Raw genomic sequence first — 61,030 nt, forward strand, 5'->3', positions numbered from 1 at the left:
GCCAGTCTTTAACTTTGAACAGGGGCATCTGTCTTTCAAGGTGTCCAATAATGATTAGGGATGCCTGCAAGACTGGTGGGTCTCACAGGAGCATGTAGCAATCAGTGTTTTCACTGATGGGGACAGTTTTCAAAATAAATGTTCTCCACAGACGGCTGTTAATTAACTGTTGAATTTCAGCATTAATTTTGCTCAGCAATGAGGGAGATTTTTTTTGGTGTAAAAAAGAAAGATTTGTCATCGTCAAGATCCACGCAAACTGATAAATTGTTAAACTTGAAATATCAAAGACTACTGACTGCAACCAGTTGAATAAAAAACAAAGACTACTGGGAAAAAAAGATACCAAGGCAAATCGTGTAAACTCAAAGGCAAATTTTTGCTAAAAAAATGACACTTGAATTAGACGAGGAATTATGTCGATTATGATAGCTATCCCTGTAATAAGCAGACAAGAGACATGAAAACCATAACAGAGCTGCTGTGCCGTTTTTATTTTCTGGATATCCATTCTATAAATGACTTGAATGTTGTGGAATAATAAGTGGAGAAATGAAGAAGCTACATATATTTTTGTGCTACATTAAGCTACATATATTTTTGTGCTACATTACTGTCGCTTGGGATCACTCATAGGAAGTTAAGTATTGAGCAAATATACAATGGAATTAATGCAAGCCAGTCTACCAGCAAACATGGAAACAAAATGGTTTGGAACTACAACTAAAGAAGTGCTTGAATATAATTATTTAGTCAATATCAACCCTGTTTTAACTTCCTAAAAATGTGAACATTTATGTAAGTGCGAGAACAACAACAATCCAAGCTGTGGATGCTGGTTCTGACATTTTTGTTAGTTTATTTATTTTTAAACTTTTACATATTCCGACAACAAATACAGCAGACTTCAGTAAAAAAAAAACAATGACCCAAAAACATTGGAGGATTGACAGAAATTGTGCCTGTGGGTCTTGCAGCATTCTGAGCTGATGGGGGGTAAAAGACATGTTGAGATGAACGTAGATTTGAAGCAAATCTGTAGCCTGCAGGGGCCTGCTTCCTAATGAGGCAAATCTTTAAGTATTGAATAATAAATAATCAAAAATCGACAGCCATTTATCTAACATTGTGTCCTCAGTGAAAAAGACCTATCACACGTCATTACACTTACTGTTCATGTCATGAACACTAAATAGCGTGTCTCTGTGTGTACGTGGATGTGTGATTGATACATAGATTATATGCACATGCGCACACATACACACAGTTAACCTCCACCATTGAATGAATTATATAATAGATAGTAGGGCTGCGCGACATTGAAAAAAAAATGACATTGTGACTTTTGAAGGGAGTGCAAAATACAGTCATATCTCTACTTACGAATGCCAATAGGTACGAAATTTTCAGGTTATGAAACATTTGAGATGCAAAGAAGTGCCTCAAGAGACGAAAAAAAAGATCCAAGTTACGAAAACGTCGATACATTTCCTGTATCCATTATTTTATTTTCAAATTTTCATGGATGCACTGCTTCTTCCTTGACAATTTCCCTGCACTCTACTGAGCTCTCATTGGCTGCCGCACAACAAACCTCCATGTTTCTTTGACTACGGTTGTCTGCTTAAACTTATGCTTGGAAGAAGCTGTGGCCGAGTGCCTTCGACGGACTTGCAGTCGACAACAACTCTTCATGTTTCAAGATGATCTTATGGTGTTTTCACCGCCGTTCGTCGTTGTGGACTTGAAGTTTTTCTTGGGAGACCTGTGGCCGCTGAGTGCCTTTGAAGAACTCACGGTCGAGCCTCAACCTGAACCACAGCCTGCGATAGGCAAAACTGTGTCGCGGGGGCAGGCTTTGGGGCTTGTGATTAGTAAAGAGGATGTTGACGACTTGGTGGAGGGGCACCAAAACAAACTCTTAACGGAGCAGGAGTTAATGCAGAAACTCGGCAATACACGAGGAATTCAACGAGAAGGCGGCTGAGGAGGAAGCAGCCACCATTCCAACAGGACAAATGAGAAAAAAATGGGGGAGAAATTTTATGGACTTTCCGACTTTGTGGAAAAAACATCCTGAAATTTTTTTACGACGTTCATCTTGTGCATTTTAGAAACATTATTAAAAGTCATCAAAGGCAATCTTTAGATTGATTTTTCTCAAAATGTCTGTCAACAAGCACTGTCGAAGGTGATCTTAAATCCAAACAGGTAAGAAGCAGTGGCGATAAATAAAATGGGTGAAAAATTAGATGCCAAAGAAATCATAAAACGTTAATGAAAAAGATTCAAAGTTCAATGTAATATTGTTTTGAATTCTTAATTCTATGTTTATTCAACATGTGTTCATGTGTTTGTGTGCCCTTTGCCTGTTGCCTAGCATTAGCTTCCTGTCACCTGTGCACCTGCACTTCAACACGAAGATTTTATTCATTTTAATGGCTTATTAAATAATTTTATGATCCTTTTCTCTCATTTTTGTGTCTTCACACTTTTCCTACAAAATTGGGACACTGATGAATTTTTAAGGGTTAAGTTGGTAGTTTTGTGGGGACGTGGAACAAATTAGAGTATTTACATATAAAGTACTGCTCTACTGATGAAATTTTCAACTCATGAAAAAAGTTCTGGAACCAATTAATTTTGTAAGTAGAGGTATGACTGTATATTGCAATATTAAAAAAAATCACCAGATGACTTGAATTAGCTCTGTCTGGGAACAGTAGTGTTTACTCACCATGACCACATTGTATTCATATAATATTGTTTAACCTAGGCTAAGGAGTTCATTTATGAATGGTGAAGATTGCTGGTATTTAAAAGGTATTTTATGAAGCAAAACAAAAGTTTGTATAATAAAAAAAAATATGTTGATGATGTATGTCAACGACGGTGTTCAAACAATATATTGTGTATTCAAAGCATTTTAGACATATACAGTAATCCCTCGAATATTGCGGTTAACGTAGACCAGACATGGCCGCGATAATCGGAAAATCGCGAAGTAGGGTTACTCCTATTATAACGACCTTTTTTTCTTCAAAGCTGAGTCCTAGTAGCAAGAGTGGCTTTCGCTTACGAGTTTCAGCATGGATTTTCACATTTTTATGAACTTATTTATTTATTTTTAATAATTAATAGCAGAAAAAAGACACAAAGGAGTGAATTCGCGATAATCGAAGGAAGACTGTATAGCTACCATTTTTTATAACGAGTGGTGCACAACAGTGTAGCTCTTGGCTCAAGTTTACATAACAAAATCAGCAATCAAACAGAATAGATCAAATGGCTTGTTCTCAAATACATCAACCTTTGCCAAATATGATATCGACCGGGGGTGCATGGGCCACCAGAAGGTCTAATGCATGGGGTTTGTTGTGCCAGTGGGGCACGTGTTTGTACTTAATTTTGTTGTGAAATTCATGTTTTCGATAGGACGCATGGGAGTGGTGTGATCAGGGGCTCGGAAACATCCATTGTGTCATAAAATACCGTTTGAAAAAATAAAGATAATATCATTGAAAAACCTTGTGAACTGCAAATGTGAAGAATATTCATGAGAGAACATTAACTTGGAAACTCAAATTGTGCTTTTCTGTTTTACCATTTCCTTGTGGTTCAGAGGTATTGTGAATACAAACATTCCAATCTTTTTCCAGCAAGTTACCAGGCATTACAACTAGATCTACAAGATGAAAACAAACCGTTTTCGGTGCTACAAGAAATTTCATTGAGCGACTTTCACATGAAGGTAATTCTGCTAGACAAAATACTTTTTGGTGAGGACGTCACAATAGCGATAAAGCACATTAGAATTTAATTTCAACAGGAGTATTTGTTGTATTAGTAACTTTGCGTAGCCTAGTAAGTTGATACCACAGCATGTTATTACTCTTTACCTATCATACAATCGGAGAGTGCCTTTTTCTTTTTAGTAGGTGCATTTCAAGGACCACTTCATAATATAGAAGGTCTCCGTATGTTTTGACATGAATGCATAGGAGCATTTACATAATACAATATATAAAATTCATTCACTAATTCTTGTCAGTCACGAGGTGCTCTATTCCAGCTAACTTCGAGTGAAAGGCAGACAAGACCGTAGACTGGCCGCCAGTCAGTCATAAAGCACAAATAGAGACAATCGCAAGCACACGGAGTGTCTCAACATATATGATAACATAAAAAAAACATTCCAGTACTCACATATGACAACATGGCTTTGAGCTCTTCGTCACTTCTCACAGTGATTCGGTCACCAACCTCATCTTCATCTGACAGATAAAGAACAATGGACAAACAAAAAATAACATGAAGTAAATGCAAGTAGTATAATGTGCTATGCAGAAGTAATCAGTGTCTCATTAACTCTTTAGCTGCCGATGTCAATGATAGACACCCAATTCATTTAGACAGGGAGGGCTGACAGTGAATGAACATGTTTCACTGACATGGATGGTTATCGACACCCGTTCCATTTAAAGTGACTGAATGATCATTGACAGCTCTCCCACTTGAATGGACATCCATCACAGTCAATGGCACCTAAGCAACTTATTTTGTATATCATCCACATATGGCGAACAAAATAAAACAACATGAAGCCGGGATTACACACAAACAAAGCATAGCAACTCAAAGTTTGCATGACAGCAAGTTCTAGGATCTGGAAATACCCAATGTTGTACGTCTAGTCATAAACTTTGGTAAAGGTTCAAAGATACTTACATTCAAATGCAGTGACAGTCGCTTCCGGCATAACATCTCTAATAGCAACCTATGACAGATGACGTAATTACTTATCAATAACACAAACAAAAAAGCTGCTTCCTGAGTGTGTAGCATTACCAGCAAGTCACTGAAGTTTAGCAGTGATGGAGAGTCAACGGAGGAATCCATGTCCCCTAAAGGAGTTTTTATTCGGATGACAATCCCCTCAGCGTCCATAATAGAAACGCTACGCAGGTGGAGCATCAGTAAGAAGACGAGAAAGAATGTTTCATTACATCTTACGATGCTAACGAGCTAATTTCCTGTTATAGTATGCTAACACAAATTAGCATCCTGTCCAGACCACATACTTGTATTGAGTGACGCACACGCCTAAGGAGGCGTAACAGTAACTGTGAGGTACTCAAAACTACATCATGATTTTATAACAAGCCAAGCGAAAGCCAAAAATGTGGACGGGTAAAGTTTTAGCGTGTTATTTTGTGGGTGTTTAGCAGCAAAGAGTGCGAAAGGAAATTGCAAGTGTTGCAGTACCATCACTGACTAGACATCCGTTCAGTTCTTTTCAAATTAAAACACATATCACTGCACACTAATCAATTGCTGAGTAACAACGGCTCACACGTGTGGAACATTATAATTAAAATGAAAATGCTGCCTAAAAATGATCTTTTGCATTGTAATGAAGAGTGAAATGATTTTAATTAAATTGAATTGAATTGAATGGTTTTATTGTCATTATACACTTATAATGACATTTAAAGCTTCACCACACGCTGCACAAATAACAACAAGAAATAAACAATAAATAAGAATAGATAAATAATCTATGAACAAGTAATAAATAAGTAGTCAACAACATAAATAAGTTGGCACCTGCACAAAAAACAACAAACAAATACATCTCATCTCATTTTCTGAACCGCTTTATCCTCATTGGGGTCGCGGGGGTGCTGGAGCCTATCCCAGATGACTCTGGGCCAGAGGCTGCAAACAAATACATAATAATAATAATAATAATAATAATAATAATAATAATAATAATAATAATAAATAATGTGGGTTTGAATAAATATTATCCATGTGAATGTGTGGCAACATGGTTGCCTCATTGGTAGAGCTGGCAGTTTTTGTTTCTTTTTTGTTTTTGTTTTTTTTTGTATGTTTTTGCTATGGACAATGTGGGTGGCAGCCCGGGGGCCAAATCTGGCCCGCCGCATCATTTTGTGTGGCCTGGGAAAGTAAATCATGAGTGCCGAATTTCTGTTTTAGGATCCAATTAAAATTAAGAGTACAGATGTATATTACATTTCCTGATTTTCCGACTTTTAAATCAATAATTGTAATTTTTAATCAAATTTTTCTGTGTTTTTAGTTCAAAAATCATTTTGGAAAATCTAAAAATATATAAGAAAAGGCTAAAATAAACATTGTTTTAGACCTATAAAAAAAACTGAATATTCAGGGCTTTTAATCCAGTTCTTTTAATCCATTTATTAAAAAAAATCTAAATATTATATCTAAAATGGTCCGGCCCACATGAAATCGAGTTGACGTTAACGCGGCCTGCGAACCAACCCGAGTCTGACATCCCCGGGATAGACTAAAGACAGGAGAACTGAAAAGACAAACATGCACCGGTAAGAGTGAGGTTTGGGAAAGCTTCAAATGTATTGTTGAATATGCAACAGAAACTTGCGTTGGCTTGCTGAATGTAGTCAAAAAGACTGGCACCTCGATGCTGATCAGGCATTTAAACAGTTGTACTGGCAAAAGTGATGATCGTCAAACATCTATCTTATCATATAAAAGATGTAATTTTCTATACAGTCTTGTTTAACTTAGATTTCGTTACAAAAGACAGGTTTTAGTTTGTTATCATAAATCACCCCTCCTCCTCCCGACTCGGCAGTACTGAGTCCTCACAAGTAAAATATGAAATATCGGGTTTGCTTCGGGTTCCGGCCTGCAAATCAAGTTAATTCATCGGGCTCAGGCTGGGCCGGGCTTTACAACCCACGGGCCGGGTCGGGTCAGTCCGGATTTTTTCGGCCCAATCTTACCTCTACTCTGTATCCCCTACGGCTGACTGGCGACCAGTCTAGGGTGTAGTCTACCTTTAGGCTCCAGCAACCCTTGCGGGGATCTGCAGTAGGGAAGATGAATAAATAAATACCTTGCATCCAGTATACTTACCGTATAGTTAAACTCCGAACGTTGCTAAAACACCACTTTTCCGAGAGCAACTTTCAGGGTGAGGGTCTATTGATCTCCATCCATTGCCAAAATTATTGCATTAGTATAAGTCTAATTGTGGCACAAGTGAGACAAGGTAGGCTATGCGGTCTCAGCAGATTATATTTGGCCTATTTGTCAAATACGCTCTCCCAGGGCTTGACGAACGGTCCTCCTGCTTTAGAGGCAATGGGATGAAGCTCAGTCAGCAATCTACATTATCAGAAATCAAACTCCTGACCTAGCTGAGATGAGAAAGAGGAAGGCCAGCATTCACTGTCAGGTAATTAAAAGCCATTTTATCAGATGTTCTTTCTTTACTGGTACCTATGTCTTGCTATTGACAAGCTGCTTAACACACAGAGCCCAATTTGACTCTAAATACGTGAGGCACACTTTATTTAAGGACTCAACGGCAGGGAAAGAAAAGACATGAAGGAAGCAAGAATCATTGTCTGTAATTGAATGCGCTTACTTTTTCTTGTTGATAAGATGATGACCAATTCATTAGTCACATCCATTTGTTGGATTTTTTTTGTTCATTGATTATAGATGCAAAGTTAGCGCTGTCTTCTGTCTTCTTTCAGAGTAATGCTGATCCAGGAGAACTTGAACCACTATTCATCTTCTGCTTTTAAGCACTGATTGCTCTTCCACTTATTGACAGGTACATCAATTGGCTGTGTCCCTTAACATAAATATTAATTATTCAAAGTCGCTTGCGGTTACTTACCTCAATAGTGGCAGCAGTGGGGAAGTTATACAAATAGCTGCTCTGAATTTGCCAAAACTCTTTTGTCCAAACTCTGTGATCCAAATATGAACTCTCCCGCTAAAATGGAGATGTGTCTCCTCAGCCTTGAAGCCTCAAGACGGTTGTTTATTGACGTTGTTTGAGCAGCGACTCAGATCGATACCGTTCTCCCTCAGATGGGCCTTCAACACCAGCCCTCCAAATTGAGGTCAGGATATGTAGAGGGTTATGGCACGCCATCAGCCATGAATCGCCGCCGTGGCGGCCGTCATTTGTTACACCTTCCTGTAAAGTTCATCTCAAAGTTGACATGTGATGAACAGGAGTGGATTTAATGATTTGAAGGCACCACCCAAAGACCATTTCAGGTGCTTCTCCATTTCACTTGCAATTTAATCAAAGTATAAAATTGCAATTTGAAGCAGCTCCACTGCAAGAAGTCTGAAAAGGACGCCTTAAGCAATTGAAGAAATGACATTGAACATTTTTGCAAAACAACAATTCAATCTATTTGCGGGCCTTCAAAACAGTGAAGGTGGGAGAGTAGAATTGTAAGTGAGAAAAGCCCCAATAAATGTACAAGCTCTTTAAAGGAATGGATTGCGTGAGTACTTCTCAGCTGGGAGCAGTATGCTTTCGCTGCTCTTACTCGTGTTTGAGATTCACCTCTTAGGCCCCCTTTATGGCTGCGTGTTCTCTCTGTTGTTTCTAATAAAGAGGAAATATTGGTGCCTTCCTGACCTGCTCATGGAGGCCACGGTAAGATTTATGGGCTGTGTCCTCTCTATAGAGGCTGCTTTTGAACTGTGTCTAACATAAATAACAACACCAAAGCTCCGCTGGCTCTATCACAGCCCCCCCGCTCACACACTAAAGTGACTTTATTGAATGCTGAATGTGTGGTTTTGCCATATGATACAGCGACTGGAACAAACTGGTTAAAGCTACCAAATGTATCAGATTGAAATTGTCAGATTTTTTGTTTTCCCCAAATTATTTTTATGCATGAATTAGCATCGCTACATGATATTTTGTGTAATTCTGTACAGTTTAGAAATATAGAGCACATTCCCTCTTGCTTTGATGTATGGGGTTTGAAAATCAAATACAAAAATAAATTGGAAATTAACAGTAAAAGGCGTTTGAAATTAATTAAGTGGAATGAAAAAAATGATTCACCTTGTAAACACAAATTTGAAATTCAAATACTCTGTAGTTGTTTTAGCCTAAAGAGAATAGAGCTGCAACCGTGTTATTTTACAGTGAATGTGCAGTAAATGCACATCATGGTTGCAGCTTGTGTTTCAGTGCGGCATGTCAGGTGGCCTGTTTGTTAGCTGAAATATTCATTAAACACATCAACGGAAAGTCTGGCTGCCTTTACACCAGACAACTACTTGTCCATAATTGATAAGGAATAGGTCGTTGACGGTCTTTTTCGGGACTCAGGTGGTATCTTTGACCTTAAGTGCTTTAAGAGAGCATCTTCTTAAACTTCGTTTCTGAACATGTTGAATTTTTGTTTGAAAATAAATTGTGTGAAAGGGTGGCACATTTGTGTTAATTTACAGACCTGTAAATGGCGGCACAATATTTTATTTAAAATATAAATAAGACACTCAAGGTCATGAAGCTTTCTTGATTTATTCCTGAAATGCTCCATAAGCTAAATGTTTATATAATAATTTGTCATGATTTTTTTCTTCAAAAACTAGTTACTGTGGATGTGACTGTAATACATTGTTTTAAATAAAATCGATTACATCAAATTTAATAATCTACAGAAGCTACAATACTGTATGATTGAGATTCAATGAGGAAACAAAGCTTTATTTAAAAACTTTTTTTCTCCAACTATCTAAATTTTGAATAGGTGCTAGTGCTAGTCCTAGTGCTAGTCCTAGACTGAGCCCCCCAATTATTATTCTTTTGCTTTTCTGTCTTGTAAGATCTGACGATTAAAACTGACGTTATGGCAAGATTAAAACAACATGCTATGTGGTAGTAGCAATTAACTGCCTTACATTACTAATAATTGCATTATGCAGTTATTGTTAAAAGCAATTTTATCTAAAGGAATATAAGGTAAACATTGACAAACAAACGAGATCAGTAAATTTGAAAGTTGTTTTAAAAAGTACACTTAAGATAACAATTACACAGTTTTTATTGACAGGATCGTGGTGGCTTATGATTAATATTGTGGTGTATTTAATTGACAGATGACTCTATATAGAATGTTCATTCATTCATTTGCACCCTAAACTGGTCACCACTGAGTGGGAATCGATCCAACGCTGTTCGCACCGAAGTCAGGTGAAAAAAACACAGCACCATCAGGTTGTAAGAATTATGACTTTTTTTTTTCATTTAACTCATTGACTGCCATTGACAGCACTAAACATCCAATCCCACATTAATTTTCCCTTGAAATATAAGCAACAGCCATATCCTCTAGGTTTAAATTAATTGCACGTCTGTCATTGTCATTTGAATGCAATATGTTAAACATTACGTTACTTGAGGCAGTTTCTTTATTTTAATATCATTCATTTAGCTTTTGCCAAAGTCAGCAGAAGAACCGCTACACCAGCAAGGACTTATATATGGAATGTAAGATGTAAATAGAAATGCACACTGTTCATACCATAAACACTGAAATCCACTACCAGTCAAAAACTGTTGAACATTGGGCTTTCCTCCAATATTGCTATTTAGATATGTCTGAGGGAAGCAGATGTTTACCAACTTTAATCTGTTGCATCAACCTCGTCAAGGATGTGGCCTAACAGCAGTATATACACAATTCACCTTCATTGTCAACCTTAATGCGTGAGTGATAAATAATAGTCCAAATGGTTGCCTGAGTAAACGTGTGTGTGTGTCTTGCTCCTTGGTTCATTGTGGAATATAACAAAGCGTGGCAAAAATACAAGCTCAAAGGGTATACCTGGACATGGCAGCCCCCTCGTTTTCATTAAAATCTGCAGTCGTGCAGCTGAGGCTCTGTTACACAATGCGACAGAAGCGCACAAGGGCATTTTAAACTGAACACACCCTTCAGATTTGCTAGGACAGTCTTCACCATCTTATGTTAAAATGCAAATGCAATGCCCTTACAAAACCAAAGTGCATTTGTTGGACTTCTGAATTGACCTTGTTGTGCTTTTCCTCCGCTACTTATGCGTAGTGCTAGTCCTAGACCAGGGGTGTCACACTCACGTTGGTTCGCGGGCCGCATTAACGTCAACTCGATTTCATGTGGGCCGGACCATTTTAGATTTAATATTTAGATTTTTTTAATAAATGGATTAAAAGCCCTTGAATATTCAGTTTTTTATAACTCTAAAACAATGTTTATTTTAGCTTTTTAAATATATTTGTAGATTTTACAAAATTATTTTTGAACGAAAAACACAGAAAAAATGTGTTAAAAATTGATTTAAAAGGGGGAAAATCAGGAAATGTAATATACATCTATACTCTTCATTTTAATTTGATCCTAAAACAGAAAGTCGCCACTCATGATTTACTTTCCCGGGCCACACAAAATGATGCGGCGGGCCAGATTTGGCCCCCGGGCCGCCACTTTGACACCTGTGTCCTAGACTGAGCCCCCCAAAAATGCCAAAACTCTTAAACAATTATGATATAAAAATACAGAAAACAAGACATTTTAGATGTTGCATCATGGCTAGTAACATGAAATCCTCTGGAATTAGTACATAACCCAGACTGTCATTATTATTTTGTTGGGAATGTGAGAGTCGCAGAGGTGCTGAACGAAGGTATAATTGAAGTATAGGCGACCAACCTGCTCCGCTGAGACATGAGAGTAAAGTTACGGCAATGTAATTACAGGTCATAAGTTGACCACCTTGGAACCATCGCACTCACACACACAAACAGTAACTGACAAATACTTTGACACTCACCTGCCCTATTTTGGTTAGTGTAGTTTGTGTCTTTTAAATATACAATAATACTATATATTGACCTTTCCTGGGACAGTGGGCACTACAGTGAACAGCTTTTCAAAATATGAAAAGACCTTTCACCCTTTATAGTAGAAGTAACTATTTTTTGGTCCTTAAAAAAGAAAAATAAATATTAGCTATTATCAAATTATTAATCATTTTTGTATTTCGTTAATATTGTTTTGGTATAATGAAAAAATACATTTATGAACAAATAAAATCTTAGCAAAAGGTAAATGAATGAAATAAAAATAAAGAAGCACTGTTTTTTTGTAATGTTGCATTGCATTTCAATGGCTGTGACGGACGACTAATTGATTTAAACAGGGAAGATGGCTGTTGCTCATATTTCAAGGGCGAATAAATGTGGAATTGGATGTTTAGCGCCGTCAATGACAATCAATGCGTTAAATGAATGCCTTTAGGGCCTAAAAAAATCATAATTTTTACAATCTAATCCTGTAGTGTTTTTTTGTTTTTTGCCTGACTTTGGTGCAAACAGCGTGGGATCAATTCCTACTCGTTGCCAATGTGATTGTGAGTATGAATACTTGTCTGTCTCTATGACTGACTTGCGACCTGTCTAAAGAGTAGTCCACCTTTCGTCCGCTGGGATAGGCTCCAGCACCCCGCGACCATGATAAGGATAAGCTGTCTTGAAAATGAATGAATGAATGAACCATTCATATCAATCAAGCCCATCTGCTAATGGAGACATAATACAAAACAAAGACATAACGCGAGATAGATCAAGAGAACCTTCTAAAATGGTACATATAGGTATTTATTTCTAGTACTGTGGTCAATATTCTTCAATTTTCTTTGTGGTATTTAGAAAGAAGCTCTACCTGGTTAAACTGCATGCAGTAATTGGGTCCAAGTCATTGTGGTGTAGCAGCTGCCCCCCTTCATTGGAGTAATTTGTTATTACCTCATGGCGCTCCCGATGCACTGTGCAATTGTCTAAGCTCCTCTGAGGTCGAGGGTCAAGCCTTTAAAAGGGAATTACTTCACTGACACAATAAGAGATGACAGTTTATTTGACGTCCTACCACCACTTCACTACCCTCCGATATACACGCCTGCCGTGCATCCTTAACTGCTCTCCTGGGAGCAATGTAAGTGTGCACGTGTGTGTCAGATCCATCAGTGGGGCGGCGTGTGTGTTCAATTTCTGTTTACCTGATAATGTTCAGGACTTAAGGTTGGTTTATTATGTAGAATTCTTCAATTGATTATTCAATTGAATGGAGAAAAAATAGTTTCCATCCATCAATCCTTTTATTGACTCTGCAAAAAAATCTCCTACTATATGTATTGGTGAATTGTATCCGTAAATGAAAAAAAACCTAGCAGTAATGTTTTTTTTTGGTCTCCAATATAAAAGTAGATGTTAACAAAGTATATTAAGAGAAATAAGAGAAATTGTGAGGATTTGTATTTATTTTTAGATGTGGGAGTAAACCGGAGTACACGGAGAAAAGCCACACAAGCCCGGAGAGAACATGTAAACTCCCACATGGCATCGAACCCCTTGACCCCAGAACTGTGATCTAGTATGTAGGTTCTGATTTTTTTTTCTTCTTTTTATTTTGTGCAAAGTTTATTTCAGTGGTGTAAATGTAGACAGACATGCACAATTCCTCTCAACTGGCAAGACTGGTATTATATAGTTATCATATTTTACTGTCACTCTGATCTTCTGTTTAACAACCCTAAGTGGAACGATTTAAAGCAGCAGTCCCCAACCTTTTTCTCACCGCGAAGCGGTAAAGCTCTTTCTATTTTCTCGCAGACCGGCTAATGGGTAGGGGGACAACTTAAGACAAAATTGTGTGGTGGTGGGTCGTTGCACGAACGACACCTACGACAGCAAAAAAAGTCCCAAGGATAATAGCAATTATTTATGATTATAACAACTTGTCTCATTTCAAGTAGGAGGGCAAGATTGAAAATGTTAATATTTTTTACTCTGACTGACCGGCACTAGGTAGCTCGTAGACCGGTGGTTGGGGACCACTGATTTAAAGTACTAGGACCTTGTATCCGATTACATTTCTGATAGCACGGACACCCCGGGTCTAGTCGTATTCATTAAAGTCAACTGAAAATGATGAATTCATTACTATGGATGTTACAAGATATTGTTTGTGTGTGTTTACGTGTGTTTGTGTCAACACATGTGGAACAAGGTGAGAGTGACTGATTGATATGGCTTGTGTGTGTCACACCCAGGGGGTTTCGTAGAGGCGACGCAACCAGTTTGGCAGGTCATTATGACCGTGTCACACAGCAGCCGCATGATCACTTCTTCCTCTGAGACAAGAAACACAACACATGCATCTTTCCCTGGGTCATTGACGAACGCCTATCCGAGCCGATCAATTGAGCAATCAATTGAGGGCCAACTGGCAATTCCCTGCCATCAATATGGTCCTCGTTGTATGGCTCCAGAAGTGCCACAATGACTGTGGCACTTAATGAAGTTGTTAATTGCTGTGTTAAGCATTCAGAGGTACCCTCCCAAGACAGTAATGGGGAGTGGCTGAACAATTTGGCGATGCCATCAACAACACTCTGCTAAATTTAATCACAATCTAAGTGATCACAGTTGGCCATTGCCGCCGTGGCAAAGGCCAGAAATGCGCACAAAATAAACTTGCCATCGTTTGGAGCAAAGACTTACTACCTTCTTGCTCTGCAAACCTTAGAGGTGGTGTATTGGGTCATATAAATAGATCTGATTTAGTTTGTTTCAACAGCCTTCAATTAACCTCATAGGACCTGGCGTCAACATGTGTGGACATCACATTTTTGGTTGTCACAAGACTACAATGTCAAACTTGGACTACAAGGGCCTGGCGTCCACTTATGTTGTGGACATCATTTTTCTCAGAAATTACATCATGTAAAAAGATAATTCTTTGTTTTTACGCTAGTCAGGTCCCAATTAGCCTAAATATCAAAGAGAAAATAAAAATGCATGCCTTGCAAGAGTTTGGGTCTTAGGAGATTAATACAATTTCATATTATCTGCATTGATGAGGAAAAAGGTTGAGGCAAAGATAGCTGGATGGCTAGCACTATAGTATGTACGTAAGACGTACTAAGCATAATGGTAAGTTTCAAAGAGAGAACACAAACGGTGGAAAAAATCATTTTAGAAAGTCCAATCGTGAAACAGCCGCTCCATCAAAGGTGGAATGGGGGGAAAAAGGTTATTCTTGAGGAATGGTCCGGATTGATGGCCAGCCCAGTGTTTTTCTAGTGCCTATGCAAATGAACAGGTTCATCCCAGCCTCCGGACCGGTACATGGATTCATACACGGTGGAAAAGGAAAAGTACTCAATGAAGAAAATTAATTCCTACCTTATTGTTAGCTAGCTAGCTAGAGGAAAGTACATTTTGTATACAGAATGGGGACAGCCACTTCTGCGCTCAAGCTTGTAAGACGATAATAGAACAGAAATGAAACAATATATACAAATACATGTAAACAAATTGAAATATATGTCTACTATACATTTAACACAATCAGTTGCAACTAAAGACCTAAAAAAAGCAAAACAAATGTGATATTTTTGACAGTTTTGATACCGAAAAAATCTGATATTTGAATGACAATGATTCTTTTTAACAAAATGGCACAAGAGAATTATATTAATCAATGACTGGTTCTACTGCGAATCAAATATACTTCTACTTCTATCACCATATCAATCCAGATAAATTCATTGTTCACCCCAAGTGTTGACCAACAACTCGAAAGACATTAACTGGAAACCACAAATTTTACAGTTCTTGATGAGCATAGAAAATGTTGCATCTATGTAGCTGAACTGTGTTTCCAAAACACATTATTATTCAGAATAATGAGTGTATGAGTACTTTATACCCCACAACAGCAGGAATAAATATACCATTAGCGCCAAAACAAAAACCATTAGAGGTGAGCAACATTATCAACACTTGTATTGGCTCTTATTTCATATCTTATGGCCAGTGAGTGTATATATACAAGTATTAACAGTATTTAGACTTCACATTGTGGCATTGCTAGGGTCTCTTGGGGCTCCAAGCAAGAAATCTCTTTGGCCTGGACTCCACTCGTGCTCTACAAAATGTTTTTTATTGCACACATAAATACCACAAATAAGTCAACAATGTATAAGGCCGCATAAAAAATAAAGTAGGCAGACATGTGAAGTGGTTTCATAGAAAAACAGAACAACATAAGTGAATAACGTCAAATAAAACAAACTTTTACGCTTAAAATGACAGACTCAAGTATAGCTTTTCACAAGATACATGTCACATGACAGCCTCAAGTTCCCACTCAAGTATTGGTTTTCCACTGATGTGTCATTTCAAATGCCCAATTCTTGTCTTTTCTGTAGAGTACATTACGACAACCCTTGGGGGGCCCTTTATTGCTAGGGGCCCCAAGCAACTGCTTCGCTTGCCTATCCGCTAGCCACGCCTCTGGCTTCACATTACATTATTTGTTGGTTGTTGAAATTAATTTTCCTTGAACACTCAAAGCGTAATACTACTCTCTGCTTTGCCGTGTAATTACCGAGAGGCAATTAGTTCCCAAAATGATATCACGTCCAAGACCATTTAACTCACACATATGCAAATGTTGTCAAAGCACAAGTACTTCTTCCAGAGAGCTGCTAAAGTAGTGTAGCTGGCAGTGCTTTGATAAGAAGTGTGATGGAGCAGTGAAAGAGAAAGTGAGACAAACAACCACTGCTGCTCTAGGCTCTGTGAACAGGCTTGCCAATGATTAAAACAGCAAGGTGTGCAATAAAGCGCAAGGCAAAGCGTTGCCTTCCATATGGGCCCGCGCACCCTGAGGCTGTGGCCACCTATTGAGCCCTGTGTGGGCCACGGTCCCCCCTTTTTGCCTTTTGCCTCCCCGTATCTATCCCTCCAACCCCAGATGGTAAAAACAATTCTCCAGCCCTCTGCCTCTTTCTGCCTCTACTCACCACTCCACAATCACAGTGGGCCCTGGCTGCAATTCAACCATTTACTCCAGTAATTAACAACACTCACACCCCGACAGTTGCAGCCACAAGGCTACAAACAAACACTCCCAAGTAGTGTTAACAATGAACCATTGTGAACGGAAAGAAAAGGGAATTGCTCGTAGGGCAAGAATAAAAAAAAATGCAAACAATATTAAGAACAAAGGTGAGGACAGCCGGTTGGCAATCCAGCAATGATTATCTCATAATTAGAGGAGACAAAGCGCTCCCTCTATCTAGTGGCAAAACACTGTAATTACTGCGCTGACAGAAAATCAAAGGCTACTTTGTAAGCAGCATGTAAAATTAACATTTTGGGCCCTCTAGCTGTATGTCCTGATTAGAAACATATTAAATCAATGCATCGCTAACTGCTGTGCATAAATACGTCCCCTCCTGAAGGAGGCTATAATTGCGAGAGCAGAAATATCAGGTTCCAATTTCACAAGGATATGGCTTTTATAGTAATTTATTGTAATGACACTATTAGGTGCTAAACGCACACTCCTATTGTTATGAGCTAAGAGTAGTTTCAGATTGGATGAGGATCAAAGCATTTTTAGCTGCGATCGCTGGACCAGCCTTAACTAATGAGTAGTACTAGCTCACAAGGAACTGTATGTTTCTGTAGGTAAACCCACCTACATTAATGCCTATTACAAGCCTTCTTTTTAATTTGCTGTGCTATTTTTACACGATACAGTCATTAATGTTGATCTAATACTTGTGATTAAATACTTTAGTTTCATCATAACATAATACATTTTGCCCACATTGGGAGGATTCAAGACTGACTCCCATTTAACATGGTTTGCTGGTCAGTTTTAACAAATCCATTCCACACTTTCCGGTAAGGTGCCATCATTGAGGTTGATTGCTCCCTTTTGCAAATATTTCTCTTTTTTCCCCTAAAGTGAGTGGAGCCCTAAATGGTGGAGAAAAGCTTGTAATTATAAACCTGCTATTTGAACTGGAGTGTGTCAACCTTTTATATCTACTATAAGTCTTACTTCTTATTCATATTTTTTCATGTTTTTATTCTATACTAGAGTGGTGAAAAATACTATATACTACTTGGAGTGTCTTATGTAGTGTAATTTTATGTGCATTCAGAAAATTTTTGTTTGTGGAAAAACAAATATTGGAAATTAACGCTATGTCATTTACCAACAAAACAGGATTGTTTGCATCTAAAAATCAGTTTATCTATTTTAAATATACTTAGTTCATACTAAATTATACTAAATAGATCGATGGCCAGTCCAGCTGTAATACGCTTTTTTTTCATTCATTAATTTTCTGTATTGCTTATCTTCGTAAGGGTCAAGGGGGTGCCGGAGCCTATCCCAGCTGACTTCGGGCACCAGGAATGAATTGGTGGCCAGCTAATCGCAGGACACAAGGTGACTGAGAACCATTCACGCTCAAACTCATCCCTTTGGACAATTAAGAGTGTTCAACTAGCCTACATGCATGCTTTGGGGATGTGGGAGGAAACTGGAGTACCCGTAAAAAACCCACGCAAGCTCGAGGAGAACATGCAAACTCCACAATGTGAGGACCGACCAGGGATACAACCCTGGAACTTAGAACAGTGAGGGCGACGCGCTAATCACTCGTCCGCCGGGCCATAGCTTGTTTTATATTCAATAAATTACATGATTTCGTGAATTTATTTATACATATATTGTATACCAAATGTCAATATTATTGTGGCCTTCATGATCCAAAATGTGATGTCCAGGTCTTTGTGGGATTTATTATTATTATTACCTCAGTAGTATATTCTAAAATAATTTATAATTATTAACCAATGTGTTAATTAATTTCCCTATTAAGGCTTAACCCGAAAGTAGTTTGCCTTATTTAGTTTTGGGTATCAGAATGAGATCCACTCGTGCAATTTAGTGCAATAAGTAGCGACTAGCGCCCTCTTCTGTACAATATAGACCCTGCAGCATGGAACTTTCAGAGCAGTCCTGGGGATTTATTTAGAATACATTTTTGTGCAAAGAAACAAGTTCACCACATCATTCTGAAGTCAGACACTAAGATGTGGAGTAAATAATAGAAGGGAGGTCGCATCAATGGTTGAATATACATTAAAAGGAAAATTTTCCTCAATTGTGGTGTTTAAACTTTGTCAAAGAGCACCACTTGGCCTGTCATTTATTAAAATAGAAGCTTGCAATCCCAGCACAAGTTCCATTTGGGGATGCAGGGTGTGGCGGCTGTTCCACGATTTATCGTCTCCCCGATGAGCCCTTAGGTAACTAAGCACCGAGGCATGATGTGCCGTAGTAATTCCACATTGCTTTTCTCCACAAAGCCTCCAAGTAAACTCTCAATAATCTCTTCCTGAAGGCTGCAAGCAAAGTATTAATATAGTCGCATAGTTAATTTAAAACAAATTTACATCGCTGTGTTAATTATTTAATGGCAACTTGGAAAAAAGAAGCTTCCAACTTCTTAATTATTCTTCTTCACACTGCATTTCCCATGCACATAGCCGCCTTAAGTGCAAATAAAGCCTCCCATCTGTTTGTAATTACAACTACATTATTTAAGACATTGTGGCTAATCATTTTGACTGCACATTCCATTAAAACGAAAGCTGCACATGTTTCAAATTCTGCATGGAGAACGGTGAGCAGGAAATACAACCAAGTCAGTCTGTATCTAAGAGAGTGAAAACGTACAAAAGCTCACGCTGGCATCGTAGCAGCTCCCAAACAGCCCATTTCGAAAAGCAGAGTACCGCTACGAGTCTTTGCCGTTTACTGCGGTGATGCTTTTTATTTGCCTAATCCCCAAATTCAATGATGTTTGACGCAAGAAATGCTAAAGCGCCTGTCATCAAGCCGGCGCTCTCATCAGGCCTATTTTCCCTGTGGTGTCCATGGAATAGGGCAGGCACAACTGCATGGCAGGCTGCTCCAGGAAAGTAGTGAAAAGACATCATGTAACGTGACTATCGTGTGCTTCTACGTAAGATAACGACATTATGAACCCTGGGGCATGAGAGAAACCTAATGATGGGAGGATGATGGCAAAGTAATGTTGCCATAGAAGCCAATTTCCAGATGTTTAAAGTCTAAATGTGAATGGTTCTCTGATGAGCTAGGCTTTTGAGACGTCCTCATTCACTGTAAAATAAAGTCGTTTTTGACCATATTCCACATTGAAATGGGGTATGAGTGGATCATGAATGAAATGATTTAATTAATGAACAGAAACCAATTGTGAATCCTAATTAAATTTGCAACTATTGAGCCTGGAAGTTTTCAAATGAAATCACAAAATTACATTTGTAAGTGTTTATGCATTTTGCAAATCGCTTATACTCATGAGGGTCACGGGGGTCCTGGAGCCTATCCCAGTCAGCAATTTGGCGTGTTCAAGCAGCCTACCATGCATGTTTTGGGGATGTGGAAGGACCCAGAGAAAACCCACGCAAGCCTCGGGAGAACATACAAACTCCACACAGGAAGGCTCGAACGTAGAATTTAATCATCATTCACACACACATACCAATGTGGAGTAAACATACATGTTTTGGGGATGTAAGGGTACCCTGAGAAAACCCACGCGGGCAAGAATAGAACATACAAACCCAACACAGGAAGGCGGGAGATCGGGATTTTGAGGAAGATGCATTAAGCACTCTTTTTGATACTTTCACAAAAACAATCATTTAAAAAATGACACATTGTAACAACGGACATGGAAAACACACGTTTCAAAAACACTAATAACTTTTCATTTGTCTATTTTCCGTTGCCGTTCAGTGTCACATGCGCGCTGCGCATCGGCACCTGGTGAACTTGGCATATCTCGAAAAGCAACCATTCAAGCTCGTAGTCACATGTATGGGCAATTTAGAGTCTCTATTCAGAGTACCTGGAGAAATGATACACAGACAAAATTCGCTAGAGCTGAAAATCTTGTAAAATCTAACCACTTTTTCTTGCTCTTAACACTTTTCAGAACATTACCAAGGCATTTGGCGTGGTGGTTTTAGTTCAGCACACCACCAGCACAAAAGAAACCAAAAAACTCCCAATTTCATTCATGACATACTCAACTTCTTCAAAGACAAGAATTTTAGTATTTTTTTTCTCCCTCTGTCCGGCTTTGGAAACTTGGTAGCCACTTGACCCTTTGATATTAGTGAGGTCTGAACCAATTACACTTTACTCAAAGTGATTTTCTTCTTTTGTTCCAATCTCATTCTCACCAATGCAAAACCTCTTTGGCTTCAGAATTTTGTATTTGACTGCCTGCCACAGATAACTGCAGCAACACACGTAATTCCAGCTCTTATGATCAACGTGATTTCATCCCACTCTGACCAATGGAACAAATGTTGTTATTTTATGTAAACTAGGGGTTCTCAAACTATCAACCCTGTGGCCAATTGCGGCCCAAGGCACATTGACTTGCAGCCTCCTATTTGACATCTATGAGAACGACAAGACGAGACCTTCATTACCTGCTTTAGAGCGGAAAGCATATTATTTAATAAAGTGACATACATATTCACTTTTTTAGGGAGTAAATGTTTTAGTAGGCCGACCCGGCGGATGAGTGGTTAGCGCATCGGCCTCACAGTGGGGGACCTGGGTTCAAATCCAGGTCGGTCCACCTGTGTGGAGTTTGCATGTTCTCCTCGGGCCTGTATGGGTTTGCTCTGGGTACTCTGGTTTCCTCCCACATTCCAAAAACATGCATGGTAGGCTGATTGGAAACTCTAAATTGCCCCTATGTATGCGTGTGTGCACAAACTGTTGTTAGTCCCCTTGTGCTCTGGGATTGGCTGGCCACAAATTCAAGGTGTCCCCTGCCTGGTGCCCGTAGTTGGCTGGCATCGGCTCCAGCACCCCAACAACCCTTGTGAGGAAAAAGCGGTTCAGAAAATGAATGAATGATATTGTGGGATTGGGCGAAAGTAATGACTGTTGTTAACAACCCTGACAAATTGGAATCTACAAAAAAAGGTTTGCACGCTCTCCCTGGGCCTGTGTAGGTTTTCTCCGGGTACTCCGGTTTCCTCCCACATTCCAAACACATGCATGGTAGGCTGATTGGACACTCTAAATTGCCGGTATGAAGAATGAATAAAGGAATATTTTCTTTAAAGCATGTTCTATCCAGCTTAAATATTTGAGCAGAGCTACATTTCCTCTTCAAAGATGAGATAACAGAACCCAGCCAATAAACAGAAAACAAGCAATTAACCCAACTACTCCCCCAGAGGCATGAATCCAGTGTGAGGCTTGCAGGTACCCAGCTTGCTGGCAGCCGTCCTCTTTTTTTTGGCGGCAGGGACTTTGGAGTGAAACGATGGAACATGTGGTGGAAGCCGGCAGAGGCTGGCACGACACGAGGAGAGAACAAGTGCCTGAAAGCTTCATTATGTTCCAGCTGTCGGACTCACTGTCGCCTTCAGCAAAAGTAGAGATGACAGAATGATGTTGTTGGCTAATATGACTCCCATTCCATGGAAATAGACATTTCTGTTTGTGTTTAACAGTTTAGCTGGGAAACATGGGTTTTAAGGTGTAGTATTTGCATTCATTTGATGTCCACTCTCAGATGGCAACATCGAAAACATTGTGGAATTTCGACATTTAGGTTGTTATGGCTGACACGGTTGCATTCTAGCCAATGTTTTTCGAGTTTAAAGCTTGTTGCTGAGTGCTTTTATTTTTGTGTTCAACTTTTTCTTCCAGCCGGGTGTGGCGCTGGCAGCAAGCTAGACAGCTTGTTCAAATTGGATGCTATTAGTTCTGGTTCAGTACGTGGCTCTCTCTACACCTCAACAATACTTTTTCTACCGCACCGATAGCAGCCACCATTAATCAGAGTGCTGACAGCCCATGTATGTCAGTAAGTATGTTTTCCTCGCCACTAAATTCTTTCGTCTGCTTCACCACTGATGATTCCATCATAATCATTAAAGCTGATTTCATAGTGATTTTTGCAAGTCATATCCTCCCGCTTATCTGAGGCCGGTAAAGGTTAAGCCCTTTTTGTTACGACTCGTGCGGCGTCGATTGGGGAACATAGTAGTGGTAGGACCCCAATGCAGGGAAGCAATTAAGGGACGAGGACGAGGACAAAACTTTAATCACCGATGCAGGAAGGGAATCAAGAAGATAAAATAAATAAATAACAAAATCAAAGCTGACGTGGAAAGATATGGAGGAACGAGGAACTTGGAAATTGGCATGAAACAAGCAAGGTAGATGATCCCAGAAAGACTAACAAACACACAGGGTTTAAATAGACAGACATGGGTTGATTACATACACCTGATTACATGAGGGAAGGGGAAACCATGAGGGACACAATAGGCAAAAAGCAATCAAACAAACCAAATGTAGTTCCTCCCACATTCCAAAAACATGCGTGTTAGGCTGATTGAACACTCTAAATTGCCCCTAGGTATGAGTGTGAGCGTGAATGGTTGTCCGTCTCCTGGTGCCCTGCGATTGGCTGGCCACCAATTCAGGGTGTCCCTCGCCTCGTGCCCGGGGTCAGCTGGGATAGGCTCCAGCACCCCCCGCGACCCTAGCGAGAATAAAGCGGTTCAGAAAATGAATGAATGATTGTTTTTACAGTCCATCAGAATAAAAGAAAACCTAAACAAAGACTGATTTCAGTATACAGCAACTATCAGTTGTTAGCCGAGAACACGGAAATGAAACGTCCAATGAGATTATACACATTCGGCACTGTCATTATCAGTGACCTTCAAATTGATTCCGTTGATGTTGTCTTTGTTCATCCTTTATTTCTATCGATGACTAAGCGTGTCACGCACATATCCCTTTCACGTGTAGTCAGTTCATCACAATTAGTTGGTGTCACATGGATGCACACGGGCCAGCAACACCAGCTTGCGGTCATTCCTCAACACTGAAGTGATAAATGATGGGCAATGAGCTCCCTTTTGGTCCATAGTCCTTTCGTGCGAGCAATGAACGTTTGCCCTTTCTGGCCATCTCAATTGTATACTGAATGTCTTCTTAATGTGTTACTGTCACTGCACAAATAGAGTTGCATGATGTCATGAAAAATTGTTCCATGTCCAAATGGAGATGTGGCAGGGTAATTAATTTTTGGTAGAAGAATCATAGATTTCTGTTGCTAAATCTTTAAGGGTATGAAAATTAGAGGGTCGGGTGGGGGGTGCGGGGTGGTTGTGGACTAATGCGCATAGGCCACTAGTTTAGGGCCATTGTCTAATAACAAAATATGAAAAATAATAAATGCTGTGTGGTGGTACACGAGGATTTGCTTCTCAGCCAGCAGATGTCAGTGCAGTGCTTTAATTGTTAACGTGACATTTCATTGAGTGAAATTGACAATTAGTGTAAGGATTGCAAAAATGCAACGTTTTCTTTGTTTAAGTCTGAGACTAACAAATATAGTAAATGTTGAATTGTGGTATTTGACTATATTTTATGATGATGACACTTAAAAGTGGCTTGAACTCAAGTATTTTTAGCTTCAATTAATGGTTGCCCACATTGCATCATTTAAATTCAAAGGGTCTGCATTATTTATATTCAAAGGGTCTCCATTATTCTCCTTTTGACTAGAGGAAAAAAATCCTGATTTCCTTGATGTTAAGCAATCAATATAAAGACAGCCGCCAGTTGGTGCCCAAATATTGATTATATTGATAATACTTTTGGAAATCCCAAAAGAACTTTAGCAAAAACTATTCTTCTACTCACATTTTGACAAATAAGATCGAATATACATACCACAGAATCATAACATTTTATTCTTCCATTGATCCACGCTAAAATGATTGCCAGCCAATCGCAGTCATTTTATTGTTTTACAAATCACAATAACAAATGAGCTTCACTTCTGCATGAAGTGTATTTTTACACTCCTAAATCTTCAATAGTAACGTGATTATTACCCAATACTGAGCAACAAGTATCTGCGCATTTACTGCATTTGATCCCTCCAAACTGTTTTTCAAATCATTGAAATAAGTTGCAACTATGAATAGTAAAATAACTCCCATACAGTAGTGCTTAAATTTAATAAGGTCCGCCCTCCTTCCTCGGACACCCGTGGTGCACTGCACTTTTTCTCAAGAAGTAAAAAGATTGATTTAGAAAAGGGATGGACATGGTGCAGCCTTTTTTTTCTTTACCTCAAGGGCATTTGAACAAAGTCTGCATTCATATTGAACCCCCTGCAGTGCATCTGTGACAGGAAGAATGCTTATGCTTTTCATTAGTCTGCAACACAGTAGCAAGTCAAGAAACAAGAGGGTCTGCCTGCTTCTGTGCGTGTAATTGTTGCCTCTAAGAATAGTGGGAAATGAGGCCGGGTGGGTCGAGAAAACCTCAGCACCTCAGGTAATCGACCGGAGGGCCCACTAGAATCTAAACAGTCTCCAATTCATAGTTAATCCCCAACATCAACACTAAACCTGACTTTTGGGAGACATTTCATACAGAGTGAGGCTTTAAATTAGCAGACTGGTCAGTAATCGCAAGATATATATATTTTTTATTTCATGATCCAGAGAAATGTACAAAGCAACACATTATTTTATAGACAGGAGAAACCAAACCAAGGACATTATTGTATAGCAGACGCCCAAGATGAAGTAAAATCTCAACTATGGATAGTACAGATGAATTTTATAAAGTGAAGAATTTATTTTTAAAAAAGCACAGTTACCAAAGAGGGTATAAAGATTACTTTGGGGTGTCAAAAAAACCTTTTGGGGACTTTTAACCGTAGCGTTCAGTCACACCACAAAACGAAATTATGGTCTCAGATTGGTAGATACTACTTTTCTGAAACAATCTGAACATTTCAAGTGTTTTGAAGTCAACACACTAGTTTTATGCCCCAACAATGTTAAATATTAGCACCACTGGGCAGGCATTAAGGTCAATGCTGGATCATTGGAAGAAAAAAAAGCATATTTGTACGAAGAAAACTCGTCTGTGTTCAGGAACTTCGTACTTTACTTTGGAAGTAGGTACCTTCTGCCAGAAACAAAGGTAAGACTGTATATTTTGAGTTGCCTTATAACAAGTGTCATCAATATTTTACTTTGTACAAGGTAAATGAGTCAAAAATAATAATAAAACTACATAGTAAAAATAAAGATTCAGTCAAGCTGTTATTTACATGCTTTGATCTTGACATTTCCCTTTATCAAAAGCTGCGGGGAGAAAATGTTCTTAGAAAAATAGAAATTAAAAGAAAGTATCGTGTTTATCTTTCCACCTGAATGCTGTATGCAAATGGTTTAGGCTGTTTTTATTGTTATTTTACAGTCCTGAGAGTTAAAACATGAATATTACATCAGGAAAACAAACTGTTTTGTTAGGTCAATCCAAATGTGAAGTGTATGAGATGTCGTCAATATCCTCTTCGTGGATGCCTGCCACATGTCAGCCCTGAGACATGAATGAGAAAGTCAACGGCAACAGAGAATTTCCTAATGTGAGCTTAAAGGGCAAATAACAAAGGTTCTGTGAATGGGAACAATTTCAGGGAAATCTGACTAAATAATTGCTTCTATCTAAATAGTTCAAACTCTGGAGTGTGTATCCACCTAAAAAAGGAACCCATATTTATGATTATTCGGTGTTTCATGTTTTAATTTTTGATTGACGATTGAGCCATTGTGATCTGGAGTGGATTATTGTTGTTCATGTGGGCTATTATTCTCTTCTATTCTTGTATTCTTTTTTTTGGAATCTTTCAGGTATTTTAATAAAAGTGTTGAACTTATTTTTAAGACACTGTTTAAATTGGGGGCAGCCCGGCAGACCAGTGTGTAGCGTGTCGGCCTGTTCTGGGGTCGTGGGTTTGATCCCTGGTAGGGCCTCCTGTGTGGAGTTTGCATGTTCTCCCCGGGCTTGCGTGGGTTTTCTCCGGATACTCCGGTTTCCTCCCACATCCTAAAAACATGGAGTCTAAATTGCCCCTAGGTATGAGTGTGAGCGTGAATGGTTGTTCGTCTCCTTGTGCCCTGCGATTGGCTGGCTACCGATTCAGGCTGTGCCCCGCCTGGTGCGCGCAGTCAGCTGTGATAGACTCCAGCACCCCCCGCAACCCTTGTGAGGAGAAGCGGTTCAGAAAATGAATGAATGTTTAAATTTGGGAGAAATACCAGTAAAATACTTGGATGACACTAGCTTGACGAGAACATAAAAACAATTCCAAAACAATTTAGGGAATCTTTTGACAAAAAAAAAGTGGATGTGACAAGAACGATCAACGAGCAGAATTCCTAATGACGCGGTCCTGCTTTAATGCACTTTTCCCCTTATGCCACAAAAACATGTACGTAGTGTAGTATATTAAAAGTGCTACTGGGGAAGGAGAGCAGAATTAAGGTTGACTCAAGGATCAACATTGCGTACTGGTTGGTTGTTTTCAGTCACGAGCATCCTTTAGGAGACGCTAGAGCAGCGGATGCTGGGAGAGCCCATTTGCGTGAGCACCTTGTCCAGCCACTGCAAGGGGCCGTTCAAGTGCAACTCAATCCAGCAGGGGGTACTGGTCACCGTCTGTCGCCTGCAAACACATTTGCATGTATCAACATCAGCAAGCAATTACAAGTACAGAGCTGCCAACTAATCCAGAATTTGAGGAGTTTATCCGGAAATGCAAGGACAACTCCGGGACTCCTGACAACCTCCCTAAACTCCGGAAATCCCCAAAAATTGTCACTTGCATTTTTTTGAAGCAACTATTTCAGAAAAGTACCAAATTTCCCATTTAAATGCCTCAAAATTCACACCATCGCTATGGCTTCTGCCATCTTGATTCAACTCCACTGTAACCTGGAAGACTTCGTTAACACGAGTGCATTGTGAATCATCCGAGTTACAAGTTCTCATGAATGATTCGTCTTGTGTGACTTCAGCGCATAGCGATTTTGCGTAAATCGCATTCACTCCGGAAAAACTCCGGAAATGGAACAAGGGTACTCCTGAAATGGGGTCGACGGAGGTTGGCAGCTCTGCAAGTAACATCCGACTTACGATCTGCTCGACTTACGTCGACCCGTACTTACGACCACGGCCATCAGATTACATTTCTAGCACCGCAGCACGTACTAACAACAAATACGACAATTTTGGCAGCCATCCGGCATCGCAGCATCACACTCTCACACAGAAATTTACAATTACACTCAGTAACTAAAGGCCGTCTAACAGCATCAGCATTTTTTACCCTACACCGTTATCATGACACACAAGAGCACTAGTGTCAAAGTGGCGGCCCGTGGGCCAAATCTAGCCCGCTGCATCATTTTGTGTGGCCCGGGAAAGTAAATCATGAGTGCCAACTTTCTGTTTTAGGATCAAATTAAAATGAAGAGTATAGATGTATATTAAATTATCTGACTTTCTCCCTTTTAAATCAATAATTGTAATTTTTTAATAATTTTTTTCTGTGTTTTTAGTTCAAAAATCATTTTGTAGAATCTAAAAATATATAAAATATAAAATAAAAAAAACTAAAATAAACATTGTTTTAGATCTATAAAAAATGAATATTCAGGAATTTTAATCCAGTTCTTTTATCCATTTATAAAAAAAATCTAAATATTATATCTAAAATGGTCCGGCCCACATGAGATCTGGTCACCATGAATGTGGCCCGCCAACCAAACTGGGTTTGACACCCCTGCACAAGAGAAAACCCACTTAATCTGATGGAAATTCTACCAAGAAACCAAGGAAGGTACTGACTTTAGAGTCGCAGATCAAAGTCATTAAAGAATATGAAGGAGAAAAAAAGTCAATACTATCGTTTCTAGATAACCAGCTTTCCCACTAGTGTAGCCCTTGCGTCGGCCATTTTGAATGGATTTCGATTTACGTCCAATCTGATTTATGATCGGTTCGTCGGAACTGATCCCGGTCGGAAGTCGGATGTTCCTTGTATAACTCTGGCAGAGGTGCAAAAGGAAGAAAAAAAATACACTAACAAGTCGTAAACGTGCCTATCATTATATTATTCCTCAATGGATGTAGAGAGTAAGGAAAAGCCAGAAGATTGCAATAATTCTGCTTGATAGAATGTTGGAGGTCTTGTCTGGCCCAGTAATCTAGATCCTTTTTTAAGTGTCTCCACATGGACACGAACACAGATGGCTCGTCGCCACTCCCCGCACAATGGTTTCTCCCCGTGGGCCCTAATCATTCTTATTATCAGTGAGTCAGACTGCGTGGAAAACTGGGAGGGAGCAAGAGAGGGAAAGTCTGACATCTCTTTTTCACACAGTCCATGTGTGATGGTTTAAAAAGAAACGTGGCGTGCCAGCAGAAGAAAGAGACGAATGGTCGCAGGGAAAGATGGCCTCTGGCGTGGAGCTCACTCTGACTAGTCGCGGTACTTGTCGAGCACTAAACACTAATTTGCATGGATTGACACTAGGTCTAAGCCCGATTCCTGTTTAGTGCCTCTATTCAATTTTTTTCTATTTCACTGACATGTAGAATCAATCCCAATTTCTCAATTCACTACCATTGACAAAGATGCATGCGCAATCTAATTCAACTAGGAGATTGGAGGCAATCACCATAAGGATTTTTTTCTGTGAACCTTTTAGTTAACTATTTAGTCCAGTTCATTTGATTGAAGTTTTATCTCCACATTGACTTAAGTCTTAAATGAATTGAACATCACATTGCGCCTCTGTTATTTCCCTTAATTATTAATCAATACACCCCAAATGTAGTATATTCAGACATATTTAATAGCTCTGTTTTGGCCGTGGTTTAAATTTACAGTGGGCGCTTCCTTTAAAAATGTTTACTTGTGTTGCGCAGACAGAAGTGGGTGTGCATGTGTGTATTTTGTCGACATCCTTCTCTTATTTAGGTGTTTAAGTGAGCTGAGCATGTAACTTGCATTTGCAGTGGCGCAAATCAAATATTGGAGGGCACACTTCAAATGCACAATGTATAAATCAAGCCTTCGATTTAAACCTACCTGTATTCAGCCCCCCAGCCTTTGACAAAGCTCATGCGAATGGTGCACATCCTGGTGAGTTGGTAGACAGCCTCAAAACCCTGGTTGACTGACTGGGCCAGCAGTGCAGCAAACTCCTGGTTGTTGAAGATCTTTAGATTACAGCCTGACAGAATAGCGAGAGCAAAGAAACAACATTTAGACAATGTGACCGCTTGTTGCCTTAGGGTCTCCACAGACAGACGCATGAAAGGAAAGCTTCAAAATGTATATGAAGCATTCATTTTCCTGAAGCGCTTATCCTCACAAGGGTCGCAGGGGGGTACTGGAGCCTTTCCCAGTTAACCAGGTCTACCACCCGGGTGTGAATCGGTGGCCAGCCAATTGCAGGGCATAAGGAGACGGACAACCATTCACACTAACACTTATACCTAAGGGGGAATTTAGAGTGTTGAACCAGCCTACCCCGCACGTTTTTGGAATGTGGGAGGAAACCGGCGTGTATTTGGAGGAGTCAAGGGTAATTAGCTACCTCTCATTGGTAAAACTGCCTGAGCTGAATCGGTTGGAACAAAAACCCAGACCCACAGTGGTCCCTGAGGACTGGTTTGGAGACCCCTTTACTAAGCACACCCATAAATAGAATGAACAGAGTATGATGCAAATGCATGATTAAATGAACATCCTGGGATGTGATGAATGTGTTAAACATTGACATAATTTTCATTCATTCATTCATTCATTTTCTGAACCGCTTTATGGTCATTAGGGTTGTGGGGGGTGCTGGAGCCGATCCCAGATGCAGGGGACACCCTGAGCCGGGGGCCAGCCGATCGGAGGGCACAGGGAGACGGACAACCATGCACACTCACACCCATACCTAGAGGCAATTTAGAGTGTCCAATCAGCCTATCATGAATGTTTTTTGAATGTAGGAGGAAACCAGAGTACCCAGAGGAAACCCACGCAGGCCCAGAGAGAACATGCAAACTCCACACAGATGAACTGACCTGGATTTTAACCCAGAACCCCAGATTAATATAAGTTTCAAATAAGAGTATCAAATTCAAAAGACAACTACCCTTCCCTTTCTCATTTATCATAAAAAAAGTCCAATATATATCTACATTTTCAGCAGTTACCTGGAGGGATCTTGCAGACAGTAGCAGGATGCCAGCCGTAGCGCTGGTTACAGTTGGGACTCTGAACAAAGATGGCGCTGTCACTGAGACACTCTGCGAACACTTCTCCTCCAATGTAATAAAGTCGCACTCCACGACCTTGAAAGACGCAAACACAGTTCCCTCTTCAAACAACACCAACAAGATATGAGCAGCCAATGTGGTGAAAGAGTGTTAAATGTGAAAGCTCTATTAACACGGTTGTGGCAAAACCAGTATGATCTGGTGGGGGATGCTTACCAATGTGTCTGCGCGTTAGCTCCACTGCAGCGTTGCGGTTGACGTTGGACAAAAGGCCCAGGCAGAACCGCTCCGAGTTGGAAGGATCTGTAAACCCGTCTACCGTCAGTGATGGCTGTGAGGCGTGGAAGGTCTCTCCTACTCGTTGGTTCAGCTCGTAGTAGGAAATGGAGCACCAGAATGCTGGCTCGCAATATGTTACGGGCTGGAGATCTGTTGGTAGAAGAGTCTAGATTAGGAATACTTTAAAGGAAATTCAAAAGGACCATAAGGCAAGGTTTCAATGAGTCAAAGGTCTATTTATACCTGTAAATCAGGTGTGATAAGGTTGGAATACCCCCCTACCCCAAAAATGTACATAAACAAAAGTCATTTCTATATTGACTTTGCCCAATGAGCTGTTTCCCGCTAATTTAAAGCAGCTGGGGGAAGGCAGTTTTCAAAGATCCAATTTTACGGTACAAAGCTCCTTCGCTAAATTGATGTGATCTGTGCGGTGGGACTGCTGTACTTCCTAAACTTTCCACTGAGGAAACTAGTTTTTTCCTTCGATTAGGAAGAGAGTGACAACGCTTGAGTGTTGCGCCGGCTCCAAAAGGGCACACGCGAAAACCTGCTAATTGGTTGGGGAATAGTCAGCAATGTTCACTCCTACATCCAGCGCAATATTGACCAATCCACAAAATTACTAAAACGTGGTTTTGAGATTCACCTAGATTTCGACAACGTACGAAAATAGGACCCTTTGGGGAAGAAAATGTTTAAGGATAATATGGAACTGGTGCCTACCTTGTATTGTGCGAGCCTCATGTACACATTGAATTGGAAAGTTGAACAATGAACTCTGTTCAGTAAAATGTGGTTCACAGCCACATGAAAACGACCAATCCCTTCTGATCTTAGAGAATGGTTTGGGGGCTACAAGTGGACCTCCAACATTTTTTCTATTGAGAACACATCCTTTACATGAATACAATCTAGATGGAAAAAAGTTAAATAGGTAGATTGCTTAATTGCACACACTGTGCGATGAAACGTACAGAATTTTATATTACAATATTTGGTATTGTGGATGTTAAGAACATGCCAACATGTCAGAAAAACATGTGGGGTCAATATTTTTATGTATCTACAGTATGTATGTTAATGTTGAATGGGTCTTTATAATTTTTACCTTCAAACGCATTACAAGCATGTTTTTTTAATCAAATTACCATTAACGTCCAATCACTTGAAATTTATAGCATTTGTTAGTCATTTTCAATAATAATTACTTTAAAGTTTAAAGTAATTCAATCAAAACAGCACACCATGATTTCAAAATCACTATGATGAAACATTTGAGGGGTACGTCTTAGAGTCAGGTGCACTTCATAGTCAAAAAAATTCAGAAACTGAATTGTTGTCATAGCCACATGATAGTGTAGTGGTTCACTCGCCTGACGACACTGACAAGCATCAGTGGGATTGAAAATTACTGAATGAAATGATGTCAATGAACCACTTGGAAGATTTTAAAATAATGACATCATTAACTTAAAATGGCATAAAATATTAATGTAGAGATTTGGCTTTGAAGATGGAAATGAAAAAGGAATCTTAGTTTTTAAAATAAATGATCGCATCTGAGATCAGAGGCCCACAATCATACTTTTCAAATTTGGAAAAAATGTAAGCTTACACATCCCTATGCCTTTAATATGACTATTCTCATTTGAGATGATGAGTATTCAAATGGCTGTGAACCTTTCTAAGAATGCCAAAATGCTACATTGTAGAGCAAGATCAAGGTCACAGAATAAGTCAGTTCCAGAGGGCGACTGCCACACCAAAGCACAATTCTGATGAAAACCGGGTGAACATAGAGAGAGACCAACCAAGTGTGGAAAACATTATTGTGAGCTTGCGTCACGCAATTTCAAAATCATCTGCTGTCCCAAAAACCCAGACAAATAGTGGAAATTCAGGCCTCACTGGTTGGACACTGTAGTCGGTAATGGTCAAATTACAAGACAAATTCCTCTGGTTCTGGTCACCTGCAACACTTTGTCCTCTGCTTTCATGTATGGAAACAAAATGCTTTGGGTCTGATGCTTTTTCTATGCCAAGACCCCTGGTATTTTCCATCCTGATCGTAAAAACATTGGATATTGTCACTGATGTCTGTAACCCTGAATGGTATCTTAGCTGTTTCACAGCTCACACGCTGCAAGGAAAACAATAGGCTCTTTCATCACCTGGTTTCCTCTTACTAAAAAGAGTCAAATCAACCACAGCTTTCCCACTGGGGAGACGTTCTATCACAACGTTTGTCTGCGAGTGAAGGCGGACAGACAGAAAAGAAAACAAACACCAAGAAACAAAAACTATCTGTACCCAAGTTATTGTGCGTGGGGGAAACAGGATTGGGCGATAGGTTCGGCGAGCCCGTGTCCATGCTGTGTGTCATCTGGTGATCGCTGGTCTCTCCATCCTCACTGAGGTAGCCTGGCGGTGGCGTTTCTGCACATGCAAACATAGCACATCAGTCTCATTAAAAAAATACAAATCACAGACTGAGGGCATCATGAGCGGCCAATCAAGTGGCCATACACCAGGGGTGTCAGACTCAGGTTGGTTCGCGGGCCGCGTTAACGTCAACTCGATTTCACGTGGGCCGGACCATTTTAGACATAATATTTAGATTTTTTTAATAAATGGATTAAAAGAACTGGATTAAAAACCCTGAATATTCAGTTTTTATAGATCTAAAACAATGTTTATTTTAGCTTTTAAAAAAATATATTTTTAGATTTTACAAAATGATTTTTGAACTAAAAACACAGAAAAAAATGATTAAAAAATTACAATTATTGATTTAAAAGGGGGAAAATCAGGAAATTTAATATACATCTATACTCTTCATTTTAATTCGATCCTAAAACAGAAAGTCGGCACTCATGATTTACTTTCCCGGGCCACACAAAATGATGCGGCGGGCCAGATTTGGCCCCCGGGCCGCCACTTTGACACATGTGCCATACACCAATCACAATACACGAATCTAGCTATTGTACCATCATAGACATGGGTAACAAAACATTGAACAAAACAATACTGACAAAAAGAACAGCATCACATCACTAGTGACATCTATTCCACTTTGCTCTTTGCTAAGGTTATGCTAATAGTGTGAGAAAGCTCGAGTATGCAACAAAAAATTCCGCAACCTTACTTAATTGGTCCAAAAATGATCAACTCCAAAATGTGTTCTAAAATGATAAGGGCAAAATGGGCTAAGGTAATATACAGCGACCCTACTCGGATTAGCAGCACTGTAGTTCAATGTCCTAACTTGAATGTTTTGCTCACGATTAGAAAAACGGATCCGTCCTCAAACATGTAATTTATTGTTACTGCGTGGATCACTAACACTGCGCTCTTACAGATAAGTCTTAACAATATACTGAAAAATACCATGTAGGGTTGTTCATCTAGGATAGGAGAGGATTTGGCCAAACTATGCTGCTACTACCTGGTATATAGTTGCTCTGGGGCTCGATGCCAGCAGGGAAGTTGGTGTTTTCAGGAATTGAATGGCTGTAGTCATCGAGAGGTGGAAATTCACTAGGAATTTCTGTGTGTCTGGGCACCAGGACAGGTGGGAGGACTGTATGAAGGATGTACATGCAGGCATACAAATTAGAATGTACAACAACTAAAAACAAAACTGTCTGACACAAGGATGAACATCTTACCTGGTGTCTCTACTCTCTGGTAGTGGTAGGGATTCACGCATACCTCATCCTTTTTTGTGTGAAAGGCATATTCGCACAACTCTACTGCTCGCAATTCATGGTGGGACTGGAGGTCGGGCCAACGCCACAAACGACAGTAGATGACATGAGGCAGACCTTTTCTGTGAGATACCTGCAGACGGCCATCCAGTGACCTGTAAAACAGAGGGACGAGACAACAGTTGCTGTTATGAGTGCTGAGGGATGTATGGAATTGTAAACCACTATGTCAAAATGGACTTTAATTTTGTTGCATAATATGGTCATAAAGAGTGGTAGTTTTAGTACAATAGATTGACAAAATTAGGTCAGATAGATCTGATAACGTGCAAGCACAGCGGCCCGCGAAATGCAAACGCAAAACACATACATCATCGTATGCAAGAATTGATTAGTGGAGCCTTCCATGTTTCTTGCCCAGGTGCTTCATCTCATCTCATCTAATTTTCTGAACCGCTTTATCCTCATTAGGGTCACGGGGGGTGCTGGAGTATATCCCAGCTGACTCCGGGCCAAAGGCGGGGGACACCCTGAATCGGTGGCCAGCCGACCACAGGAGACAAAAAAACCATGCACACTCACACCCATTCTTAGGGGCAATTTAGAGTGTCCAATCAGCCTACCATGCATGTTTTTCGAATGTGGGAGGAAACCGGAGTACCCAGAGGAAACCCACGCAGGCCCAGAGAGAACATGCAAACTCCACACAGGGTGACCGTCCTGGATTTGAACCCAGGACCCCAGAGCTGTGAGGCCGAGGCGCTAAACACTCAAGCCACCATCAATGAATGAGTGAAAGTTATTTTCTGTGAAAGTGGTGCAAAAATACCTAAAAAGCTGATAAACTGGCCAGAGCTCAGCTGACAAGGGGAAACATGGAAAATACATTAGAAAAGAGGAAAAGTACAAGGAAGAAAAACATTCCCTTAAAACCATTAATCTGGGCAATAATAACAATTTAAATTGTGGTTATGAAAAGACTGAATTATTTAACTTCTGTAAAACTGGAATTCAGGAGGGATATTGTTCACGTTCTGCTGCAGGGTGTTGCCTTAGTCTTTTTGAACATGAAAAATAAGACAAGCTCAGTTGAGTGTAGATGTGTGAAATGATGTGATCTCCTTGGTATGCGTCTTATGTCCCTGTTCCTGCGTGGGTGTCTGCTGGGACTAGACTCTGCGTGGGCTCACACAGACATGCAACAAGTGGAGTGGCATTAGCGACTGGCGTGTCGTCCTTGTTTGCTTTTTCCGCTTTTGTGAAGTTCCATTAAAGCCATTAACCTCTGACCCTTGGTCAGTGGAGGTATTATATATTTTGTTAAAATGATTTTACCAATACTCACAGCTCTGGGTTTCTGGGTTCAAATCCAGGTCATGTCCACCTGTGTGGAGTTTGCATGTTCTCCCCAGGCCTGCGTGGGTTTCCTCCGGGTACTCCGGTTTCCTCCCACATTCCAAAAACATGCATGGTAGGCTGATTGGACACTCTAAATTGCCCCTAGGTATGAACGTGAATGGTTGTTTGTCTCCTTGTACTCTGCGATCCCCCGCCTCTGGCCCGGAGTCAGCTGGGATAAGCTCCAGCACCCCCCACGACCCTAATGGGGTTAAAGCGATTCAGAAAATGAGATGAGATGAGATCCAGCCCAAACTGTTTAATCAATGATGTCTCTTCTGAGAGCAGCAGCACCTGATGGCAATCAACTGATTACACCTTAGACACCAGCTTGGTGAAAATGAAATTGAAAAGAAAACCTGGCCCCTTGAGGACCGGTTTGGGGTCCCATGGCCTATGTGAATCGTCAGGAGAGTTTTTTCTTGCAACCAAACTGAGCAAAACACTGTCAACATGTAATCCAGAAGGACAGACAGGTTCAGGCACACACTATATGCTCTTCATTCCACATACTCACATTGTGAGAACATTGACACTTCTGATGAGGAACGCCAGTAAAAAGGCATTAGCGTCATGCTTCAACATGCTGCTGAGAGGAAGAAGTGGAAGCGCTGTATAAACACCAACAATCTCCTGGCATGTTGAAGGCAGGAGGTGGGTGGCTGAGCAAATGTCAAACTGTGTGGAAATGTGTTTGTGTAGGTGTCGAACAAAAGTTGTGGGCTCTCAAGAATCTAAAAACTAAAGAAACCATTCCATACCAATGGAGAGAAAATATATTTTTTTAAATGACTGTATTTTCTGCAAAAGGATAATAATTAGCTTTTTTTATATATATTTTTTTTAGATTTTACAAAATGATTTTTGAACTAACAACACAGAAAATGGATTAAAAAATTACAATTATTGATTTAAAAGGGGGAAAATCAGGAAATTTAATATACATCCATACTCTTCATTTTAATTTGATCCTAAAACTGAAAGTCGGCACTCATGATTTACTTTCTCGGGCCGCACAAAATGATCCGGCGGGCTAGATTTGGCGCCGGGCCACCACTTTGAACATTAATGCATGCAAATTATATAAAATATATTGATATCTCAGAAAATTATAACACCAAATACTGGATAAAAACAATCAAAATTGAATGTTTTAAGCAATGTAAGAATTTTGCAAAATTGTGGTCATTTCTATGCACTCAACATTGGTTACAACAGGTAATATTAGCTGAGTAAAAATAAAGCAAATTAATGTTATTAGGGCATTTATAGATGATCCGTGCAAATTGGGTAATAATTTGTAAGATATGAGAAGGGCAGTTGCCTTTGTAAGTGAATGTTGATGCATGCAACCCAACCCAGTGTGACGTCTCAAAGCCAAAGCTCAGACGAAGCAGATTGAACCTAAAATACTTTAGAAGGAGAGCAAAACAAATTTAAAAAAAAAAACGTGGAAAGGTTTAGGAATGCCCCAACAACTCTGTTCCACAGAAATGCACACCTCCCTGTAAAATCTGTTGACAGGGACTATGGTAGAACTTGTGCAAAATCTATCAACAATGAAGAGTGGAAGAAGTTGCTGCATGTTGTGTCAAAGTGATTTTACATTTAAATGAATATTTAAAAACGTGTTATTATTTTTTGGGAGATTACGTCATGTCCCTATAGTAAGATAGTAAGAGTGTATATTAACATGCCGGGCGGGAGCAATTTGGGGATTGCTTAAAAAAAAAATTAAAAAGGAGGTTCCTCGTGGACAAAAGGCCTGGCAGGGTGCCTCAACAGCTCAGGGCAGCTCAGAGTGTCTGGGCCCCTTGACCCCCATCAACCCCAATTCCCCCCTCTCCTCCGTCTGTCTCACTCTGCAGTGTTTTTTAGTTAAATTCAAAATGATTCATACACAAAATATAGGTTTGATGTATTCATGTATTGATTTATCCTCACAAGAGTTCCTTCTGACATTGAGAAAAAGGTGAATTACTTGCTAAACTGGTTGGCAGTCAGTCACAGGGCAATTTTTTTTTCTAAATGATTTCATGGCCACTCATTTGCATATAAAAATGACCTGATTGATTTTGAAAAACAACTAAACTCATGCTGTGAGGCCGACGCGCTAACCACTCGCCTCCACCGGGCCGCCCAAAACATCTAAATAATTTTCACAATGTAATTTTTTACCACGACGTAATAATAATGGTACTCTTTTTCTAGCCAAAGGTTTAGCCAGGTATTAATATTTTTTGGCTCTAGCTGTATTTTGCTAAGATCTCTACTTATTTTGAAATCCGGAATCTGGACAGCCACCTTAAGAAAATGCCATCCCTAAATTATCACATAAACTGAGTGAACAAATGTGGTTATTTGATTGATTGTTAATATCTTACTGTAGTCTTCTACAACATCTTTCTACATTTTCTAATATTTCTACAAGATGTCCCAACATAACAGGTCCAACCAAAAATAGCCTGGAAGCATGAATAATGTACCGAAAGCAAATGCATTCAGTATCTCACAGGTGAAAAATACTGAAAAGTTTCAATTTCTCAATATATAAAAAAACTATAAATAAAAGAACAAGGTCGAGTTCACATTCAAGAAAAGCGATTTCTTTGAATTTTAATTTCTTTACAGGTCAGGTGATCATGATTTTCTCTCTTTCTCTCTCTCACTCATGTGGTGGAAATACTTCATGGTCATATGGAAATGTACTGATTCACGGGGCTCTCTCCAGGCTATCCTGGTTATTATGTACAGTATGTCTTGTGGTTTCATATGTCACATTTGGCCATCCTTCTCAGTCCCAGCACTCTTCAATCCATTGATATCCCCTGAGGGACATAGTAAATCTGGCTTTCGCTCCCACTCAATTACTGGTTCCTTTCCCTCAGCATCCATTTCTTTTTTTTAAGGAAAAGGAACATCTAATAGCTTTTCCAGAAAGAGTGGGAGGTACGTGTGGAATAAGTTCCTATAGTTCACTTCCACCAGTGGAGGAATGTATTAGAAAGCCAAGATGTGTAAACTCCACTTTTCCTGTTATTCTGAGAAATGATTCCACTGATCTATCAAACTAAATACAGTTGAAATGAGATAATGTGCAAATAATCAAAAGCAATTATTGAAGTTGATATAGAAAGTAACATACAAAAATTAATAACCTGAGATGCTTTATAGTGTGCCTTTAAGGTCATGCAGCATGTTGTGGTAATAAACATGCCTTTGTTTGAATTAATGCCTCTTCATTTTCAATTACAAGACAATAAATAACTTGACTTTTATATAATAAATAGTGTACAGGCAACGCACCTTACCTTTGATGCTAGTTGATGTTCTATGCAGTGTAATGTTCCAGATGTAATCAATAAATTAGGTACTAGTCTAATGCGAGGAGAGATGGTCAGAACGTTTGAAGGTTTCTGCAGCCCAACAGAAATTAATTGTAATTCTTTTTATAAAAACAGTGAGCAATTTTGAAAGGACTATAGCATCCAACATCTGTATTAGATATCCAGTTACTTGAGTGTAATTTCCATTCTAAAAACCAGAAACTGAGATGAATAGCTTTCATTGCAGCGGGAATGAAAGCTATTCATCTCAGAGTCAGATGCCCATGACAGAAATGGTTTGCTGAACTTTTTCAGTTATTTGCAGAAGTGGAGGAAAAAATTGTAGAGGGCAAGCGGTATATCGCACTGTGCTTGCTAACTCTGGGTGCAGCACAGTTGGTTAAATTCCAACAATGGCCTGCTGAATTTTAAGCAAAAGCAGCAGCCACTGAGCTTGCATGGCAATTTATATTATCCGGATTTTTTACTCTCTATAAAAGAAAAGCAAATAGATGCAAAATGACAAAGCAGAAGGAAGTGGCTGAAAATCTGAATCAGCTGGCAGGATTCAGCCAGGTGACTCATTGGCACACAAAACACAACATGGACTCACATAGAGGAATTAGCCAGGGGCCTTTGCTGATGACACAATTACAAGACATAGGTCTATGGAATGGTTTTGACAAGGTCACAGATGTTGACTCTTCCTTTATTGCCATATAATTTTAGACAGATTTTTTCTACCCTGATACATCCAAGTCCAAGATACCCTAAAGAGGACATTTTGGACACATTGCACAGTTCAAATTTGCCATCAATTAAGTGACTATCATGCTGTTGACTAGTAGAGATCTGTATTATGGCTTGTTTGGACAAGATGAATAAAGTTATCCAATCCTATCCAATCCAAGCAATACTTTGTGATTTGGTAGACACTAAATCCCAGCCCAGCACCAGATTTGATGGTCCAACAACAAACACAATGATTCCCTACTGCCACAAGGGGAACCAAGAGCTCCACAATGAAATAAATAAAAAGTGAAATATTTACAAATGTAAATTACTTTGCCAGAATGGCAAAATTGAGCGCTTTTTTTACTAACTGTGACTCTTAATAAAATCTCTAAATCGGTAATGTCAACACATACACTACATTTCAGTCAGTTCAGTGTTGTATACAATCTGTTACTCTCATTGCGTAAATGCATTCATTATTCAATGAATCAAGGAAATGGAAAGGTCATACAACGTCATTGATCAAGCCAAAGATTTTGACGTGACCAGCTTTTGTCAAAACAAGACATGGAAAAACTCATTTATGCTTTCATTTTTAACATATTGGATTATTACAGTGGTATATTTACAAAAGTAAACCGAAAAATAATCAGGATCCTCTGTAGGAAAATAGACCAGTCATGAAATCATTACACTGGCTTCCTGTGAGTCAAGGATGGACTATAAAATTTTACCGCTGGTCTACAACACACTTAATAGCCTTGGACCAAAATACACGCTGGATTTGGTTGATCCCTACAAAGCATCCAGGCCCCTTACATCATCTGGAACTCAACTGTTATGTGTTACAACAACAAAAAGAAACAAGCAGAGATACGCAGCATTTGGTTATTATGCTCCTCACCTGAAGAACAAATTACCTGACGTGTTCCTTTAAATCTGGGTTAAATAAAAATATTGTGTCATATTCCCCGCTGCTAAATTCACTCTACATTTTCCCCCTAACTTTGAGGTCTGCACAGATGTCAACACTGGCAATCATGATATTTGAATTTGATTTGAAATGTCATGCTCACTTCACTCAGTGTCTCATGATTCTTGCTCACAGCATCATGTATTGAAATCCCACCATGAAAATACACCTTACTGAGACTCTGAGCTCTGGCATTTAACTACACCATCTATGGACTGTGGTATCAAGATCTTTGCTGAAATCAGCACAAAGGTGTTTTGTTAGATGATTGTGCTACTGCAATAAACTGTCTTTTGCCAAATTGCCTTGCCTATAGGACACGCTATCATTAAAGGTAGAAAAACAGTCATAATAATAGGAGCCAATCTAGAAAGAAAAATAGAATACACAGCAACATGCTCAAAGAAATACTTAATCAAGCAGGGCTTCTGAAGTTAAAAGTTTGATTAGTATTTATCCTATATTAAGTATTTATACAATTAACAATATCTGTTTGCCTGACGGGCAGGGCAGCCCGGTGGAGCGAGTGGTTAGTGCTCCGGCCTCACAGTGGGAGACCTGGATTCAAATCCAGGTTGGTCCACCTGTGTGGAGTTTGCATGTTCTCCTGCGTGGGTTTTCTCTGGGTACTCCATTTTCCTCCCACATTCCAAACACATGCATGGTAGGCTGATTGGACACTCTAAATTACCACTAGGTATGGTTGTTTGTCTCTTTGTGCCCTGTGTCCCCCGCCTCTGGCCTCAAGTCAACTGGGATAGGCTCCAGCACCCCCCGTGACCCTAGTGAGGATAAAGGGGTTCAGAAAATGAGAAAATGAGATGAGATGTTTGCCTGACTATTTTAGAATGAGCTCTGTTTTCAGTGAGTATGTTATCAGGATAAAATCAGTTCATGTCACTTACTTATTTCCATTGAAAATGATTATAATTGTTCACTGATTTAGCTTTTCAAAAGCATAATGAGTCTGTACGTAAACTGCCACTATATTTATTTTTTATTTAACAATTTAGTAGCAAAACACTGTATTGAATTCACAAAAATTGACTATCAAAAGTTGTAAACATTTAGCCATTGAAAACTAATGGAAAAGAAATACAGATAAGAGAATATTAATGTTGTTTGGTGCCATTTGTTTTGGGTGTCAGACTGACATCTATCATATATCACCGCCAACCCCTCCAGGTTCGATTGTACTGGCTATGTATTGCTTCAAATAGCAGTGAATGAGTCAAAACAAGTTCAGTGAGATTGTGTGCTGCATTGGTGAGCAAGCCCATGTGTTTAAAAAGAAAAAGTCTACAATTATTATTATTATTGGCTGTTATCTGCCTTTCAGTTGAACTACTGATTTAGTTGATGTAATATTGGAGTATTACTTTTGTTTTTTTAAATGTTATAAGTTTATTTTGGACAGCCATGTGAATTACCCTCCAATTTATTCTCCTCTCATGGCTCAACCTGAAAATGTCAGATGCTGATTATCATCTTCAATTCATTTACCCATATTTGCTAGTCCTGATTATAGGACAAATATGAACTTGGGGCTTTGAAGCAGCATTCAGACTCTCTTCTTCAATCGTGCTTTTTTGTCGAGTTGTATTCCTGCACTTGGCATTTTATAAACCATCATCCTGTGAGCACAAAGGCAGGTTTGTTGTCTGGTGAGAGTGCCTGTGTGTATGCAGCATGTGCAAGTGGAAGCACATGCACGCGCACACCCCCGCAGATAGACGGCCAGGGCAAAGTCAAGGCCGAGCTGTCTCCTTAACCCCCTCCGGTGCAAACCACAAAGCAAACAGCAGCTCATGCCACGCCCTCCCAGTCTCCGGCAACCTCAAAGAGTATTGCCCTAAACTAGCACACTCACTCTGACTTGCAGATTAGGGGACAGGTATCAAATGATTATGTATCGGAATTCTCATTTACTTACTGACATTAGAAGTGATCTTGAAACCATTTACTAAATCCCATTTACTTACCCACTTTGACTCATTGAAGGACTCTTTTGACCAAATGTCAATGATACCCAGTCGATTTGTTTGTTTCCTGAGTTTTTGGTCTGACTTTGTTTTGTGGACTTTTCAATGGTAAAACATTTTGAGTTACCAGCACCCTGCCTGGACGTTTATTTCTTTTGGTTCCACACCTTGTTTCTCAAATGGTCGTCAATGTCAGTGTGACAAGTGAAAATTATTATTATATCTTTTTTATGCTTTAATTTTGTTTCTTATTAGTATTCAATGATCATCTAACGCAGACCTGGGCAATCTGGCCTATTGAGCGCCGCTGTGGGTGCAGGTTTTTGTTCCAACTGATCAAGCACAGACAGTTGAACTAATTCGATTTCTGCTGAAACAAGAAGCACCTGACTGCAATCCACTGATTGCACTTCTAAGATACCAGATTGGTGGAAAGGTTTCCTCTTATGGGTTGGAATGAAAACCAGCACCCACTGCGGCCCTGTGATGAATTAATTGCCAGGTCTGATCTAACAACTACATTATGGTTAATGTTAGTGGAAATATATAAATAAAATATTTTTCAAATTTTGAAAAATTGTTTTGCGTATCGAATCGTGAGTCAAGAATAGTGATCGAACGAATATCGGTCGGACTGATATTTCAACATTTGCAGCATAATGGTATCTCCCTTTCCATTAATTCATTTTAACACTCACTATCAGTTATCGCCTCCTATAACTACTATTATTCAATATTGGTCCTGGAAAACCCATATCTGTCGATCTGTAGTCAAGAATCAGCGAGACGAATTACATTGTGAATTTTGAATCGGTACAGCCCTGGTAATTAGACAACACAGGTGCTATCTAACTTTAACTCACCATGAAGTGTTAAAAGTTTGTATCTCAGCCAACGATCTAACATGGTGTTCATGTGGACAGGCTTTCATTTGGAGTTATTTCCAAGCTCTCTATACTTAAAAACATTTTTGCTTAAATTAAAATTCCTTCTTGAAAAATTATTAAACCAATAGGAGCCCTAAACCTCAAATTGATAACATAACTGACCAGCGATCAGTTTTTGACAATGGGTGAAAAACACTCATTTAGTCACTGTTTTTCTTACAAGAAAGTGTCACTAATTTTAAGAAAACATGAGTTAAAAAAAGAAGAAAAAACTAAAGCACTGCAAAACTTTTTTTATATTTACTATTCTGTTTCTAGCTATCCAAGGTCTCAGTTCCTCAGTGATTATGAAGTCTAAACTTTTCATTTTTTATGCATTTTTTTTTTGCTATGAACTGTTATTCAATATACACAGCGATAAAGCAATCTTTTCACATATACTGCTGAACTCTTATCTGTAATAGTAATGTTCATTGATTCAATAAAAGGTGAAATCTCCCAATTTTCCTTTAGCCTTTGCATGTGAATAATACTTTTTCATGAGCTTAAAAGCATAGAATGATGTTCAAAGAACCTTACACAAATGTGACCTAATTTGTGCAGGTCAGACAAATGGTGCCGACACAAAAATTTGTGAGCAAATACAAGGATCTTTACAAATACTTGAGGCATGTATATGAACAGAGACGTGTATGGTTTCTGAATCATGACTATAGTAGAGCGCAAAAAGGCACACACAATATGTGACCCCCTTTCACTTAAATGTTAATGCAGTACATACATTTCCTAAGAAATATGGACTCATAGAGCTCGGGATTTATTATCCATGAATCATAGGATACAGTTTAGTGCAAAAAGGATAATATTTAAGTTGTAACTTTTTGCAAGAATTGAAATTGCTGCACAGTTACACAATTTTAAGAGTAAGATTGAGCAATCGTGACGAGTTTGAGAGGATTTCAAGTTTGCTATTGGCGAATAAAGACAAAAAAGACAACACAGAAAGAGGAAGGAGGTTAATCATTACCTCGATCCCTCCAGTTCGCTTGTTGACTAACTCAGGCATTAAATTGTGCAGGGGTGTTACCATCAAGCGCTCCAACTTTATAAAGCCAAAAAAAAAACTACAGCTCAACGTCAAACCACATTGACCTCAAGAGCAAGAAATAATGCAGTCCTTTGTTTACTTTGAATTCACGAGAATGGTAATTAGAGTGTCAGTGCAAACAATTCAGCCCCATATTAAAAGAACAGGAACTGCTACTAACTAAACAATCCTCCCACTCCATTAGCTTTCTGTTTGGAAGAAATTCAGGTGTTTTATTATTGAATCACTACCTAGCAAAGCAGAATTACTGTGCAGTATATGAAAATAGCAATACCCATGCATATGCTGACTTGTCCAGTAAGCACAATGGTCATCATTGATATGATGCGATGGGAATAGTTTCAAACCTAAAAGTAAGTCATGCCAATATTCAAGTTTGGCAAATTTACATCTTACTACAGCTTCAGTGGAAAAATCCCCCAAACTATTTATTCATCTATTCATTTTCAACACCTCTTATCCTTGTCCATGGTCATGGGGTGCTGGAGCCTATCCCAACTGACTTCAGGCAGAGTACACTCTAGACTGGTCACCAGTTAGTCGTAAGGACAGATAGAAATAAACAAACCTTCACACTCTCAATTACAATGCCACCACGTGGGAATCATTCCCACATTGCCCACATTGCCAACATTGAACTCGGGCGAAAGAACCACAGAACCATCAGGTGACAAGAAGGGTCTGTTCATTTCCGAATGTTTTAACAACAAGCAATGCAACATTTATTTTAAGGGTGAATCTAACATCTAATTAAGGATTGTAAAACATCCAAACTACACAAATCCCGCCAAGTCAGACGATACTTTTATTGTGAAGGATCATTAGGTTGTATACAGATTTGAACTGAACTGCATTGACAAAATGCCCCTTGTGGACAGTTTCATGCAAAACTTCATGAAATCACTCTATTGACTAACCCAGGGGTGTCAAACCGGTCCTCAAAGGGCCGCAGTAGGTGCAGGTTTTCATTCCAACTCAACAAGAGGATACCTTTTGCAAGTGTAATCAGTTAATTAAAGTCAGGTGCTACTTATTTTAAAAGACACCTGATTGGTTAAAATGTCGGCACTGGATCGGTTGGAACAAAGACCAGAACCCACTGCGGCCCCCGGCGGAATCGGTTTGACACATGTGGACTAACCCTTCTTTCCACTGGAAAGATGAAAGTAGTATATGTTTAAAATATCACGTCAACAAATCATCTTAGAATGATTTTTTGCCATTACTGCAAATTGAAAATAACAGTGGCATTCCCTCTACGGGCAGGTGCAGCTAAGGACGGACTTGTTGGCTCTTGCAGTCAGCTGAGCACCATCATGGAGTTCAAGTGTCCGGGAGAGAAAGGAGCTGACCTCAACGCGGACAGGCCTAAACATGCAGGCAGCTGCTCTCGGCATGCCAGAGCACATGAGAATTAATAGAAGCAGGATCTCTCAATGGGACACTGTTAGGTCATAGTGACAGCCAGTTATGATCCTGAGTCATCTTAATGCACTCTGCCTCTTCCCCTCTGCATTAGCGCTGATAAATATGAAACCTGGATCAGAACAAACATGGTATAAGTTTCCGGGTAGGCTTATGTATGAATGCTGCTGGCCCTGGCCAATATGAGCTGTGATATGCGCACTTGTGGCACTCGGGAATCTGGGAGTGCCCTGTGTGCTCTTCAGTTTCAGCTACCAAATGCTATGTGATTAAGTCTAAATTACAGCCTCTATGTGTTACTTTTAACAACTTACTGCACATTCTAGAATTCGCTGTTGCTGCCATTAAAAAAGCCAGGGGACAGGTAGTCGCGAAGAGAGAATGGTGGTCGTATACTATCTTGTTTTCCTGTTTCGGTACCTGAATTATCCACTGTTGTGTCCCAAGTTGCTCTTGATGTGGACTGATTCAACAAGCAAAGGAGTTAATCATTTTCTTCCATGCAAGCATTCAACGTCATTATATTGCTGATAAAATGAGATGAAAGAGGAAGTGTTTGGAGTACCATATTTTCCAGACTAAAAGTCACACTTTTATTCTCATTTAGCTGGGCCTGGCACTAATACTCAATTGCGACTTATCAATATATTTTTTTCTATATGACCATGACAGCCTGTTATGTTGTTTTTTAAGGTTATAGTTATCTGAAAAACTATGTTAACAGCTGCCTGTCTGCTACTGATAAAATAAAATTATATATATATATATATATATATATATATATATATATATATATATATATATATATATATATATATATATATATATATATATATATATATATATATATATATATATATATTTAATTTTATTTTATCAGTATATATATATATACAGTGCTACTTCGAGATACAGGCTCAATTCATTCCGGGACTGAGCTCGTATGTCGATATTCTCGTAACTCGAACGAACGTTTCACTGTGTGTATAAGCATGTTCTGTGTGGGTTTCCTCCGGGTACTTCGGTTTCCTCCCACATTCCAAAAACATTCATGGTAGGCTAATTGGACACTCTAAAGTGTGCATGGTTGTCCGTCTCCTTGTTCCCTGCGATCGGCTGGCCACCGATTCAGGGTGTCCCCCGCCTCTGGCCCAGAGACAGCTAGGATTGGCTCCTGCACCCCCCGTGACCCTAATGAGGATAGAGCGGTTCAGAAAATGAGATGAGATCATGTTTTTTTCTATTTTGGTTGACTCTGCAATTACACAGTAAAAGAAATGTGTTCAGAAGTCTTCTTGTTAATTACTTCTCAACCATTTTTCATAATAATAGAGAATTGTAGTTTATTGGCCACGATGAATGCAATGATTAGTGACTTTAAGAGGAGCAACTGTGCATTACATCTAGAGATGCTAGACAACTAGGCGCAGCCATGCAAGGGTCGGAGATGCCCACACCTGCAAATGCACTTGAGACCTCTTTTATCCTGAGAATGTGATGACATAAACATTTTCACGATCAGTGCCTGGACACATTGCATCTGCATGTAGTAAAACCATCAAAAGTGGGCATTTCTGCACAATAAATCAAATGTGCTAGGCCTTTTCGTCCATCTTTAAAATACATTAGTAAAAGGGCAATTTCACTATAGTTAGTCGTGCTTAAACACATACATGTACACAGACAATTTAATTATTATATAATTCTTTTGTAAATGTACTTTTAAAAATTAAAGTCAACATCATTTATTGATTTCATTAGGCCCCCCAAAAAGTGCTGTTAACTAGCTTGCCAAATTTGAATTAAAGCATTGCTGAATGTATGGATGAAGGTTCCAAATGGTGAAAAGAAAGGCAGGCCAGTCAGGTCTCAGACTTCCATTGGTTGTGCTCAAAACACAGCTCATTCAAGTGTTAACTGTCACTCCACAACCACTACATGTTTCAAGATGGAAAATGGATACGACTTTGTCTAGCTGCTTCTTCCCATCTGCACAACTCATCTACCATGCTAAAGAAGCTTTGTGAGTGTATATGTGAGAAGAAGCGTCTCTTAGCCACAATTTCAGCACGCCCTGCTCCCACCCTCACGCCAGCAGGGCTTTGCGAGTGCGTGCCTGGTCAGAAGCACCTCCCTCTCTGCCACATTTTCAACATTTTCCACGCAGACGCAATATTTCTCACTCCCTGGGGTCATACGCAACGCTTAAACGCCTGTGTGCTAAGGTACAGTTAGATAAGAAATACCCTGTATCTCATAAAGCTTCGTGTGCACAGGAGCTTTAAATCCCATTGTACTTGTATAATGACAGTAAAAGCATTCAATTCAATCAATTCATTAGTCTATCTTAGTTCAGACATAGTTTCAGTCTGTACATCTTTTCAGCATTTAACAAACACATTTCATTTATTTAGAAAATGTATTCATCTTAAATCTATATATGGAAATTACCTTCAACTTTACGACAGAAGGAAATAGTCAAGTATGAAAACATGGAAGAAAGCACGCCAACGCATGAATTAATTGTTAGAGTCAGTCCATAGATTTATGCTGTATACTTGCATTATGAGTGCACTTACTTATGCATTCCTCTGTTACCCTTTACCTTTAAATCACATTTTCTACATCATGTTCTTTGCTGTGGAGCGATGACACATACAAACAAACAAAATGAAGCAGAAACCTTTCTCGGACATGAAAATATATCATCTATGACAGGGTGATATTTTTAATGAGGTACAGTGAAAGGGTTAAATTGAAACGGAAGACATGTTGAGTCATTTTTTATTTCGAAATGTTAAATATAAATTTGTGTCGGAAAGCACCCTTCTTTTATGATCCTGAGGCAACAGGAAACTGAGTCAATATTGTTCTTATTAATTGTTTTAATGTTTATTGTAATCTACTGAATCTATGAATATGAAGTGCACAATATTGTGTTCTACACCTGTTCCTGACGATGGGAGTAGAGGAGCAGCATTCTAAGATTTTACTACAAACAACGATATGACCTCTAAGCGCTTCCTTGTGTGATAAAAAGGCACAATAAAAGGCACTTTAAGTGGTGGAATAGATTATTATTTAAATTGGCCAATAAAATATTAACGTGCCGCTTCCTAACTCTTTTTGTCCCCTCAAACAAAATGGAAAAGCAAAACAGTAGCAAAGGTACAATACTAACAGTGGTCACAAAACTTGGACTTAAGTGAACAGTTGCATGAAATCACAGCACACATTGCGTCTAAAGGGCATCAGCTGGCAATTGGTTCTCCTTTTAATTTATTCAATGTTTCTGTTCAGTTGTGTGCTGTGTAACTGTGTTTCTTTCTGCTGCTATGAGTAACTTTTATATCTCTACAATTACAGAATTGGGTAAAAGCAAACCATGCAAAATACCTTATTCTCTACAAATGATGTCGCTTGATAGCCTCATTATCACTGAGGAAAATGCTGATATCTGCAGTTTCCTTACAACTGCTTAAGAATTACTACTATTGTATTTTCTGCACTATAATTCACACCTTCAATGAATGGCCTATGTTAAAAATATTTTCATGAATAAGGTCCACCAGATTATATGACTCAGTCGTGGTAGTGGTAGCTGTAGTGGTGGTAGTAGTAGTTGTAATAATAGGGGATTGTGTTATACACTCACTAGATGGAGCTGTAGTAGTAGTATCAGCAGTAGTAGTAGGGGTTGTGTTCTAATTCAATGGAGCTGTGCTAAAGGGAATTTGATACAAGGATTAACCAATATTGATCCATACATTAGGCACATCGGATTATAAGGTACTCTGCCGGCTTTTGAGAAATTGAAGTCTTTTAGTTCCATAGTGCAAAACATACGGTACTTTCCATCCAAATTCTCGGGTAATATTCTGGTCAAAGTCACTGGGAGCAGGAGCATATCCCAACTGATTTCAGATAAAAGCTAGACACCTTCCTGAGGAGGTCACCAGTCAATCACACTGGATATATGGGACAGACTACTTGGCACTCACATTCACACTGTCATTTCTGGGAACTTAACCACATTGCCACAAGGGAAGTCAGTCAAGTAAACCACAACTTGGCACCAATATTTTGCAGTGGGAAATCAATCAAGTCAAACGTGGCGAGCCGAGAGCAAAGTGATGGCAAGCTGAATAAATATGAAGAGACAAATGGGAATTCATTTGTAACAGTAGTTGGTGGTTTGAGAGGTGACGCTGATGTACCGAGACACACTGAATGCTCAACTACATTATATCACAAACTCAGATTTAAGTTGCCCCATATTGCCGATGTAAATAATTGAACAACATTATTACCGAGTAATTTCCAATTCAGGTGCTTCTCTACATTGGTGTTATTCATATTTAGAGTTTCTAATCCAATGAGTGTTTAAGGTCAACAAAGGTAGGGAAATGCTCTCCTAATACCAGTCACGAAGTCACTGCGTTTTATTGGAAATACCCAAACAAGCAGTCCAAATATTAGTAGAAACATTTACCTGTCCCACTCAATGTTCCCTCTAATTTTTTGTTTGTCTGGGCAGAAAGACAACCTCCCTGGGCACACTGAGTACCGGTGTGAGCAACATCATCATTGCTCGCTATGGGCCCACACCAGTATCACACCTGCCATAAGCAGGTGGATGTCTACTACACCTAAATGATTTAGTAATAATAAAATGTAATGATTAATATCTATGAATGGGCGGCCCGGCGGATGAGTGGTTTGCGTGTTGGCCTCGCAGCTAAAATAAATAAATAAATAAATGAATTGGGATTTTATTTTGTGCACTCCATATGATTTACTGTGCGCAGAGAAGACGAGGGTAGTGTGCAATTGCACACGCGCGCAGCTTAGAGGGAACATTGGTCCCACTAGTCAAGAGATAGTTAAGATCAAAGCAGCTCTCACCACCCCATGAATTCACTACAGTCTACTTCTATTCCGGGGGTGTCCAAACTTTTTCTCCAAGAGCAGCTTTAATACCAAAGGGTGCAAGGGCCAACTCGAAATCTTTCCACTTTAATTTGTTAAACACTGGGAGGGGTGGAAAGAATCAAACGATCACTGCCAGCACCCTGTGGTAGTGAAACAAAATACTTTAACGATTAACTCATTGGCTGACATTGATTTTGATCGACGTCCGATCCATTTTGACTAGGAGAGCTGCCTTAAATGGCAAGCCACAAAGTCAATTAGACAGGATGACTCAGTACAAGCCTTCCCAATTGAAATGGATTTGATGTCCATAACTGTCAAGCTCAGTGAAAGGTGGCTATAAGCACAAAATAATCCACAGGTATAATAATATTACAAAACAAATGTACATACTTTTGCACCTGAGTTCAAGACACCTGATTTCAAAGATCTGCTGAGTACGATACCTTGGCAATTGCCTGTGTGGGTTTCCTCCGGGTATTCCGGTTTCCTCCCACATTGCAAAATAATGCATAGTAGGCTGATTGGACACTCAAAATTGCCCCAAGGTATGGGTATGACTGTGCATGGTTGTCAGTCTCCATGAGCCCTGCGATCGGCTGGCCACCGATTCAGGGTGTCCCCTGCCTCTGGCCCGGAGTCAGCTAGGATAGGCTCCAGCACCCCCCGCGACCCTAATGAGGATAAAGCGGTTCAGAAAATGAATGAACAAATTGTTTTTAATTGGCCCTAATGGATTTGAGTTTGTTTTAAGAGAGGAGAAAAATATGAGAAACATGAACCGAGGCAAAAAGCTACAGTATCTACAAATATGATAAGAAGCATTCATTTTGGCCGCGAACCGAATGCGGCTTGTGAGCTGCGTGTTCTGCACCCCTACTCTAACCTGATTTCCGATAACTTGTTCGGAGTGAGGACATAACATTTCTATTTACACTAGCAGAACAAAGAGCAAATGCAACAGCAGAAGAAAAAAAATCAAGAAAATCTCCAACCACATTACACTATTTTTTAATATAAATGTATTCAAGTAGTAGCGCGTCGGCCTCACAGCTCTGGGCTCCTGGGTTCAAATCCAGTTCACGGCCATCTGTGAGGAGTTTGCATGGTCTCCCCGGGCCTGTGTGGGTTTCCTCCGGGTACTCCGGTTTCCTCCCACATTCAAAAAACATGCATGGTAGGCTGATTGGACACTCTAAATTTCCCCTAGGTATGAGTGTGAGTGTGAATGGTTGTTTGTCTCCTTGTGCCTTGCGATCATCTGGCCACCAATTCAGGGTGTCAGCTGGGATAGGCTCCAGCACCCCCCGCGACCCTAATGAGGATAAAGCGGTTCAGAAAATGAGATGAGAAGAATGTATTAAAGTAGAACAAAATCCTGAAAATCTACACAGTGGTAGAAGAGTGAGAGGTGGTGAACAGTAGTCTAAATTACAGCACTGGCACATAGCGTCAGAAAACGGAGGAGATTAAGGACAAGTTATATAACTTGTGGACACCATTTGAGCCAGTGCATTGGAAGTGTCAATGCACAGACTGCATAAAATGTCGACATGACGCCTGATATAGGCAGAAAACTAGAATGGCTGGCGTAGAAGATTATATATAATGTATATAGCATAAACCTTGTCCATCATCTAGCGTGTTTTTGAAGCAGCTTATTCGTGTGTGGTTATTATTCATTTATACAGACGCGGGAACGTAAATGACAGTGTTGTTGTAACATAAATCGAGCAAATGAAACTAGAAAAGGGCTGCAATTTGGTTGCAAATTGTCACGATTGACCTGTTTTAGCTAGAACACCATGAACTTCTCTTATTACCTCGGTATGGTGATGCATTTTGTGTTGATATTCTGCGTGGTGATGGCTTTCTCCAGTTCGTCCAGCTGTCCCGTCTTCTTCAGCTTCTTAACCAGACTTTTCACTGCCTTTTCACACCACTTCTCTTCCTGGCCGTTTTGCTCTCCCTTTTTCCAGCCCAAAAGTCTCTTGACGATGGGGGGAGTGAAAGGCAGAATTGACATCTTTCAGCTCGATTTTGAGTTCTTCCAGTGTCCACAAGCTTGGCTGCCGCCGTAATCAAAACCGAAGCGATCTGATCTGGGTAAAGGCGACCCAAATAGGCCGGGTGAAATTGTTATTCCCACGATTTTGAAGATATTATTCAACTTTCACAGGGGTTCCCAGTATTTAAATGTAGCCGTGAACTCTGCTCGCTTGACTGCAGCTCGTGAAATGTGTGACGGCACTCTGTTGCGCTGTGGAATTAATAACCCTCCGCCAAGAAATATAGTTCGGTCTCTACCTTCAAAAATAAAACTAAAATACACATTAATTATATATACTCGCCTAACTGAACTACTCTTCAACACATAATCTCAATAAACCATAATTTTCAAAATGGTGCGCCCCGTTTTTTAGTTAGTGTGTTTTTCTAAAGTTCAGAGTCATCCGCGGTGCTGGGTTCCGCCGTGTGAAGTCTGCATGAAATGCAAATGTGGAGCTGCAGCTGAGCGTGTCTTTGAAATTTCAGGCCGAGCAGCACACCCTTCAAAAAGCAGTCTAAAGCAGCTGGACAATTGCACAACTCAATACCAAGACCACCCCCCCTTTCCACTGGTGCACGCTGATAAAGACATGCTGCCTCCAAGTAGAGTTGTGCAACAATGAGCAAATCACTATGATGACGGCCCTTTTGCTATATATACATCATATTCATTCATTTTCTGATCCGCTTATACTCATAATGGGACGCGAGGGGTGCTGGAGCCTATCTCAGCGAACTGTGGGCACCCAACTATGGGCCAGCCAATTGCAGTCCACAAGGAGACGGACAACTGTTCATGCTCAGACTCATAACTAGTGGCAATTTAAAGGGTTCAACCAGCCTACCCTGCATGTTTTGGGGATGCGGGTTGAAACCAGGAAACCCGGAGAAAACCCACACAAGTCCGAGTAAATGTGGGGAACCACTTGGGATCGAACCCTCAAACCCAAGACCTGCAGGGCTGACATGCTAACTACTCAACTGCCAGGTGGCACATATACATCATATCATACCCAATAAATAAATACATAAAATAAAATAATATTTATAGTTGATATTACACATCATGTGAATTACAACAGCTATTTCCGCTTATCTATTGCATTCTTTATCCTTTATAGTTAAGAATGAACAAAATACACGTTATAATGCAGGATCAAAATATTGGAGTCCAAACTAAAGTCCTCTACCCGCATTTTGATGGCTCACAGCAAATTCTGACCAGATTCAGGGTTTTTTTCTTTCAATTATTTTTTTAATACAAAAAAATATTCATTTATTTTCAACAGTGATTAACATTCTCAGTGTTGTGGAGTGTTGCCGCCTAGCCCAGCTGAGGGGGTTTACATAAATACTGTTTTAATGAAAAAATAATATATAAAAGAAACTCACATTTGATAAATTGATTGCAACTGGGTGGTGTGTCAAATGTGCAAAATTGAGGTTTTAACAAATACAGTTTGATAAAACTGTGGTTTGCCCATAACTTGACACCATCACACCGAATACCACTTGTTTCAGCATGTTGCTGGTGTGAACAGACTCATGAACAGCTCACCAAGGTTGTTCAGTATGGCTCAAACATGTATACACTCGGTCTTTACACGTCAAATTTCAAGAAACCAAAAATACACTGTAAAAATAAAACCAACGCTGAATTCACGGGAAAATACTAGCAGCTGAAAAACCAAGAACAAATGACAGTAAAAAGAACAATATATTTAGAATTTTACATTACATTCATAATAGTACATAATAGTTGTTTTATTCATATTTATTGGAGTTTGATGCTTTCAAGGAGTCATCTTTTGCTAACCCTGTACACAGTAATTCCTCCAGCTGATGTGTAGTAGCTCAGTTACTGCTCTTTTTTTTACAACTTTGTGGGACAATTGAAACTTGCATACTGCACAGTGTAAGTGATAAGTGGGTTTCAGTCGTTTAACTGCCTTTGTTGCAGAGCTACAAAAGGATGGCTTTTATTGCATTCAAGAAAAGGCTTTGAGCTACAGGAAGGTTATAATGCACACATTGGGTGGTGCATTGGCTGGCCTTTATTGACAAATTTGTAGCACAACAGTGTGTCAAGGAGGTACATTGATATGTTTCAAGTACAACTGAATACAAGCGCTGGTTTGGGAACACACTATATAAGAGAAAACTTTCCTGAGACCAGCAGTCAAGAGACCAACACAAGACCAAGTGTATATATATATATATATATTGGATTGGATTGGATAACTTTATTCATCCCGTATTCGGGAAATTTTGTTGTCACAGTAGCAAGAGGGTGAGGATGCAGGAATAGGAAAGGCATTTTAGACATAAATAGATAGGTAAAAGTAAGTTAATAAATAAATACATGAATAAATATATAAATATATACATATATATTTTATGTTTGCGTTGTGTTTCTCCTTAATACAAAATTAATGAATTGGAAGAATAACAGCTCTTGACAGGCCTCCACAGAAAATACTAACTCTGGTCCTGCGGTTTGTTTAAAACTAAGACAAGACTGAGATGGGATCGGCAAAATGTGGTCTTGGCACCAGCCCGAAGTACTTCACGCTGTATTGAAGCCATACACTATATGTACACATTTCTAAAAGGAATATAAACTAAAAATGGCACAAGCTGCAACCACGCCCTCTCTGAGAGATTCAAAACAGTAGAACATCAGATAAAAGTAAGTCTTTAATCAGTGCCCTCAATGACAGTTCACAGCCATGCAAATATAGTTGCATCGACCTGTGGGTAACATTTTGGTATGTGTGTACAGGCACATTGACATGCCCCTGTGGCCCCCTTCTGTGAACACAATGTGCCGTTTGTGCTAAAAATACAGCTGGATCTCAGCTCAACCGGACAAACCCTTTGCTTTTATCTATTTTGGTATCTCCCTACAGGTACAGTATGTATATATAAAGGTCTTCCAAGGGCTTATTGTTCTTTATTTAGCCGTTATTGGACACACAAGGGTAAATATGTGTGACATGTTAAGTCATTCTAAAAGATTTTTTTTTAATTTCTGTTTGTTTTATTGCTCCCCGACTGTATGGTCCCGAATGACTTCTATATTTGTGTGGGAAAACATTAACTTTGTTGCTGTCAAACATTTCAAGGTGGCATTACTTGGTGTAAGGATGTGCTGGCTTGTGTCACACGGCCAGGCTACAGTAGCCCCTCATTGTAATTGTTTACACCCTGGCGGGACATGGCTGGCCAAGAGACCTGGTTTGTTTTGGTTTAGTTTGAGTCGAGACGGACAGATATGGGGATGCAGAATGGGGGATGGGATTACAGATGGGCCGTAGTAGACAGGAGGGGATGGGGTGGTGCAAGGGGTGTTCCAGAGAGAGGTGGGGGGAGTCCTATGAGAAGAATTGCTGAGCACAAAAGGCTTGTCAGCAAGACCAAATGGGCAGTGAGCACATAGAATCCGATGGATGATAATGACATTGTGTTGGATGTGACCTCAGGGGACCTGGTCCTGAGTTTTAGTTTGAGCGTGTGTGTGAGGAAGGTTGAAGGGTGTGTGTGATGTCAGCTGGTGTCCCAGAGGAGCAGAAGGGTTAAAAGAAGAGATAAATCGCAGGTCTCGACATGAGTTTTAATAGGGCTTTGGATCAGTGTCCTTCTTTTAGCTAATCAACATCTTAAAAGTTTTAACAAAAAATATAGTTTGTATATTTTGTACTTTCTACCAAACAATAATGGTCTCTACAACAAGCAACGCATGATTTGATTAAATGTGTTGAAGAAAAATAAATGTATTTAAATAAAATCCTACCAAAGCCATCTGTTCCCTTTCTCTCCTGAAGTGCCACCGAGCTCTATTTATCTCCCCTTTCTCCCACTTCTAGCAAAACCTTCTAGAATTCAACTTTTGTACCTGTTATGTTGATGACCACTTCACCAAAAAGATTATCACTCGTCTTCCTCTTTTCTTAGTGGCTTCTTTTCTTAACTTGAAACTTCATATTTCACATCTGTAGAATTTATTTACCCACCAATTTGCCGGTTATTAACTTTAACTCATACTATTAGGACAATTTAGGAGAGAAAAAAGCATATTCGAAGTAAATACAACCAACCAAAAAATATATATATCAGTACATATAAGTTTAAAAAAGACTGTAGTCAGGTGAGGTGGCTTTGACTTTCACATAGGATTCCTTCTGCAAGCTTATCTGCTGAGGTGTTTCAGGAATGTACCGATGGTAGGAGGCTCTGGGAATGCCCCGGGGTACATCGAGGAAACTTTGCTCCCTAGCAGGCGTACCCAGAGAAAACCCACACAAGCTTGAAGAGAACATACAAACTCCACACAGGGAGGTCCGAACCTGTGATTGAACCCTCAAACTTAGAACTGTAAGGCCAACACGCTAACCACTACTCTACCTAGCCACTCACTTTCCCCTTCCCGTTTTAGAAACCATTTGTAGTTGGTCATTTTTGGACCAATTGTGTAAAGTTGGGGGATTTTTTTGTGACATACTCAATGAGCTTTTCTCACCCTATTAGCACAATTCCAGCACACTGAAATAGATATAGGGTGGGGCGAGTGGTTAGAGCATCGGCCTCACAGCTCTGTGGCCCTGGGTTCAAATCCAAGTCACGTCCACCTGTGTGGAGTTTGCATGTTCTCCCTGGACCTGCGTGGGTTTCCTCCGGGTACTCCAGTTTCCTCCAACATTCCAAAAAAGATGCATGGTAGGCTGATTGGACATTCTAAATTGCCCCTAAGCATGAGTAAGAGCGCGAATGGTTATTAGTCTCCTTGTGCCCTGCGATCGGCTGGCCACCGATCCAGGGTGTCCCCTACCTCTGGCCTGGAATCAGCTGAGATAGGCTCCAGCACCCCGCGGGACCCTAATGAGGATAAAGCGGTTCAGAAAATGAGATGAGATGAGATTAAATAGATATGAGATGACTCAATTTGTTAAAAAAAACGAAAGGACAAACATTATTTTAAGGGTTACAGATTGTTTTTTTTGCATTCCCACATATACTTATATGAACTTTCATTGAGCACTGGCATTTGAAAACAAGACACACCGGTTTGTGATTGAGCAATACCTGTCTGACAGATGTGTTTGTCAGGTATCCAACTTGCCATAAAACATGTATAAAAGTGTTTCCATTGACTGTCACTCCTCACAAACATATTGTTTTCTCTTGTAAAGTAGAGATTAATGTGTCATTCATTGGCACCACTCAAAATAGTACACCTTGTACCCAGCAACGTTGTTAAATTCATACACAGTTCCAAATGCTACACACACTTGCATGCACTAGGTATGCTCTATTTCTGTGTGTCCTTCCTTAATTTACCTTTAACTTTAATCTATGATGTTCCTTTCATTTTGGTTTGCACTCACTTCAGCAATACATTAAGAGGTGATTGTGTTGACCTCGCGTTTTACCGCATACAACAGTTCACGAAACAATGTTCAGTGGGTCCTTGTTGACTAATCTTGTGAAACTTGAGACAGTTGCACAACTGTGTGCTATGACAGGAAGGCAAATATGGTTCCCTCTCTGTATAGTAATTGCCTGTCACTCAGCAGTTTAAGTCACACATGCCTGATACTGCCCTGGTTCACAATCAAAGGCAATTTTTTTTTCATTTTTGAAATATAGTTGTTAGCATTTTTAATAGCATTTCTACATTTCTGAACAGCAGAGTAGGCTTTTAGGCAAGAAAGTGCCGTCAATGGCACCTAATGAGTTCAATGGGTGCCCTGTCAGGGTTAAAAAAAAACTTAAAAACTCTAGAATCACTCACCTGACATCAGTGCGGTCAGGCATGGGCTCGATTCCTACTAGTGGCGGTATGATTGGGAATGCGGATGGTTGTCTGTCTCTCTGTGTGCGCTACCGTGACCGGACGTTTGGTCGCCGGACTTTTGGTCACCGGACTTTTGGTCGCCAGACGTTTGGTCGCCCGGACCCAAACAACTGGCGACAAAAAGTCCGGCGACAAAACAAGGTAAAACAACACGTTCTACGCATCAATCAAAGCCAAAATTGGCTCTGAGCAGTTTCACTGAGCGGACGTGTGAGTGTATAAGAGTTTGTATGTACATGAGTTGTCCCTTTAAGAAGCTATGTCAGTCAGGGTCTTAACAAGTTCTCCAACAAAACACAATCAAAGTACGGGAAATGTGGAGCTTTTCTTTAACCTAATAATTAATAGGGCATTAAGTATGACTAAATAATAATTCACAGTTTGTATTTAGGGAATTTGAGCAACAATTTTAAATGGTAATTATCAATAACCTTCCGGGCGACCAAACATCCGGCGACCAAAAGTCTGGCGACCAAACGTCCGAGTACCGTGCGCTACGACTGACCGGCGACCACTCTTGCCCAAAGTCAGCTGGGATAGGCTCCGGCCACCCCCACGAACCTTAGGAGGACGCGAGGTATGGAAGTTGAATGAAAACTCTCGAAAATTGCTGTTGTGCATGACAAGACTTTCTTTTCACAGTAGTAAATCTTGAAAATGGTTTAATTTCAATATACATATGATAATATGATAAGAGAGAAATAAAATGATATTCATCTGTTTTCTAATTTTGATAAATCATGATAGTATTGTTACATATAAAGGTCGTCATTAATTATCAATAATGAGAATATTACAATAACATAAGGCGGCCCGGCATTGAGTGGTTTGCACGTCGGCCTCACAGCTCTCGGGTCCTGGGTTCAAATCCAGGTCATGTCCATGTGTGGAGTTTGCATGTGCTGCATGCGTGGGTTTCCACTGAGCACTCTGGTTTCCTCCCACATTCCAAAAAACATGCATGGTAGGCTGATTGAACATTCTAAATTCCCCCTAGATATGGGTGTGAGTGTATATGGTTGTCCGTCTCCTTGTGCCCTGCGATCGGCTGGCCATCGATTCAGGGTGCCCCCCGCCTCTGGCCTGGAGTCAGCTGGGATAGGCTCCAGCACCCCCCGTGACCCTAATGAGGATAAAGCGGTTCAGAAAATGAGATGAGATGAAACAATAACATATGATGAAATTTTGACATTTCTGTGTCCATTAAACTGGTATCCCCATGTTCAAATGGGCGTATTATGAAGATCTATAATGGTTTAATTATTAGAGACATTTTCACTGTTGTTGCAACATAAAATGACAGATAATCACATTTTAAACAATTTCACTCTGATTCAAACATTTCCCGTATTAATGAGAGCAGCAACGTCGATCAATTTTTCTTTTGTTTAGGAGCTGCTGACAAACCTCGCTGTCAGAGGGATCACAGTTGTTGAGTAGTAACATAACACA

At 39.7% G+C, this 61,030-nt stretch overlaps 2 protein-coding genes across 6 annotated transcripts in view; both read right to left on the reverse strand.

The window, feature by feature from the left end:
- The window catches only part of map2k5 (mitogen-activated protein kinase kinase 5), a 45,459-nt gene extending 40,174 nt beyond the window's left edge, over nucleotides 1-5,285 (reverse strand). For 3 of the 5 annotated variants that reach the window (XM_077620505.1, XM_077620480.1, XM_077620514.1), the window contains exons 1-3: nucleotides 4,849-5,279; nucleotides 4,729-4,777; nucleotides 4,207-4,274 (exon numbers count right to left, since the gene is read on the reverse strand). In XM_077620505.1, coding sequence (XP_077476631.1) covers nucleotides 4,207-4,274; nucleotides 4,729-4,777; nucleotides 4,849-4,974 — 243 coding nt within the window. In that variant the 5' untranslated portion in view covers nucleotides 4,975-5,279. Of the gene's footprint in view, nucleotides 1-4,206; nucleotides 4,275-4,728; nucleotides 4,778-4,848 lie in introns of all 5 variants that reach the window. The other 2 variants (XM_077620495.1, XM_077620490.1) reach the window with 2 other exon arrangements.
- A 19,964-nt stretch (nucleotides 5,286-25,249) lies between these two features.
- Nucleotides 25,250-53,917, reverse strand: smad3a (SMAD family member 3a). The gene is made up of 8 exons (XM_077620525.1): nucleotides 53,499-53,917; nucleotides 34,871-35,064; nucleotides 34,648-34,782; nucleotides 33,510-33,635; nucleotides 31,134-31,346; nucleotides 30,855-30,992; nucleotides 29,734-29,878; nucleotides 25,250-27,303 (listed from the first exon to the last, which is right to left on the reverse strand). The coding sequence occupies exons 1-8, from the start codon at nucleotides 53,699-53,701 to the stop codon at nucleotides 27,180-27,182; spliced, it is 1,278 nt and encodes a 425-aa protein (XP_077476651.1). The 5' UTR covers nucleotides 53,702-53,917; the 3' UTR covers nucleotides 25,250-27,179.
- Between the last annotated feature and the right edge of the window lie 7,113 nt (nucleotides 53,918-61,030).

The sequence above is a fragment of the Stigmatopora argus genome, chromosome 2, assembly GCF_051989625.1.
Source record: "Stigmatopora argus isolate UIUO_Sarg chromosome 2, RoL_Sarg_1.0, whole genome shotgun sequence".
Lineage (NCBI taxonomy): Eukaryota > Metazoa > Chordata > Actinopteri > Syngnathiformes > Syngnathidae > Stigmatopora > Stigmatopora argus.

Coding starts and splice junctions, on each gene's coding strand:
- smad3a (XM_077620525.1), bottom strand. CDS start 53,701: ATGTCAATTCTGCCTTTCACTCCCCCCATCGTCAAGAGACTTTTGGGC. Junction 34,783..34,870: donor CCAGAGAGTAGAGACACCAG/GTAAGATGTTCA, acceptor TCCTTCATACAG/TCCTCCCACCTGTCCTGGTG. Junction 31,347..33,509: donor CCCCACGCACAATAACTTGG/GTACAGATAGTT, acceptor TTCTACCAACAG/ATCTCCAGCCCGTAACATAT.